Here is a 72,089-nt window from a genome sequence, read left to right as displayed (position 1 = left end):
TTTTTTTTTTTTTTGAGGCAGAATCTCACTACATTGCCCTTGGTAGAGTACCATGGTGTCACAGCTCACAGCAACCTCAAACTCTTGGGGTGAAGCGATTGTCTTGCCCAGCTCAGCCTCAAGTAGCTGGGAATACAGGTGCCTGACACAATGCCTGGCTATTTTTTGTTGCAGTTGTTATGGTTGTTTACTTGGCCTGGCCTGGCCACCTCCGTGTACGTGGCTGGTGCCATAACCACTTTGCTATGGGTGCCGAGCCAAAAATCTATGTTTTTTTAGCAGCACCTTGAGGAAATACTCAGTGCCTCATGGATGAAACCAAGGTTAGACCTGATCATGGTGGAAACGAGAACTTGCTGTTTATTACTGTGAAATCATTTTCAAAGATAAGCATTTTCAAAGATTTTATTCTTCAAAGTCAAAAAAAGAGAACTGCTCATTTTTCGTGCTTTCTAATTTATTCTCTCAGACAGGTGTAAAATGACTGTAGAAAGGCAAGATGCAAATTAATTATCTATTTAACCTCTGACAAAGGAAGATAATCTCACACCTTTTCAAGGATCTTCCCTTTCCTTCTCTCAATCAGGGTAATAATGTAAAATTTTACCGATATCTTTCAAGGAAAATGTCACATTTCTCGCTCTTTGTCATGCAGTCTCCTGCCTCAGCAGCTGAGCAGACTGTGGGGAGGTGATAAGGGTGGGTAAACAGAGGAAGGCAGGTTTATATGTGATGCGTCTGTGATTAAGGAAGAAGCTGGCTGGTGCCCAGTGGGACTTACATGTGCATTAACAAAAAGGAGCAGAGGAGGGTTAATGATTCTCTATGAGAAGAATAAGTAAACACAGATTAGGGTTCTATTTCTGGAATCAACAATGTAAAGTCAACCAGGCAGCATTATGCTGCCTGATCTCAATTCCAAGAATTTCTGTCCTGAACTGCAGAAGTTTCCATCTGATAGGCTGATGCACAGAGAACCAAGGAGAGTTTTCCCTTCTAGGTTCTCAGCTTCTTTGCTAAGAGAGAGAAATTCAGCAAAAGCCACTCATTTTAAGATCACTTTAACAATACTTAGCATTGAGTGTCATTTGCCTCCATATGGCAACATTTCTTAGGTCATTTTTATTTTTATTTTTTGAAGAAATGGCAGAAAGCAAAGAGGTGTGATTGTTCCCCAAATGGGTTTTTGAAGTGTATAACAATAGGACATAGATATTTGTGCAAATTTTCAAGCATTTTAGAAAGCTGAGGAGTGGTTGACATCAAAACTCAGCATCTTGATAAGTAATTTTTTACATGAGTAGTTTAAGCCTAGATTAACTTTTTAAATGGTCATTTATTCATCAGGAAAGCATTTTTAGTCTTTCTTTGTAAAAAATAACCAATTATATGTACATAAACTTTTCTTATGGTACTAATTAAAGACTTTGAAAAATGGAAGTTCTATTCATTTTCCTATTGGGAGTGCACCAGCAAATCAGGATCCTTGTGAGCGTCCTAAATTCAAACAAAAAACTGTACCTTAGCCTAATGTAGTTAGTACCCAGGGAAAGGGCACAGCAGGGGGAGGTCTGGTTGCAATTGTGTCACACATGGAATTTGCACACCACGAGCTGGTCTTCTAAAGCTATAGCCATGACCAGAGGGTTTTCAGAAGAAAATAAAAATAACAGTAACTGCTGATACAAGAGAAATGTTCCAACTCCCCAGGTTCATTCTAAAAGGAACTCTACGTCCGAGAGTTGAGTAAGATCAATCCTGATTGCCGGTGTAATATCCTATCAAAACATCATTTCATCACTGCTTTTGCCTGCTCTGCTTTGAAAGGAGTTACCTTCATTTGCTGCTTACATTTCCCCACTACAACTGAAGTCAAGCTTTTGACTTCATCCATTTATAGAAACCGTATTTTAGACCATCTCCAAAGGCCTGCCTGTCACTCTGTCCAAGGTCTGTTTCCTCAGTTCTCATCCAAGGCTATCTCCCTGCCATATCTGATGAAATTGGGTTAGAAACTAAATTTGTGTTCCAGCCTCTCTCTATGATAAAAAAAAAAAAAGATGAGATATGATAATTGCTCATTCTACAAGTGGGTCTTCAGGGTCTATTTTAAAAATTAGAAAAATCAAGCTATTCTATTTATTATAACATATAGCATATATAAATACATGCATGCCTATATGTTATATATACACACATATATATGAAATGCCACATAACATAATTAAACACAAAGTATAGAAAGTGGCCATTATCTTACTAGCCTACCACTATTTTAAACACCTTGGCTTATGTCCCTTCTCACATATATTAGACACTTTGGTTTATATATGTTATATCTCTATTAAAAATATGTTCATATTTCGGGCAGCGCCTGTGGCTCAGTCGGTAAAGGCGCCGGCGCCATATACCAAGGGTGGCGGGTTCAAACCCGGCCCCGGCTGAACTTCAACCAAAAAAAATAGCTGGGCGTTGTGGCGGGCGCCTGTACTCCCAGCTCTCGGGAGGCTGAGGCAAGAGAATCGCTGAAGCCCAGGAGTTGGAGGTTGCTGTGAGCTGTGTGATGCCACGGCACTCTACCGAGGGCTATAAAGTGAGACTCTGTCTCTACAAAAAAAAAAAAAAATGTTCATATTTCATATTTATATACATATATATTCAGAATTCTATGTTCTTCCATGTTGTATACCAGTGGTTCTCAAGCTGTGGATCATGACCCACAGGAAGTGTATTAAAAGTCGCTGCATTAGGAAGGTTGAGAACCACTGTTCTAAACCTTTTAAAATCCTTGAGGTATTTGAATATCTGTCCACGATAACACATTATCAACCTACTTTGGGTGTCCTGTTGTTTCCCTGTTAGCTCTCAGATCTATCCCCTCCCATTCACCTGCTTTTCTGTTGCTCAGAGCCAGTCCTTTTCCTAAGAGCTTGCATTTAAGTTATGCCAGTGGGAGTCAGAGGGAGAATGAAGGATGGGAGGATGGAACGGCTTGAGTATTTCTCTCTGTCTCTCCCTGGTTTGGTTGAAGGGTCTGGAGGAAAGGCTACATATGTTTGTAGGGCCCCAAATAAGCATGAGAGCTTCTTATTCAAAATGTATTAGAAATTTCAAGATGGCAACAGGAGAGTGGCAAGCCAACTGCACCTCGGGGCTGGATGAGGGCAGAGACTCTTTGTGACTACACAGATTTCATGACAAGAAGCAGACTCTGGTCTCTGGCAGGGCTTCATTTCTTCTGTGATTCTGACTCCTGCCTGCTGGCTTTGTCATAGTATCTGGGGGCAGCTTGGACAGTGTCTCTCCATTTGTCTTCAGCACTGCATGGCTTCTTGTAGCTGTAAATCCTTGAGTTGGCCTACTGTCCCTGTTTCCTCTTTCAGCTTTTCCAACATGTCTGTTATAAGTTCTCCCAATTAAATTCCTTGCCCGTCTTGACCCTGACTAACCAGGGGTGGCATAGCCTGATCATTGTGCTGCCATTTCCTTTATCTGCGATTGTTGCTTCCATCACTGATACATCACCCGGCCTTCTTCCATCAAGACTGAGCTTAGCTTCAGAATGCTTCTCTGCACTGTTGGATTTCAGTTGACACGTGGCGTAAAGTCTGCACAGCCTCTCTGCTTTACTATCCCTTTAAAACAACGTCATGCTTTCTACTGTAGCAGTAGTATATCTTATTTAACTAGGCCTTAACTGCTGACAATTAATATGTTTTAAATTTTTTACCAATTCAATAATGAACAGTTTTGCATATGTATCTTTGTTTACTTCCTCCAGTATCTTTAAGACAATGTCTTTGAAGTGGAATTTCTAGGTCAGAAGATATGCACATTTTATATTTTATATGTATTGCTGTTTCAGAATGTTTGTATGAATATTTGAGTGTTTAAGTATAAAATTTGTCTGTAATATGCTGAGATTAATCTTTTTTTTCTCTTCAAAGTGGCCAGGAGTCTTTACACTTATTTCAACAAATCATTTTTTTATTCTTTGACAATTTTCTCTAGCTCCAGTTTCAAAGGCACTTACAAGCACCCTGTTACATTCAATTTACAACTTATTTTAAATAAAAACAGTATAACTCAGCTTAATTGCCTGCCTCAGTCTCCAGATTTGCTTTCAATGGACTTTTGTTTATTTTTCAAAAATAAAACTATTTTCATGTGTAGATGTTTCTTATTTTTGAAGATAGTCAAAACAATAGACTGCAGTCCCTGAGGGCTTGAACAGAAAAGTTGGAAACTCAGTTCTAAGGAATTGCTGCAGCCTTGTTTAAACTTCTAGCTTCCTAAGTGACCCCTTTGGGGGAGATAATACTCACTGAGTTGTATAAGGTTGACATATTTATTTTAAAACTCAGTGGTTTTATGTTATCAAGATACTTCACTTTTATTAGTAATAGTCATTGTAGGCTCTACCTATAATTCCTTTAATCAAAATCTTTTGTCAAAAGGGCTGTATGATATTTATTTGGCTTGATTTCATTTGTAAATATCCCATCTTTCACCTGGAATTCTTATAGCTGAAAACAATGTTTTTTCTAACTATGTAACATTTATTATTAGAAGCATCTAATAATGCTTCTCGATTTCAAAAGATTGACCACCCTTCAGAGAGCTTTGGCTTTTTTCATTTTGCCCACTCTGTCTAAGATAATTTCTAATTTTCTCTTTTCAAGGAGAGAAGGGGGTAAGGGCTCTCATAACATTTAGTGTTTTCTTTTTCACTTTTTAAAAATCAAGAATATCAGACAGTTTTCAGATCATCACAGAGCAAAGAAAAACACCCTCCCTTTTCCCTGCTGGTTGAAATCTGTGGGTTTAAAGGCAATGTCTGGCTTCAGTAATATGGAATTCTTCGTTGGCCTTAGAAACGAGAGATCAATGGCTTGTAATCCCTTAACTCTTAAACAGTCCACCAGAAAGCTGGTTTCAAAAAATAAGAGCAGGCTTTGCATTTAGATAGAGACTGAAATGAGTCACCAGGAAAACGTGTGCTCCTTTTGGTGCTGTGTTTTCATCCCGTCAGACCAATAAATTCCTACAGGTCTCAGCTCCTTAATTCCCTTTAGGGAGGACTGGGATAAAGAATATCAGCTCATTCTAAAAAATCCTGCTGTTTTTATGGCACACAGAAATGGCTGCACAAAATACCTTAATCATTTTTACTTTCAGGGCCATGTAACATTTTTTTTTCTCAAAAGTTAACAATTACAAGAGGCCCCCACACGTGCACACAGATCCCTGGCCCTTGGGTCTCCCTAAGTCACCTTTACAGTACAGCTTCAAAATAAAACTAGACTTAGTTCTCTGAATTTGCATTCCTGCTATACACTTTGTGGTTTATAGCCTTACATTTTATTTCTTCTGCTAGCCATGTTGTAACCATATTCTTTCAGTTCCTGAACAAGATACTTACTTAGCAGGGCTAGACTAATCTAGCTTAAACTTTCACTCTTGGCCTGTAAAATTGACTGGGCCCCATCACCCTTAATCAGGGTTCTATAGACTACTTGGACCCCTCATGCTTACATTTAAGCTTTTGAGTATTCTTGTGCCCGGAATAATGTTCCCTTCTCATTCTATCTCATAAAATTTTTCTTCAATCAAAGCTCAGATCAAGTTATACCTCCTTCTGTGAGTTCTTTCCACTATTTTTAATAATTGATTTTTAAAAGAGACTGCTGACCACAGAAGAGCAACAGGGATTGCCTGTCTGCCGGCAGCTTTCCTCCCAAACGGAGAAACTCGCATTTGTGTCTTGATTGGTAAATCAATCTCCATGTAAGCGAAGATGTGAAAGTGCAGGGATTTTGTTTGACCTATTCAAACTGTGAGCTTTAGGACAATAATAGATTTGCTCATTTTCTTTCTTTCTTTTTTTTTGGGGGGGGGATGAGTAATGATATTAAAAGTCTGATCCCCTGTTTATGAATTTTATGTCGGGTATGTTTTAACACAAACCTAGTCTCTTTCATCGTTTCCAGCTTCTAAAAATTTAAGCAAATCATTTCATAGAAAATTTTCTATTTGTCTTCCTTTTCAACCTTTTATACTTTCCCAAGCTCCCTTTTTAGTTTTCATTTCTGTCATTTTCTCAAGTTGTAATTATTTTCAGAAATCAAATGGATTAAAAAATATATTTGTACTCAGTGCTTATAACACTTGAAAATATTTGGATCAAAATTGGAATTTAAATAAATGTAAGTTCTTTCAATTAAAATTGTTACCTTTATTTTTCTCTAAAATTATACAAATTGTGTGTATGAGTATTCATCAAAATGTCATTTTCTTGACCAGAATTGACAGGGAAGAGAGTATGTCTTAGTACTCATTGGCACATAAAATGTTCTGTTCTTTATGACTTTGAAAGTAAAATGAAAGTCTGGTAGACCAGATATTCTCTCATGTATTTTCAGTATTTACTGTAGTGCTATTTATTTTAAAAGGGCACAATAAAATGTGGCTTATGTATTCCATGGAATACTATTCAGCCATAAAAAGAATGAATTAATGCTTTTTTGCAACAATTTGGATGGAACTGGATCATTCTCTTAAATAAAGTATCTGAAGAATGGAAAACAAACACATGTCCTCACTCTTAACCAATGAGCACACACGTGCACAGAGGGAAATAAACTCAGTGGAAATCAACAGGTGGGAAGGGGCAAAAACCTTCCGATTAGGTGCAGGGAATACTACTTGATTGATGGGCACACTTATAGTCATGACTCAAGGACTAGAAAAGCAATTGATGTAACCAAAACATCTGCCCTCCCCTTAATATTTAAAAATTAAAAATAAAAACTATGCATACTTCTTCCCCAACAATTAAATAAATAAAGAAAAGGGCATAAAACAATTATGTTCCGCATTACCACAGAGAGGCAAAAATAGGAAAGACGCATGCATGTGTCGTCCCTGAAGAGATAAAACCTCAGTGATGATAGGCATTATCTTTGAGGACTTGACTCACCTCGCATATTAACTTTATGATGCTGAAAGACTTCCCATCATGAAGAACAATCTCCTCTCTGTTCATTTTCATGCTCCAATCCTTAGTCCCTGCCCGAAAGCCCTTGGATTCGCATAAAATCAACAGATAACATGATGGGAAAAGGTCACATCTTTCTGTTTAGATTGCTCTGTAGATTTGCTGTGACTGGTAGTTCATTTATCTGATGGAGAATTGCTTATTCTTTTTTTTTTAACATTTTTATGCTATTTTATTTATTTTTTATTGTTAAATCACAGCTGTGTGCATTAGTGCAATCAAAGGGCCAATGTGCTGGTTTCATATACAATCTGAAATATTCTCATCAAACTGTTCAATGTAGCCTTCATGGCATTTTCGTAGTTATTGTATGTAGACATTTGTATTCTGCCTTTAGTAAGTTTCACCTCTACCCACCTATGCTATTATTTTTATCTACCATGCCATGAATTCATAGGGAAGAGGTTCCAGTAGCTCAGGGAGGCACCTTGCCATTGAATGTGACGAAGTGTTGATTGACTTTTGAATTCATGGGAAATAGGTTCCAGCATCTTGCATCACTGTTGCATGGGGTCTATTGGTTATCCTGTGAGCTATGCTGTACACCTATTATGCCATGAGCTCATGGGGAATAAATAGATTCTTGCACCTAAAAACATGGGTCTACTGGTACTCCTGAGTGCTATGTTATATGCTTATTATGCCATGAATTCATAGGGAATGGGTTCCAGGAGCTCAGGCTCCTTTCCATTAGTTCTCACAAAGTGGGCTTCTCTGGGTGGCGTAGGCTGGCGTTTCAGTTGAACCCAGGTACCTTTCTCTTATTTTAAATGTTTTCCCGGTTTTGTCCATTGCTTTATGCCAAACCACGTGATGACTACTGGGGGGAAAGTGTTTCATCTCAAACTGACATGTTACATTTTTTTGGCTTTAGAAGTTTTCCTACCCGGTTATTTCTTCTTGACTATGTATTTTCACTGCCCTACCAATTGGTGGGTCACCTTTGACCTAAACTTGTAACTACCAGTATATTCAAGAGAGACAGTAGGGAAGAGGTCAATGCAGCTCAGGCTTAAGGGAGCTGAAGCCGTACTTGAGATTTATGGTCCCTTTGGTGATCTGTTTCCGGCTGGTTGGAAATCCACAACCTCCACCTATTTCTGAATTAGTAGAGTACATGTTGCCTGAAATAACTCCTTTAGAGATTTTGGTAGTTCTTTGCTATTTAACTATTTCTAATAATCATTCCTTATTATAGCACACATATTTTGAGTTTCTATAAAGAATCAACTGACTACTTCTGGTATTTCATTTCTCTTTTTCCAGAAGAGATTATGAAATATTTGTTGAGTGAATAATTGTTCTATTTCCTTAGTAGCTAGAAGATGATTTTGGTAGTTTAAGGCAGTTTTAGACAAAATGTAGCTCTGAATATAGGCTTGAAAAATTCTAATTTTAAAAGGAAAACTAGTCCAACCATTTTTTAAGCCTTTTAATACTCAAATTCACCACATTAAATGATACTCTATACTACACATTAAAATGCTATGAATTTAAAGATTAAAATATGAATACATATTACATGCAAAACCATATATATGTATTAATCTATTAATAAACTTATCTTACAAACTTATGAAGGTTTAATACTCCTAGAAATACTTGCTCTTCCATTCTTGGGATACTTTACTCAGGAGAATGTTCTTCAACTCCATCCAGGTTAATATGAAAGATGTAAAATCTCCATCTTTTTTATGGCTGAATAGTATTTCATGGTAAGCACATATCACAGTTTATCAGTCCATTTGTGCACTTGATAGACACTTGGGTTGATTTCACATCTCAGCTGTTGTGAATGGAGCTGCACTAAGCATACTCAATACTAACACGAAGCCAGTAGGTGAACAACTGCATGACTATAAATGAGAAAATCACAATTACATTCAAGTAGAGGGCAAGTGGGGGTGAGAGAGAAGGAGGAAGGGGAATTGGTAAGCTCTCACCGATGGGCACAATGTAAGGGAACAGGACACACTTCTTGGTTGAAGGGCTCAACTACAACTCGGAATTTACTTAACAAGTGCAAACAATGTAACCTAATCATTTATATCCTCATATTAACCTGAAATATCAAAAATTCTAGAAATATTTTGGTAAAAGTATTTGAATATTCTATATCAAAATAAGTGTATTAATATTTTATTTTCTTTATATTTCATTATAGTCCACAAAACCATTGTTCTTTGAGCTTTTGTTTCCTGGATTTATATGGCATCTATTCCTGTTAATACTTTTATCCGGCCACCCCAATTTTTTTTAAGTAACTTGTTTCATACTAATACAACATACATACATATATATCAAAAAAAGGACACAGTCTTGGTATATAGTCCAATAAATGTTTGCAAAGTGGATGTATGTATAGCTGCCACTCAGACCATTCTGTGCAGGCCACAGCGGACTAACAATGCCCTTCCTAGTCAGTAGGCACTGGTTGAAAGTCATCGTTATTCTGACATCTATCACTACAAATTACTTTTCACTGTTTTTGAGCTTTGTATATATAGAATTTGTCATAAGTGCTCTTTTGAGCCTGGGTTCTTTGGGGTGTCAGATCTTTCCCTGTCGCATTCTGTAGGTTTATTTGTAGGTTTTACAGTGTTCCATCGTATGGCAGTCACAAAGGTGTGAGATTGGCCCTGAGGAGGGCTGCTGGCTGATATCCTCTAGCTACAGAGCCTTTGGGATCTGCTGAAGCATTCAAGTCATTGATATGCTGTCTGTGGGCAGCATGTAGCCAGCGACAAGGAGTGTTAAGGGCTGAGTATTTTGCTGAGTGCAGGACTCATCAATGGTGCCTCATTTATTTCACAGGCATTATTTACTCTCAATAATATCTTGCACTCTGAACTCTTGCAATCCTTTGCTTACCAGAAGTTACGAACAGAATTGTGTGAACACATCCTGCAACTGTAGGACAATGTATTTATCTGTTCTACTCTTTTTTTTTTTTTATTGTTGGGGATTCATTGAGGGTACAATAAGCCAAGTTACACTGATTGCAACATTTTGGTTATTTCCAGTGATGGCCACTGTGTAAAAAAGTACTGATCTAAACATTCTTAGACATGTATTTTGGTGCATGTCTGAATATCAGTTGAATCAGTGTGAACTTGCTACAGGTTATGTGTATATTTAGCTTTAGTAGATCTCTTCAGAGTTTCACTGCACGACTATACCAGTCTACAGTGCCACCAATAGGATATGAAAATTATAATTGCTCATATACTTTTTCTCACTTGGTACTGTCATTTTAGAAATTTTTAGCCATTTAGTTTCTCTGATACCTCATGTTGAGCACATTTTAATGTGTTTATTGGTCATTTATCTATTCTTTTAAGTGACACTTCTATTTATATGTGACTATTTTTTCTATTTACCATATTTTCTATTGTCCATATTTTTCTTATTGCTTCATAGAAGTTCTCTACATATTTTGGTTCTAAACACAGAATATGATTTATCACTCTTAACCCTGATTTTATACCTTCTTAGTGCTGTATGCACAGAAGTTTTGACTGTTAGCATAGCATAATTTCTCAAACTTGTCTTTTTTAGAGCTCTTTTAAATGTTAAGAAATCTTTATTTTTCCAAAGGTCATAAAGATAGTTGTCAATACTTTCTTCTCAAAGATTTTATTGCTTTACTTTGCACATTGTAGGGCTACAATCTACCTGAGTTGATTTTTACGTCTTAAATGTAGTAGAGATCATGATTCATTTTTTAAATATATAGATATCCATTTTACTCAATATCACTTATTTAAGAAACCATCCTTTCTTCACTGCATTGCACTGTCATCTTTGTCATAAGTCATGTGGTCTGTTTCTTTTCTTTTCATTTTGTTCCATTAATCTATTTGCATGTCCTAGCATTCATACCAAGATCTCTGATTACTTTGTGATAATTCTAGCTGTCTAGTGATTAGTTTCTTCTTGAAGATTATCCTGGATATTATAGCTTTTCATACACATTTTATAATCAGATTATGAAGTTAGACAAACATGATGTTGGAATTTTGATTTAGATTTATTTAATCTATAGATCAATTAATACATTCCTTTTGGAAAGAGATATGGAGAACACTTAGAGATCTAAAAATAGATCTGCCATTCAATCCTATAATCCCTCTACTGGGCATATACCCAGAAGACCAAAAATCACATCATAACAAAGATATTTGTACCAGAATGTTTATTGCAGCCCAATTCATAATTGCTAAGTCATGGAAAAAGCCCAAGTGCCCATCGATCCACGAATGGATTAATAAATTGTGGTATGTGTACACCATGGAATATTATGCAGCCTTAAAGAAAGATGGAGACTTTACCTCTTTCATGTTTACATGAATGGAGCTGGAACATATTCTTCTTAGTAAAGTATCTCAAGAATGGAAGAAAAAGTACCCAATGTACTCAACCCTACTATGAAACTAATTTAGGGTTTTCACATGAAAGCTATAACCCAGTTACAACCTAAGAATAGGGGGAAGGGGGAAAGGGAGGGGAGCGAGGGAGGGAGGTGGGTAGAGGAAAGGGGATTGGTGGGATTACACCAGTGGTGCATTTTACAGGGGTATATGTGAAACTTGGTAAATGTGGAATGTAAGTGTCTTGGCACAGTAACTGAGAGAATGCCAGGAAGGCTATGTTAACCAGTGTGATGAAAGTGTGTCAAACGTGTATCAATGTACACAGCTATGATTTAATAAAAAAGAAAGAAGAAGAAAAATAATTCATAGATCAATGTAGAAAAACTGACTTCTTACTGCATTTCTGTTAAGGTTTCCAATCCAGAAACCTGGTATATCCCCTCTCTGGTTTGGATACTCTTTAATTACTCTCAGTAATGTTTTGTAATTTCTATGCAGAAAATTTTCACAGGTTTTGCCTGATATATTGCCATATAGCTAATTATTTTTGGTGGTATTGCAAAGTTTCATTTTCAACTTTTCGTTTTTGTCTTAATAATATTGTGAATTACACTGATTTATTTTCAGACGTTAACTTATTCTCGTCTCCTTCCCCTGGAACAAATCCCACCTAGTAATCATGTAATATGCTTATTATATGTTTTCTGAGTACAATTGACTAATATTTGTTTGAAACTACTGTTCCCAAGTTTGTCTATGATTTTTCTTTCTCATAACATCCCTGTTAGGTTTTGTAAGGTTTTTATTGCTTATTTTGATTTTTGTGAAAAAGACTTTTACTATTACCTGGAAGAATTTATTTAATATTGGCATTATTTTTTCTTTAGTGATTTGGAAAATTTTCCCAATGAAGCCATCTAAGATTGCAGTTTTCTTTATGGGTAGATTTTATTAAACATACTCATATAAAATTTATTGAATACATTTTTTGCAACCAAGATAGGCCATTCAGATTGTTAATTTTTTGCACCAATTTAATTAAACAATATTTCTAATGAGTATTTACACTTTATTTAAGACATCAGATTTATTGGTATAAAGTTGTTCCTACTATAGTCTTACTCTCTGTTATCCATAGGGCTCTGTAGTGATGTTTTATTTTCCTGGTATTGATTATTTGTGCCTTCTCTCTCTCTCTATTTTTCTTTCTTGTTCTACATTGCTAGTAATTTCACAAATTTATTAACATTTTTGAAAGAAGTCTTCTGTTTTATTCTATTGTGTTTGCTTTCTCCTCTAATCTGCCTTCCTTGTATTTACTCTGAGAGTCATTATGTTTACCCTGCTTTTCTTGAGAAGGAATAATGGATCATTGTTTTCTTTTTATTTATACATTATAGACTATATATAATATATTGTATATGTAGTGTGTGTATGTATTTAAGCCATTATATTCTAAGAATTGCTTTTACTTCACCCACAAATTTATATAGATTTTGTATTCATTATTTATATTGAAATTATATTACATATATACATAAAATTATACATTACATGTATATGATATGTTTCCATTATCTATAGTACCATTTATAGTTATTTTAAAGTTTAGGTTCATAGCTCCCTATTTAAGATTTTTGGTGCACGTCTTTGTTGTATGATTGTTTCTTTTCTGTCTTTTTTCTTTTTCTTCTTCTTTTTTTCTTTCTTTCCTTTTTTTTTTTTGAGACAGAGTCTCACTCTGTTGCCCTTTGTAGAGTGCCATGGCATCAGAGCTCACAGCAACCTCAAACTCTTGGGCTTAAACCATTCTTTTGCCTCAGCCTCCCAAATAGCTGGGACTACAGGCGCCCACCGCAATGCCCGGCTATTTTTGGTTCCAATTGTCATTGTTGGTTAGCTGGCCCGGGCCAGATTTGAACCCTCCAGCTTCAGTATATGTGGCTGGTGCGGTAACCACTGTGCTACTGGCACCAAGCCAAGATTGTTTCTTTTTAATTTACTCATTTAACCCTGTCTTTTTTGCATAGTTAGGAATTCTTGATTCAATGCTGAGCATTGTGTATAAAGATTTTTGGAAGGTTGGACAATTTGTATTTCTCCAGAGAGGATAATTAATTGATTTATTAATAAATTAATTTTATTTCTTGCAAAAAGTTAGTCTATTTTTAATTTTTTTTTTTCTGAGTTCTGGGGTATTTCTGTTCAGGAATCTCAACTAAGAACCCAGAGTGTTAACCAGGACCTCTTCTTCCTGGCAGGCCCTGAATGCAGTTTTTGTCTCCGACAGCTGAAAGTGCTACTTAGCAATTTAGCCTCTCAGTAGCTGCAATTGATTTAGCTCATTGGATTCTTGCTTCCCAAATCCTAGGATTTATGAACTTTTGAAGGAGCAGTGGATGCACATCATGTTGGGCTCCCTTCTCTGAGATTCTTTCCTCTTTCTCTCTGCTGCCTGTCTACCTTGGTAAGCCTAAATAGAAGCTATATCATTTCATTTTGTTTGTATTATACAAAGCTTTGATGGTTTTTATTATGGGGGAGTTTTACCTGATAGAAGCTGGTTCTCTAGCCATATCGACTTTATAGCATCACTAACACAATTGTTTTTATTTGAATTAATTATTTTGTTGACATATAAACACTAAAAAGTTGTTGAGGGAGAGAAAAACCTTCCTTATGATAAATGCATCCTTTTCACCCAAGTAGAGTACATACACTCATTCATTCATTTATGAATTTCTTTAAAATGTTTATTGAACGTGGTTATTAATATGAAATGTGCTAGACTCTGAGGATCTGGAAATAAATTTAGCCATGGTTATTAGATTTGGGGAGGTTACAGCTTACTGGATTTCATGAGTAGAAAGATTAGAAAGTCGAAAGATACCAGATTTTGCACTCAGATTAATGAGGGTTATTTATTAGTTGTAACACTGAACAAGTTATTCAGCTATTTTGCAGCTTTCACCAGGGAAAATATTGAGTGCTGTGAAGATTAGGCATAAAGTATGTAACACGCCCTATCACCATGCCTGTAACATCGTGAAATAGAAATAATTTCTATTTCTTAATGCCAGTCCAGGTGGAGAGACTTATGAAGTGCAAAGTCCCTGGCACTGTTTGTAGAGGATAAGGGAAGATTTTACAGTAGTTAAAATATACACGGGATATAGGAGATTATCAACCAAAATAGTTAGTAATGGTAGAGCTAGGGTGTGTAGAAGATAAAGGAAGTCCTGACAGGGAGGAAATTATACAGGCATTTCCTTCTTTTATATCACAACTTCAGCAGTTTTATACGTATGGCACCATTCTATGAAGATATAATGGTGAAAAAGGTAGGCAGAGTCATGGCCCTACTTTTAGAAAGCTTATTGATGGTGAAGGAAAGAAGTTTGCTTTAGAAGCAAACAAGTAGGCAATGACAGACAGTGTGGTACCGAACATCTTTGGGGGTGACATTCGTGGCTCATCCCATGGTCATGGCTCTCTTCTCTAAACTGGCACCTTAATAGATGCCTTGCTCACACAGACCCAACAAGGTTATGGCAGAAACTTGGGAGTGTTATTCAGTACAGTTAGTTTTCTGGATGTGACTGGAGCCAGAGACTTCCATATTCTTTCGTATGGCTGGGGAGCAGAGAAAGCTGGACTGCAGAGACAGAAACGAAAGAAGTAGATATACAAAAATTTGCAAAAAATACGCAGGAGAGAGAATACTATCAACTTTTAATTCCTGGTTCTAGTCCTTTCCAAAAGCCCGATTTCAATTTTGCTTTTGGATTATGTATGATAGCACCGTGTCTGTACATAGCTTATGCTCCCTCAAGCTCACTTCCACATCTTGCAACTAAAGAATCTTAACTAATAGACTTCTAATAGATGTTAAGATGGGGGACACATAATGCCATTTAATTGGCAGGGCAAGGAAGGATCTTGGAGGAGGTGATGTCTAAGTTGAGACTAGAAGGCTCAGCAGGAGACCCCCAGGTAAAGAAAGGAGTTGATTTTTCTAAGCAGAGGAACCAGCAGGCGTGAGCTGGAATGAAGAATGGGGGAGATGGCCCTGTACAAATTCTCTCTCTCTGTTTTTCTTTTTCTTTTGTCTTTTCACAAATTCTCTCTATCGCAGTACAGTGTCAGAAGTCTGGGAGGGTGAGAGTAGAAAGATACCAAGTTGGAGATGTAAACAGCTTTGGATCATCCTGGGCTCAGTCTATAAGGAAGAGTGTGCTATGAAACCTCCACTCTCATAATTCCACATGGAGAAACTTCCTTACAGCCATAGTTCTGGCCTCTTACCTGGACAACTGAGGAATCTGGTAGGTGAGTGATAACTATTGTTCTATAATCTTGAGTGTTTGGAACTTGAGGTTCAGAGCTGGCATCTGATCTCATTCTTTCCATTCTAATTTGCTCTTCAGAAAATATAGCTTATGCCAATAGGATGATCAGTGATCATTCAAAAAGGATGGATATTAAAAGGAGATTTAAATACTCCACTCATGGAGTAGGAAATCCAAATGGTAAATTGGTTAAGACTTAGATAAAGGATTCTATAAAGCCCATGATGACATCTAGTATTGATTTTTTTTCTAGGCACTGCTAGGTAAAATCAGAGGAGTGAGTTAAAAGTTAGCAATAAAACACATGGTTGTTTTTAAGTAAAATATTCTCTTTGGTGTTTTTCAGCTTATTTATGAAGAACTTGAGTTATTTAGAAAAATGTGTTAAATAATTACACAGTTACTAAATACTTCACATTTGTAATTGACACTTCTCTTAGTTCAGTATTTAAGTATGTGACTTTTATTTTAGTAACTTTGGGAGAAAGTAGACTTGCCTCATACGCTGATATTTCTCCCAGTCTCCACAACAACAATCTTTCTGGAATAGGACTGTAAGTCGGCAACTGCTGGGGACTGTCTCCCCATTTCTTCCTCCTCTTCTAACAAGAGGCACCATTATTTCCCATCAATACAGACTTTATGCTACTTAACCTGAGACAGGATAAGGCTGGATCTGGTGTATTTCCTTCCTGTCTTATCTTGGAATTCTGTGTCTATGACCAGACCCAAACTCAGACGACCCATCGGTCATTACAGACAGTAATTATTGCTTATTCCAGACTAAGACCAGTTTACCTGGAGCTGCTACTTTCTTCCCAGTCAACATCTAATATCAAGTGACAGCTAGCCTGGGAAGGATTAGAGGAGGATAAATTAAACAGAAAGATAGAGCATAAGGAATCTGTGTAATCATTGCAGGTAGATGGGAATGCTAAGAAGTATATTCAGAACACCCCAGACATATGAGAGTGTGAGTCTATGGAACCCTATGTGTTGGCCAAGGAGTGGAATAGGGCTGCCTCTAACCCCTAAAATAATAATCAACACCATGTCTAAGTGCTTAGACTGTGATAGGCACTGGGTTAAGCACTTTTTCCTAGATTGTCTTGCTTAACATGACCAACCTTTTGAGCTTGATGCTAACATTGTCGCCATTTAATAGAGAATTAATCCATTGACGATCCCACAAAATAATAAATGGTGTGGGAAGACTGTGACCCCTGCTCTGTGTGATTCTAGTGTTCATGACCTTAACTGTGCTGACACCCTGCCATTCCCCATAGGGTCACCACTTTAATCTGCATTTTTCTCCTTCAGGGGCTAAACTTTTCACCTCCTCTCTGTTTATTTGGGTATCTGGACATTTTTCGCCATGTGACTTTCTCAAAGTCCAGCCTCCTCACACTCTCTGCCTTCATATTCTCTAGTGTTTTCATGACCTGGATGGCATCTATGCCTGTGCCATGCGGTCAGGTGTGAGCTGACATGGGTAGGTGCGACTCCCAGACAGCAAGGCAGCAGAGCACCCAGGCTCTGCTCTCCACAATCGCTGTGCTGCTGCCGACACTTCTCTCGCTTATTAAAACAGTGCTAACATTGCCCACATTTGCTTTTGGCTCCTGCTACCAAGCAGCCTGGCATCACCGCCCAGCAGCACGACAGCAGACTCTCAGCCGGGCTGTTCCTAACATTGGCTCTCCCTGTCCCTTGTCACTCCTTCCCACACTGGCCCTGGGTACAGCTTTAGCAATTTGATGCTTGCCCTTCTGAAGGGCCCGCTACTGAGGAGAGACCAGAGGGGCTGTGATGAATGGGACAACTGTCATCCTTTGTCCTTTCCTCTGGTACCATTTTCGACATCTATGCTGAAATGGAATTTGAATTTCAAAAGGTTTAAAGAACATTTCTCAAACCCACAATTTCCCAGCAGCTTGGAAACCTCTTAAAACATTACCTTCAATCTGCTGCTAGTGAGGAGTGGATGACGGGTACTTATGTGAACGATGTCCCGTGGCTGGGCACGGGACGCTTTCCAGGGCTCCCGGGCTCACCCACAAGTGAGCATTCAAAACAACGAAGCTTCCTTTGCTTTCTGGGAAGAACAATCCAATTCTCAGAAAGCTGATATCTATGGAGTCTCTGCCGAGGAATAATTCCCTAAATGTACAGGGGCTGTTCATCTAAATAAGGAAGTGGCGAGTTGGATTAGAGGGTGCAGGAATGAAGAGAGGGTTTATCCTGAAAACGCAGGGAGGGAGTCCTCTTTCCCCTCACCCTCCTCCGGGGTAGGCGTTGAGGCTGATGTCTTAGTTGTGCCCTAACTTGACAACATCTTCATTTTTATTTAGGGTGAATGAGGCTGCTGTGAGGGCTTCAGTCGGGAGGCCCACTGTCAATTCTGCATTAAAGAGCATTAAAATAAAGTATTACTGTAAGAAGCTCTGCCTGCCGGACAGTTCTCAGAAGAGCTTTGTGCCTCTTCGGAAAGCTGCTGCATTTTCTTTCCATTTTCAGAGGAGGGGGGAAGATGTCCCTAATGAACTGAATCTTTTTAATTGATTATAAAAACAGAAGAGAGCATAGCAGTGGGAATTGCTGGCAAGGCTTTACAGCAAGTGGCGAATCGCTGCATATTCATTTGTCTCTCATTGGCCAAGATGAATCCTCTTTTGGTATTAAAGCAAATGTGCTGTGAAGTTGCAGAGGACAGGGTTTAACAACTTTTCCTGGCTGGGGGCCTGGCTAATTTTTTTTTTTTTTTTTTTTTTTTTTTGGTGGAATGGTAGGAGGACCAGGAAATGGTGGGGGTAAGGAGCCGAGCCTGGGGACCTGGAAGTGGGGGAGTGTTTTAGGGAAAGCAGGAACTGTGTAGCACATAGCCCCCGAAGTAGCTGAACAGAATGATTTTATTTGTGTGGTGTGAGGTGGGAGAGTCGAATTATAATGTGGAAACTACAGGAATAGTCTGACTGCAGAGTGGCCACACTTGGCATATAAGCAAGTATATTGGTAGTCCAGAAAGTAGGGCTGAATTGTGTTCTTTTTATGATAAAGAGAGGAAGTAGTTTATCTGAACTCAGGGTCTTTTGGAAGGGAACGTAGCGACACTGTACACTCACTGACCAGCCCCTCCGGCTCGTTTACCTTCTTGCCCCTTGTCTCGGGCTCTTCCGACCACTCAGCTGCCTTCTCTTCTACCTCATTGTCTTCACCCTCCTCCCCATACCCACTTGCTGCTCCAGTCAGTCTGGGCTCACACTATTCAGTTGAAAGAGTCAGCCTCTTCCTGCCTCAGGACGTCAGCACTTGCTGCTCCTGTGCCCTGAGCTGCCCTCTGCAACTGCCCCTCCTTCCTTCACAGGACGGGCTCCAACTCATCCTTCAAGCCTTCTGGGAATGCCTTGATCAGCCTGAACCCTCCTGTTTGGAGCTTGTGTTAGTCTGTCTGCATTGCTATAAAGGAATGCCTAAGACTGAGTAATTTATAGAGAAAACAGGGCCTAAGACAGTAATTTATAAAGCAAACAGGTTTATTCAGCTCATGGTTTTGCACCAGCATCTGCCTTAGTGAGGGTTTCAACAAGCTTCCAATTAAGGTGGAAGGTGAATGGGGAGCAGGTTGGTCACATAGTGAGAGAGAGAGCAAAAGAGGGAGGAGTGGTACCGGTTCCCACGTGTACTAATAAAGTGACAACTCATTTGTTATAGTGGAAGGGGCATCAAGATGTTCAAGAGGGATCCATTCTCACGACCCAAACACCTCGCACCCTGCCCCACTTCCAGCATAAGGGATCACATTTCAACAAGAGATTTGGAAGGGCCCAACATCCATCCCATATCAGGGCTCCATTCAAACTGTACATTTTTATGTAGAAAGTATTGAAACTCTAAGTTTACAACTGTTACCTGTATTCAGTGTGATAAGAATGCTTCTTACAGTTCTTTGTTATTAATATAAATTTAACAAATTTATATTATACAAAGAGTTCTTTTCATGTATGACTTTTTTACTGAAATGTTAACATTTTTAGAGAGAATGCTTAGTGACTTCAATAATTTTAGTAAACATAAAGTACTCCTTGCCCAATTCTGGGAGGTATTAGGAAAGCAGGTCTGATGTCTGTCCTAGTGACCAATCAGAAGCTCCTCGCGTTCCATAAACTTTTCTGCATCACATCAAGTTCTAAATGATAGTGCCTGTTTAACAAGACATGTGGTAAACATTTTAAGAAGAGCTTATGAAGGTGTAAATGAGTGTGTTTCAAATTTTTGCTAATTCATATTTTGTTTTCTCATTTGTTACTTACGAATGTGTAGGTAAGTTTCTCCCAATCACTGAACGTTTGTCTGTTCTGTGGATAGAGTGGCCAGAGAAAGACCTTAATCAGTTGAACTTGAGGGACACATACAATACTCAAGCTCAAAGACACACTTCTATCCATGCAGTCAAGAACTGGCAGTCGGTTATCAAGTCTTTTCTTGAATCCTCTTTTGGTATTATTTCTTTCTTTCTCTCTCTCTCTCTCTCTCCCTCTCCCTCCTTCCCTTCCTTCCTTCCTTGAGACAGAGTCTCGCTTTGTTACCCTTGGTAGAGTGCTGTGGCATCATAGTTCAGAGCAACCTCAACCTCTTGGGCTCAAGCAATCCTCTTGCCTCAGTTTTTTATTTTTAGTAGAGATGGGGTCTAACTCTTGCTCAGGCTGGTCTTGCACTCATGAGCTCAAGAGATCCACCCACCTGGGCCTCCCAGAGTGCTAGGATTACAGGCATGAGCCACCACTCTTGGCCTCTGTTATCAAGTCTTTTAAAGTAGTAAATTGGAGGGAAAATGAAAACATATATTTAAACATTCTATTTTAAGTTAAAACATAAATATGCATCTATTTACCCAATCATATGATGCTGACCTATTCCTTTGAGTTTGTGCTCCACTGACTAAAGTCTTACATCATTTTTCTTGTATCAGTCACACACAAAATGCAGTATCTTCAGTTTCCCAATGTCTTTTTTTTTTTTTTTAAAGAGAACTAAAAGACACTTGGGAGGCAATCTGAAAGCTCGTCGTCTTTTACAGTTTCCTCGCCTACACTGAATTTAATGGCCTTTTTTACTAGCTTGTCTTGATTGCATCTTTTCCGCAGCATTCATATAGTTTTCATAGAAAACTCTTTTCACATTCATATTTCATAGACTTGGGTAATGCATATCTGAGTTATTTAATTATAATAAATTATACAACTGGCATCAACGAGTTTGGGAATAAACACAACTAAGTCTTGGAAAACTTGTCCCAGGAATATAGGAACGGGGATCTTGGCAAAGAGGGATCAATGGGATGTGAGCAACTGTCGAGAAGTTTATACAGAGAAGGCAGAGTGTTGCTTAATCTCCCAAACTGTTAAGTAGTGATTAGTTAAAGAATTTCTCCAGTGTCTAAATGTGTTTAATATTTTATTAATGTCCATCTTGCTTGCCAGATAGAAAGTTCCACAGAGGCAAGGACAGTTCCTGAGTATGGAAGGTGCTCAGGAATAACTTACTGGATGAGTGGACAGTCTCGAAATGCAAAGCTCACTCTCCAGTCAGGGCTTCTGCTGATCATTTCCTTCAGATCTTTTCTTTTCCTCAACAATTTTTCAAAAACCAACTTTGTTCATTGCTAAGACCAAGAACCATAGGAGCACTAAGAGCAGCTTCAAGTTAAGGGAGGAAATTTTAACTATTTCTATTTCTGTCAAATAGACTAATAGTTAAGAATGGTCTGCCAACACAGATTATCTTTTTATTTTTTAAAAAAGTCAAATAGTCCATAGTACTAACAATTGTGAAGTAAATAAATGTGACAAGCAAAAATGTAATCATATTTAAAGCCACAAAAATATTGACATGGGAGGTAGTTATTTGTGATAGAACAAGAAATATAAGCATCAAAACTGGAAGGATTTTATAAGACTTGATAATCTCTAAGTTCTTTTACAGCTCTAAATACTGATACCAGAGGAGGGATTCCTGATCCACGTGACTGAAAAGGTGAGTGGAGATTTTATGAGAACCTACTTCTCCCAAAGGCATTGGCAGTGTTGGGGGCTCTGATGACTGCAGATGAGCAAAGTATGGACTCTTTCTGTAAGAAAATTGCCAGCCAGTGGACCCAACTGGTTGAAATATAAACATTTTTATGAGGCAGAATGAAAAAGAATGTTATAATGAGGAAGCATTGAGAGAAAAAGAAAATTCTACTTTTCTGGAGAGATTTTTAAAAAAGAGAAAGAGATTTCCGAACCTAGACAATGGTTAATAGGAACGAAAAGCATACTTAGCCTGCTTGGGAATATTACCCAGAGATGTGAAGTGAAATTGTCTGAAGTGTATACAGATCTCTGGGATGTGGGAAGAGAGAGAACCCAACAAACTCAGAAATTCTATTCTTTGTCCCATCCTTGCGCTCTGTCAAGACTAGAGTCTAATTTCTCTTAGGAAAGAGAAATAATGATACTGAGAAAATCAAATTCTGCTCCAAAGGTCAGCAGTTCCTCCTGATTAGTAGTGAAGGCTGCAGTGTGGACAGATGGGTGGTAGGAGGCTTCTCCAAAGAAGAGCAAATGAAAAACTAGAGTCTTCAAAATCCACCATAGCACAGTTAATTGTTGAGGCCTGTGGGCTTGTCCAGGCCATCTGTGAAAGTGATATTCATTGTGTTTCTTTCTGCATTGTTTGAGGGTGTATGTAGAGCACAGATAACATGAGGGTCCACCTGCTGTGAGGTGACAATTTTATCCTCCAGGAACTCATGAGAAATGTCAGCTGTGTGGTGGAAGGAAATGACAGGAGTCCCACTGAAAGCAGAGAAGGAAGAATTTCTGCTAGAGGGTAGGTGGCTGAAGCTTTCCTGTTAATTCCAGAATGAATGCTGGTGGTTAGGAAGAAGTTGAGTTGTGCAATTCAAACCCAGAGCTTGATGTACCGTGATGTTGATTTTCATTCAAGATTATCGTGAGTGTCTTCCCTACTGCTTTCCATAGATCTCCCAAGTGTAGTAAGGAGACAGATGAAGGGAATCCCAGTTACTTATAAAGTTTTTTTTGGCAAACAAAGTGAACTTAGCTTTTGGGAAGAAGAAGCCTTTTTAAAAAATTTTATTTGGTGATATACAATCTATCCGAGGTTGTGAGAAATTATTTTGGAATATCTGCTGGGATCATGGAGAAATCTTTACGAATGTAAGCACAATGTGGAGAATCGACTGCTCTAATGGGGTCATAGAACTGGTTGAGTAGCAATAGTTAATAGTCTTGGGTCCATAGATACTGACCAAACACCAACCTTCAAATAGAGATCTATCAGAATTCTTCAGAGGAAGGCCTCACAGGTTAATAAATGGCCAAAGCACTTAGGCAAATTTACCTTCACTTTTAAGAGTGATTCATAGAGGAAAATTTCAAGGAACCACAAACCTTAGGTTTATTAATATTTCAACTCCAGAAAACTGGACCCGTACTTCTGATTAGCTAATGGCCATGTGGTCAGTGAAAAGTCCCCAAGAAGTAGCATCTTCGTGATGAATAGCTCAGCCAATTATGCATGAATTCTAAATATGCTGCAATACCATGAAGTTGGTAAGGTTTGGTGCCCCACTTTCTCCCACACACCTCTTTGTCTTGCCTCTTGAGGCATTCAGTATTCTCAACTCAGCCTCTCTACTGCTTCTCCCTTCAATTGCTCTCTCAAAGATTGCTTTTATACACAAGGACCTGATATTATGTGCATATATTTAAACCATTGTGTTACCTGGATCCGGAGGACAGGAAACAAAGTTGGTGTAGAGGAAGGGCTTTGCATTTTAAACAAAACCTTTAGTCTGTTGAGTTTTTGAATACTTAATACATCTGTATGGTTTAAAAACCTTTCTTGTTTGTTTTGTATCATTTGAACATTTTTATGCACGTAAAATAAAAATATAAATTCTGATCCCCTCTTTTGCTCAAAAGGTAGCAGATTATATACACTACTCATATTTTACTTTCTTTATTTATACATCTTGAAGATCTCTACCAATACACAGAAAGCGCATTTCATACTTTTTTAGTTTTAAAACCTCATGGAATTCCACCTTACGCATATACGTGCATTATTTACTCAGTTTGCTATTTAGGGACATTTAAGTTATTTTCGCCTTTGCTGTTAGAAAAAGTTACAATGAAGAACAATGTTATGAGTCATTGTGAGCAAGTGCAAATATATGTGCAAGGAATTTTTCCAGGAATAGAATTGCTAGGTTCACTGGCATGTGCATTTATGATTTTAATAAATATTACCCGATCACCCTCCATTGGGCTTGCACCCATTTACTCTCCTGCTGCTGATATATGAGGGCACTCATCTTCCCATAGCCTCAACAACAAAATGTGTTATAATGAAAGGGTTTTAATCCTTATTAAATAAATTTCCAGGATCAGAGAACTTTTGAGAAAGGAATTTGGTTCATATCTAAAAACCTTCTCAATCTTCTGAAACCATCTCCCTTGGACAGAAGCAACAAAGCAGCATGTGCTATATTCCAGGCACCAGGCCAAGGATTAGGGACACAAAGGTAAACGCGTTAGGTTTTACGCTCCCCTTTCTTTTCCCTGCCTCCCTCCTTTCAAAGCTATGAGGCCTATTGATTTTATGTTTCAAAGCAGAGCGTTTATTAAACCTATCTTCTCTCTGTCCTTCACTGTGATGGCAATAGCTTCCCAATTGGTGGTTTATCTCCTGTTCTTCCCAGCTTCAATCTGTGGACTCTCTTTACCTAAGTGATCTTGCTAAGATGAATCGAATTTTGCCACTCTTGCTCATCTCTTTATCACTCCTCTTGGCTCCTGGAACAATGTCCACATTGCTCTGTTCAGCCCCTCAGGCCTCTCTCCATGTCATAATAACCAGCCTCCCCGGCTGCTCTCTTTGGAACACAGCTCTGACGGTTTGTACGATTTCTTCTTCTGTAATTATCCCTTTTCTCTTCTCTACCTGGAGAATTCTGTCTCGTTTTCTATGCATCACTTTGAGCACCATCTCTTTTATGGTGTTTGCCCAGAACTCCTCCCCAAACCCTGCTATGCCAATTACAGTTAAATTACCCACCTTCCTGGGATACCTGTAATATTGTTCTATATGTTTGTTGCCCCCTGCAACAGTGAGCCTATTAAAGATTAAATTATTTCTTATTTATCTTTAGAAATTCAGTGCTCAGAACTGTGTCTGGTCAGAGATGCTCAATAATTTTGTTTAATTGTGCAATAATAATTAGTTTATAAAGTTCTGGTCCAGTTCCAATATTATGTTCTAAAAAGAAATTTTCTCAGTCTGGTGGAAATGAAAATATATAATGTTGAATTCAGTGAACTTAGAGTTCAGATGTGTGAATCTGCCCCAGATCTAGACAGGACTGCAGATAATACAACTGGCTTTCACATGGTAACAGAGAATGATGAAATAGCCTCTCAGCTCATTCTTTGACTTCTTCCTGCATTCTGCTAAACGGCCTCTCCCAGCCATCCATGAAGTTAGGTGAAACTCTACACTGAATTTAGGCTAATGGAATATGGATGGGAGCAATACATATTACTTCCAGGTCTCATACTTTAAAAAACCCCGTGGAATGTTCACACTCGCTCTCTTCTCTCATTCCCTGCCTGCATGCAGAAGGCCTAGGTTGTGTTAAACTGGTTGTGTTAAATATCAGAACCACCCTGCAGACGGCCACTCACCAAATATCCAGTTTGGATTTTAATAGGATCAGGAAATAAAGCTTTTATTTATGTTCAGCCACTTAGGTAATAGGATGCTTGTTACAGAAGTTAGCTTATCCTGAAAACACACAATTGCCAATACATATACACGCATTCATGTGATTTAATCTAATGGCTACTTGGATTCTTTACCAGCAGAGAAAGAGTGGTAAGAACTCCTGCAGGCAGAACCAAGCCAGCGTGAGGACATCACCCGTTCCCCTCCAAAGGTGGTCCCACAAAGAAGCCTGCTGCTCCTTCTCCCCACACTGTAGTGTCACCACCATGTGGGACAAGGGGCTTATTCAAGTACCAAGAGGCTTAATTGTTGGAGACAGCATCATTTTAATAATGGCTTCTCTTCCAGTCAGTGATCGCTGTTTTTTATGTGCAGAAACCACTTCCATTCTTCTTTCCATAAAGATACCCTAGCTCCAAATGAACATCTTTTCATAATTTCTCTTTAGACCGGTCCTCATTCATGGATGAAGTTACATTGCACTGAGTGTACTGTCATCATAAATTCCCTTTCTCTGTTTCTAAATATTGACAAGGATTCGCCAAGGTATTCATCTGCATAGCCTTTGTCTGCTTTTCATAGATGAAGTTTATCAGCATATATTGACCTACAAGTTATTTCTAGAATCTTGTTCTTTTTCACTAAGTACCATACTATATAGGTTCCTTTTCTTTTTTTTCTTCTATGCGTACTCATTTCCTCAGGAACCTTGTCCCCGTCTTGTAACTATTAATTAAATCGCCTATGCACTGGTGACTCCCAAACACATGTCACAAGCTCAGTCCTTTCCCCGGAACTCCAGGTGCACATACCCATGCGCTAACCTCCTTTTGAATGTACAGTAGGCGTCTCTAACTTCAAACCGGGTTTCTGATCTCTCCCGCTCTCCCAGCCTTTCTCACCTCAGTCCCTGTGAACTCATCTTCCAGTTCAGTTCCTCAGGCCTGTGGCTCTTCTCTCTCACACACCTTACTAAAAGTCTCTCAACAACTTAAGCAACTTATCTGGCACCTGACCCCTTTTCATCACTGTAATGGCCATAACCTTTACCCAACAACTACTATCTATTTATCTATCTATCTGCGTGGTATGTTTTTTCTCCATTTGCCTCTCTGGCTCCCCCCATCTGGTAGACCATGGCAGTGAGAGCCATCCTGTTAAAATGTCACACAGATAATGTCACCCCGCTATTCAACACTTTCCTAACAGCACCACATCTATATTAGCCCGGTGGGGAAAGCTGTGCTGCAGAAACAAATGTGCCCTGCCAATCTCAGTGTCTGAAGGCAGGAAAGCTTTCATTCTTCACTCAGTCTTGTGTAGGCCAGATGATCCTTATCCATTTTTATTTGGGAGACTTGAGTTTGAGGATCACTAGCAGTAGGGCAGAGAGGCACAGAGGAGACATATGTCTCTCCACTGCTGTGGGGTGGCCCAGAAGTGATACATGTGTCTTCTGCTAGGATCCATTGCTCATAGCCAGGAACAGGCTATGAGCCCAGCTGTGAAGGAGCCTGGGACACAGGGAAGGGTGCGTGGTTATTCTGTAAATATTAACATTCTTGGTCGCACTATTTCTCTTAGAGGAAAAGCCAAAGTCCTTATGAACTATAAGGCCTTCCAGAATCTTCCAATGTTTGGTATCTCCCCCCTGAACTTTCTGGCTTGTTCCCCCCAGTTTCCTCTTCATTCCCACCACTCCCACCTCAGTGATCTTGTTACCCACTCCTGCTACAAGGTCCCCCTGCTGCCAGGAAGGTTCTTCCCCCAGACATCTGCCTGGCTCATGTGAGACCTCACCTCCCTTAGATTATAGTTCAAAATTCACCTTGTAGTACCTGCTCCGACCTTCCTTCCTGGTGTCATGCTCCCTTCATCAGCACTGGTACTATCCAACACAAACACTTTGCATACTTACCTTGCTTTTAAATAGCTCTCCCACCAGAAAATAAGCTTTGTGAGGTCAGACCTTTTTGTTCCAATATCTAGAAAGAGCCTCGTACATAATCAGCATGCAATTACTTATTCAGTGAATGAATAAATCATTCCTTTATAAATAAACTATATTATCATTATTCGTGATCTCTACCCTCACTTTCAAATGATACAATCCTAGATTAGTTTAGCTACCCTCAGTTGTGAATAAACAGCCTACAACATATGTCTGTGACAAAAACATTCTAAGAAAATCAATTCCATGGACATGCCTGGTGAATGATGAAGTGACAGGTTATGTACGGAAGATGTCATATTTAACTATTGCTATCCATCTCTGTTGATACGTACTAACGGCCAGCACGAGTCCTTCATTCAAATATTTAACCCCAATCTAATTTAAGTATTTTTCTAGTTTGTTCCCATGCAGAATTTCCCTCTCTCTTTCTCTGTCTGTCCTCTTCCTCCTTTTTATTATTCCCCTCAACAAAGTCTAAAGTTAACATTTGAAGAATAACAAATCTTTCAACCTTGTAGCTCTATGTTATGTTATACAAGTCCTCTGACCTTCCTAGTAAGCAAAATTTCACATCCCTAAAATTATTTTTAATCATTTCTGCTGCTTGTTATTGGAGAATAAAAGCATCCATGTGGACAGAGCCAGTTGGAGGTAGGAAGTGAAATTATGGTCTAGGTTCTTCCACATAAAGGATTATTCTGCTGGGAGCTGCCCTCATTTAGTGAGGGATGGTTAGCACCTACCGTTGGTTTCCTAGCAACACAAAGCTTTCCTGCAGCTAGGACGGAGGGTCATTTTTGCATCTTCTCATCATTTTCTCTTGGACTCTGGGAGGAGAGATTAGTTGGGAAAATTCCCAGAGCAGAGGATGTATTGAAAATGGTGCATGTGGATGGGTATAGGGAAGCCGGGGTAGCAGGGTGAGTGTGCCGTTCTCCGGAGAGCAGGGGAAGATGAAAGCACCAGAAGACAGGGAGTGATGATGCTCCTTGTAGCCCAAACATATATTCTAATAGTGCCCAAGTCACACAGTGCTTATTTACCAACTTCAGGTTATTGTGGTGGATGCATGAATTGAATAAATAAGCACTTCAGTCCTTTGCTCTCATTTCCTTTTAGAAGCTGAATCTACAGACTTTCTGCACTAAATTCTGTAGGACTCTCACAAGATAGCTGCATTTAAATGGCATTTCCTGGCTGTTTCTGTTCTCTGCCCCCAGAAGCTGTCTTCTAAGGGGAAAATCTCCCAGTTTTGAGGGCCCAGACAGACATCCACCTATATGACAGCTATATGACACTGACAAATTATTTAACCTCCTAAAATTTCCTTCTCTGCACATGAAAATATAAATAGTAGTCTGTGCAAGTGCAGAGACGCTTGTTCATCCGCAGCCAGCACTCTTCTTCCGTCTTTATCAACAGTTCCCTGATTTTTATAGAACAATGTGTTTGGCTTTAAAAGTGGGGGGTGGGGAGGAGAAAAGGCTCTAAATTTTCAGGCTCCCTTGTAGAGATAGTTACAAGATTTTCTGGCCAATTAGATATGATCACAAATCTGCTTGGTGAAGCTTCCAGGAAATATAGTGTTTTTCTGATAAAAAGGAACAGATTCAGTTAGAATGAGCCTTTGATCTCTTTTTAGTCCCTTGCTTCAAAACTGAAACTCAGAAAAAATACCTAGAGGTGCGACAGTGATTCTGAGACCGTGAAGATGAAAACCATCCACTGAGGCTGGGAGAAGAGAAAGACCAGAGATTGCCCAGGCTCAGAGCCTTGAATTCTTCCTGGGGCTGTACCCATCATCTGCCTCCAGGTGGGCTGTAACCTGATTAAAATAAACCCCTTATTTTGGAGCCACTGTTTGCTTCAATACAAAACAAACAAACAAACAAACAAAAAAACACACTGCTGTGATGGTTCCTTTTAAACAACTAGGAGTAGTTTCTAGCACAAACAATGTACATATTGATATAGTGAGACCTAATTGGTTACATGTGCTTACATAGGGTTTCTTTACAATGTCCTGTTCCATATTCAGTTATTTGAAAAGAGTCTTATTTAATCATCATTATTTTTAAAACACTTTGTTTTAGAAATTAGACATCAGCGATTTTAATTGTTATATTACCAACACAAATATTTTCTTTTAAAATATTTCAAGACTGTTTTCTATCTGTGTTCCTATTGCCTTGTTTAATGATGCTGGTATGTTGAATTTTGATTCAATACCTCTCCATGTTTGAGTTCCTTTCTTCCTTTGGCCCTTATGAAGGCAAATAAAGATAACTTACAATGACCGGGAGTTTCCATAACAGTGAGAAAACAGGTCTCAGAGGCAGAGTGGGCTATTGTTATATATCTTCAGGCAAGCTCCATGAAAAGAGCGTTGAATCACTGACTTGTCTGTTTATCCTTCAGTACTTTTCTTTTACAGCTTGAGGACTCTGTTTTAAAAATGTCAAAATCATGATATTTCTGTGTTCATGCTGGATAATTGATTTGGAGGATTGTTCCTATTTTATCAGGAAAATTTCTCTACCAATGTTAAAAATTTTAACATTCTTATTTAGTTTTATTTCATTTTGTTGATTTTGCATGCATGTCAGTCTCCTATAACTAAATGAAAGTTAGTAGAAAATTAGACTTATAATTCTCTATGTAAGCAATTTGTAGGAACACGTTGATTCTTTAAACGAAATATACTCTTACTTCCAAATTAACAATCATAAGCATGACAGAGATTTAGATTTCAGTAGATTTTTTTTTAATTGTTGGGGATTCATTGAGGGTACAAAGAACCAGGTTGCACTGATTGCATTTGTTAGGTAAAGTCCCTCTTATAATTGTATCCTGCCCCCAAAAGTTGTGTCACACACCATCACTAAAAATTCAAAAAGATTAATAATATAAGGCATGCAATGTTAACTAGTACTTCTTCAAAACTTATGATGAAAAAATGTATTTTTTAAAGAACAAGTTATAATTCATTACAAACATTTTCATAAAACACAATGAAAAATGTATTATGTGAAAAATGAAGGAGGAAAAATTTGGATGTACAATTTTTGTTCTTAGAGTCAACAGATAAAAAATTACTATGTCAAATTGCTAGGAGAGCTTTTCTAAATGCTTATGCTTACTCTCTATACTTATCTATTAATATCCTTGAGGGCTAGTAGCAGTTTGCAGATTCTCATAGTCTGTGGACCATACTTTGGGTTGCTTTGATATACACTGTGAGATATCCTTTTTTTTTTTTTTTTTGAGACACAGTCTCAAGCTATCACCCTGGGTAGAGCCGTGGCATCACAGCTCACAGCAACCTCCAACTCCTGGGCTTAAGCAATTCTCTTGCCTCAGCCTCCCAAGTAGCTGGGACTATAGGTGCCCACCACAGCAACCCGGCTATTTTTTGGTTGTAGTTGTCATTGTTGTTTGACAGGCCCAGAATGGATCTGAACCTGCCAGCTCTGGTGTATGTGGCTGACACCTTAGCCACCTGAGCTACAGGCGGTGACTGTGAGATATCTTATGCCAATTTAATTGAGAGATAAAATTCAATTACATGAGAACTACTAATATACCAGAGTTTATAAATAAACTTGCCAGAGTTTATCTACTTCTGGTTCAGTCTATCTTTTAATATTTTCTTAGTTTTAAGAGTTAAATATATTATTTTATGTCCTTAGCCAGAAGTAATTTTTCTATTCTGTTGAACTCTTACAACACTTAGTAATTGTTTACCCGAACTCATTCTCTCTTTTATCATTTTTTGCGTAGCCTCCTTTCACTAAATAAACTATAAGTTTACTATGTTTTAAGATCATTTTTTTTTCTTATTTAGACACAGTCACCCTGGCCAAATCCTGCAGGTTCCTCGTCAGTGGAAGTGTAAAAACTAAGAACTTTGGTCCAGGAAAGGCATTTTAATGAGCAGTACTAGCTTCAGATGACCCTGCAGGTTGCTTGAAAATTTGCTGAGCCTGAATTGCAGTTCAGCTCCCACCTCTACTCAATCCTGCTTCCTTCCTCTCATAAACATCTTGCACCACTAACTCCATTTCAGCATCTGCTTCTAATGAACCCAACACAATTCCTTACATGCTCAATAAATAAGTAAATAAAACTCTCATGCTCAGCTTCATCTGTCTAGTACTAGAAAATTTCTTGGCTGAATTGCATTGAGCAAAAGAAACAATGGGTCTGGATCTTGGGGTGAAAGGGAAAGAAGATCTGACTGAGGATCATTTGATGATGATGATAATGACAATAGCAACTTTTTTTTTTTTACTCTTGTTTCAATTATTTATTAAAAATTTCCCTCAAAGTTTAATTTTCTTTAGAAAATGTCTTTTTGTATGTAACTAGCCTCTCTTGGGGAGGCTACACATCTAAGTGGGAACTCTTAACTATGTCATACTCTTCTATGACAACACTACGAGACAGGTGCTATTCTCATTTTCAGTTTTAAAAATGAAAAAACTAAAAAGCAGAGAGACTCAGAAATGTGCCCCTCCCCTAGTAGCAGAACTAGGATCTATACCCAATCTTTAACCATTGCATACATTGCTCCTCTTTTATAATGAATGCTCCTGGGGGACAGGGATTTTTGATAGTTGTGTTCATTGCTAAATCCCCTAGCACTGGAATATGGCCTGGTAAATAGTTTCAGCTCAGTAAATATTTACTAGAGAATGACCATTAATTAAGAGTTCATGATCAAATTCAGGAAAAGTTTGCTTTGAGGAAAGAAGTCATTCCTTTTTTCCTTTTAAATGGACCTATATTATGTAACACAGTGTTTTATACTTTCTAAATGGTCTTGAAATTGGCTAAATTAAAATCAGTAAAAATAGCACTTCCTGTTGAGTGATGTTATATACAGATTCAGTATTTAAACAGGCCGTTTCATACTTGCTAACTTAACTTAGTGTCTCCTAGGGTGTCAACTTTGGGAAAGCCTCAGAAAACCCATACAATGGCTTCATCTATCAGACACCTCCTAGGAAAGCCCTCTGGGTTACAACTTTCCCTTTTTAGGCAATCACTCTTAGGACCCAAGATTTGACACTTGGTGGCTCTATGTGTACTCATAGACCTTGAGCAAAATGAAGGCACTTGGGGTAGTCACTGGCTCCAACTGCGTTAATGGGTTAGTCTATCCTGAGAATGTAACTATGAAACAAGGAGACACCAAGCATGAGGGTCTTTGATTCTGAGTCTTCTCAGGAATCAGGAAGTCTAACAAATCTTGCGGCTGGCATCCCTAGGGGCTCCTTGCTTCCTGCTCTATCTGACGCTTCACCGAAACTGACAGATATGCCAAAATATTCCACAAATACCCACTTTATTTGAACCACTAGCACTGGTGAACCAATGGAAACACCCTTTGGTTCAGGGGTACCTGTGCTCAGTTAACTACAGGACACAGCAATGAGCAGATCTGCTTACCTGGTTAGGTTAAACAGCAAGGGGCAGGGTTTAGTAAGAATGCACATGAGACCTGGTGAGGATGTAGGAAAAAGGTGGTGGTTATTGAGGATCTCATTTATAACTTCAACCAGTCGATTTCAGGTCCTCTGTGTCAAAAGACAAGAATAGCAGAAGGCGATGGGCTAAAGCACTGTTGCTTTTAATTTGGGTTCAGGGAAGAGCCAAGTTGTTTATATTACCAGAGGCTTTTAGGGTTTGTTTTGTAGTATTTTTAAAGTTTCACTCATTTTTTTTTTCTTTTTGCCTTTTGTTTTCTACTCTAGAAAGATCATTAAAGTGTGCTCTCCCTCATGCCAAGTTGGCTTCCCAAGGAAGATTCATGACTGGATTATGTTCCTAGGTAATATAAATCAAACTTGATGGCAGGGGTATGTTGATGGTGTGAAGTAAGTGAAAAATAAATTAGGACACGAGAAGGCCTGGAGTAGTAAAGACATAAATTTAAAATTTAAGTCTCAAAAGATGAAAACCTGCAAAAAGCCATTTTGAAAACCTGAATTAGACTTTCTTAAATGAGTCAAGATGGGAAGCAAGGGGAATCAGTGAGGAGTGTGTGAATGAATTTGGTTTATAAGTAAATACATGTAGTCTTTAAGGAGAAAGTTCATACGTTCTCAGAAATGCCACGCAGTCCTTTCAGAAGATATGATAGCCTCCAGAGAAAGAACTCGAAATTTTCTAAAATATTTAAATAATAAAATAGGTTGTTTCTGCCATTTGAAAACACAGAGAACTTTATATTGAATATATGCACTTACCAGACTTAGGCAAATCTTCTATAATGAATTTATTGTATACCTTGGTCTTACTTTTCTTGTATTATTGACCTTCTTTTTTAAAAAATAAGACTAAAGGTACATGATTCAGAATTTGCATGAATTATTGGAATGAATGGAAAACACGTTAGAATGGAATAGTAAGACGAACATGGTGGCTTTGGGTTCAAATAGACCTTGAACCTGTGCCTATTTCTTAACCTGTATGACTTTGGGCAAGGCGTTTAGCCTCTGCATCTCAGTGCTCTTAACTCAGGAGATCTGACAAAAATGAAGTGAAAATGTGCCAAGACCAAATGCCAGAGTGCCCAGCTTGCAGTAGATATCTAATTATCTAATATTAGATGTCTAATAATTAGTAGTTACCCCTTTCTTTCCCCCTAAATCTTGAAACATAGAGCAAAATTTTAATTTATGTAAATTTGTCCTACTTTAGAGAGAAACAGCTCCCTTGTGGCAGAGATAAGAAGGATGATTATAAAGCCCTACTCAATTAATAAAAAGGGTGCATTTCTAGTCTACAGAGGTTTCATTCTACTGAATCTTATTCAATGTTTCCATGCCTAACTGTTCACACACTCAATGTGCACCTGTTTGTCCGCCTCCTAGCGCTTTTCTAGGGGCCAGGGTAGAGTGGGGTCAGGTTGTGCACAATTTAAATCAGAAATGAAAGAGAATTACCAACAGAGTACTTCAGATTTAGGAAGTTTGAATAAATTTTGAATAAGTGAGGTGGTTTTTAACTTTAAATATTTGACTATCCAAACTTTATCTCTAGCCATTTTTCATCTTTTCTTTTTTCTCACACTAATATAATATGAAGATAAAAGTTCCTTTCACAGAGCTGTGAATACACATGCCAAGTGTTACATAAATTAATGGTATAACTATAAATGAATGGCATAAACTACAAAGGCAAAAGCTGGCTCCCAATGCCTGAGTTGTGTAATTGGTGCTGGGTGTGCTAAATAGTGAGGGAAGACAATATGGGTGGAGGTGGGGTAGACAGAAGGATTGGATTTAGTCTGTGTTTTAGTCTGTTCAGGCTACTATTATAGAATTCCATAAACTGGGTGACTTACAAAGAAAAAAAAATATTTCTCACAGTTATGGAGGCTGGAAAGTCCAAAGTTAAGGTATTGGCAGATGGGGTGTTGGGGGAGGGCCTGGTTGCTGATTCATAGATGGCCCTTTTTCACTGTGTCCTTATAGTGGAAAGAGGAATACAAGCACCCTTGGGCCTCTTTTCTGGTGGCACCAATCCTATGAATGAGGGCTGTGCCCTTAGGATGTAATCACTCACCAAAAGCCTCACTTATTAATACCATCACCTTAGTGGTTAGGGTTTCAACATACAAATTTTGGGGAGTCACAAACATTCAGACCATACCAGTTTGGCATATCATTTTTTATTCTTTAAAAGGCTAAATACTTCCAATAATTCTATAAGATTTTTCCAGAATAATTTTGGTGCTGATAGTGATGTGGTCTTCCACATTTCTCTCCTGTGCTGGGAACATTCCAGCACTTGCTGAGGGACTAAAACTTCAATACAAATAGAAAGCCATTAGATAGACTCTGTTTCTTCTGGCCAGAAATCCTGGCTCAGGTGGTTGCTAGAAGGGTTTTCAAATCTGCCCTACCTTATAGAAAAAAAATGATAAAAAGGGCTTAATTTGAAACCTAGGAAAATAAGGTTTAAGTAAGCTTATATTTCTTTCACAATAAGCATGTTTACTATAGAAAAAAATAGGAAGTTTAAAGAGTAGGAGGAAGAATTCAAATTCCCTGTAAGTCTACCACTCAAAGATAGCCACTGATGAAATAGTTGTGAATTTCATCCCAAGTGTTCCATGATGGTGAAATGGGGAGCATAGGCTGTTGGAAGTTTATTTCCCTAATCAGATGTGTAGGAATGATAATTTGAAAAGAGTGAGGAGGTCACGTGAGGATGGTGGCCTTGGCTGTGGGTTGCAGGGTTGTGGCCTATTTCCCCCCGCATTATGCTGGTGTCTTCTTGATCTGCTCACTTGGCTCAGAGTGACAAGTGGTGCTTGTCTCCTTCACTCCCACCTTATGGCTCTCGTCTCTGGAGCACACGTGCATACTGCTCGTCAGCTGGTCCGTGTCAGTTTTGTGTGTGGCTATGGGAGCTTGCCAGTCCCCTTAGGACGTGCTAGCTCACATATAGTGTGCCTGGTTTCTTGTATAACCCCCAAAGGGAGGGTATGATGGAGCAGGGCAGAGCATTAGCAGTTACCGGTAGTCCAGAAGCTGTTTGTCAATCCTTTTCACACAGGCTGGCTGACCCCATGTTTCTCCCAGGACATCACAGATTTTGCAAGCAGCTGGCCCTAGCTCCATGAGAACTGAGGTTTGATAGGACAATCCTCTTTCTTTTCATGCCAATGAAGGCACTGCGCTAGTTTCTTATGATTGTGGGAAAAATAAACCACTACAATTTACTGACAGGGTGTAGTGGATGGAGTAGCCTTGTAAGTCAACCAATCACGCTGGGATGGGGGCACACAGGAAGAAAATCAAAGTGTGCTTTCCTCGCTAAACGTCTTGCTGTGGAGAAATCTGAACATGGGCAGAGAGAAAACAACAACAAAATAAATTGTTATAAAACTGTGAATAATACCATTAGAGCTCTCATTTCCCTTTCCCTTAATTCTCAACGCTCCCAAGTGAGGAGCTCAGGAATAAAATATGTGAAAGGAAGGATATGGTATGAATTAAAAAACTGTGTGTTTCTTTTCTTATCCCAATTCAGGAATACTCAAAAGGGAGACTATTTGACATCATAAAAGCCTTACTGCAAGAATACCTATGGCTGGCAAGTTCCCGTGAGTCTTTCTAAATAATCCACAAAACCAAGGACAAGGCCGTGAGATTACTGAGCACTAAGGGAGATGAACAGATAGAGAGTGAACAAGATCAAAGCTTGACTGTCACTTGCTCAAAGACCCTCACTTCCCCATCATTTTTAATTTCTTCAATATCCTTAAGGACATCTAATTTTAACAGTCCGGACTCTTAAGTAATGGAATCCTGGTTTCCTCTCGATTATTATCTTTACCTTTTCATACATAAAGCCGAAACCTGTAGCCTGCAATCTTCCCAAGTTATTCTGCTTGTGAGATGCTGCACTCAGCAACCTTATTCCCTGACCACCATCTCCTATCCTAAAAGCTGTCTCACTTCAATGCTCCAACAGTCCCTGTTACTGGAACTCATCAAGACCTCCAAACTCCAAGTCCTCCTTCACTGCTACTCCATCACCCCCTGCCTGTTTTTCCTTCCCTGTCCAACTCAGTTCGGGGTCCATCCCTTTAATCATTCTCTTGTCATTCATCCTGCCCTTTACTCTCTTACTGTGCCTGGCTCTAGCTTCCACACTTCTACTTATTTAATTCTCTAACCCGTGGACCCCACCCCAATGTCTAGGTCTTGTCCCATTCAAAATTATTCTCAGTAACCTCACTAAAAAACACTGTGTGGCTATATCCAGGGGACAGAATGTGATATTTTTCTTAATTAACTATTAACAGTTGGTGTTCCACAAGTCAATTTTAGTTCCATCCTGGTCTTACTCTCTTCAACATGACATAGCAATGTCATCTACCTCTTAGATTTAATTACCCTCCAGTGAAGATGTTCCTAAATTTCCATGTCCAGTTCAGGGCTCTATGCCTCATTTATTCATACCCACTTCCCAACTGCCCATTGGACAATTTCATGTGTCTTTCAGGCCCAGAAACACAGCTAGAATAGTAAACACAACCCACATAATGGAAAGGATTTTTGCATATTTTGAATTGGTCAAAAGCTTGATAACTAGAATCTGCAGAGAGCTCAAATTAATCAACATGAAAAAAGCCAACAATCCCTTACATCACTGGGCAAGAGAGATGAATAGAATCTTCTCTAAAGAAGACAGAAAATGGCTAACAAACATGAAAAAATTGTCATTGTCCCTAATTATTAGAGAAATGCAAATCAAAACCACCCTGAGATATCATCTAACCCTAGCGAGAATGGCCCACATCACAAAATCTCAAAACTGTACATTCTATCGTGGCTGTGGAGAGAAGGGAACACTTTTACACTGCTGGTGAGACTATGACCTAATACAACCTTTTTGGAACGAAGTATGGAGAACCCTCAAAGAACTCAAACTAGATCTTCCATTTGATCCCATAATCCCATTCCTGGGCATCTACCCAGAAGGAGAAAAATCCTTTTACCATAAGGACACTTGAACTAGGCAGTTTATCACAGCTCAATTTACAATTGCCGAAATGTGGTAACAGCCTAAATGCTTACCAACTCAGGAATAGATTAACAAGCTGTGGTATATATATATATATATATATATACCATGGAATACTATGCAACACTAAAAAAGATGGAGACTTTACATCTTTTGTATTAACCTGGATGGAAGTAGAACACATTAGTCTTAGTAAAGCATCATAAAAGAGAAGCAAGAATCCTATGTACTCAATTCTGATATGAAGACAGTTAATGCCCTAGTACATGATGAGGGGGGGTGAGGGAAGGGGAGAGGTGAGAGAGGGAAGGAGGGAAGGCAGTGAGGAGGTCAAAGTGTGTGACACACTTTTGGGGGGCAGGACACAATTATAAGAGGCAATCAAATGCAATCAATGTAACATGGTTCTTTGTACCCTCAATGAATTCCTAACCAAAAAAGAAAAAAAAAAGGAGAAGTCAACTCACAGTGAAACAGAGGGTTTAATATGTTAGGATTTGCCTACCTGCTTGCTTTTGGATGCTTGCTTTTTGTTGTTTTTCCCTTTTTCCATGAAGCTGAAGGCTGTGCCATTGTAAGGCTGCACTACTGAGTGCCAAGACTTGAGTGTGACTACCTACTTTGTAGATAACATTCGTACATCACCATGGTAATGGTCACTTCAGTTATTTTTCAGAAGCTTAGGCTAGCCCCGACCCTTCAACCAGGCCCTCACAAGTGATGGAGGGATGCGCTTTTTTATGTCTCAGGACCAAGACATCATGCTAATGCCATTTTTGTGGACATATGCCCTATGAAACTACATGAACCCCAACTATACTTACACAGAAAAAAAAACTGTTACTTTCTTTTTCCCCACTGCTGGTCAGTTACCTTTATCCACACGTTAGACCACCCCACTTCCCTAACGTACAAATACCCTAAGCCTTTTCTTCCAGAAGGAAGATTTAACCCATATCACAGTGATTGATTTACTATTCACAGGCAGAACAGACCCGGGCCTGGTCAATAACTTTAGCTTCTCCTCTTTGAGCATTATCCATTCCCCCTGGTCCCAAACTAATTAATGAGTGATGCCACCAACTTTCCAGTTGCTCAAGTGGGAAAACTGGGAATTATTTTTAATGTGGCCTTACCTGAGTAATCACCAAATGCAGTAGCCATTTCTTAAAGACCTGTCAAATCAGGTCACTTCTTTTCACCTTTTTATTAGTGTCATAGGGCTGCCCTGAAAATAACCACAACTGGGTGGCTGAAAATGAGAGAAACTGATTCTCTCATAGTTCTGGAGACCAGAAGTACAAAATCAAGGTGGCAGCAGGACAATGCTCCCTCCCAAATCTCTCCAGGGGACCCTTCCCTGCCTCTCTACTTTTCTGGTGACCCCAAGCATTCCTTGGTTTGTAGCAGCATAATTCCAATGTCTGCTCCTGTTGTCACTAGGCTTTCTTTCTGGGTCTCTTTGTGTGTTCACTGGCTTCTTGTACGGGCACCAGACACTGGTTCTAGGGCCTACTCCAATCCAGTGTGATCTCATTTTAATTTATCTACTCACCTTTGAAAGACTATATTTCGAGTAATGTCACATTCTGAGATTCTGGGTAGACATGAAGTTTAGGGGATGCTATTCAATTCAGTGCCGATAATAAATCCTAATTTATTCTACCATCATCTCTTGCCTATATTGTCTTAACACCCCTTTGCTGATCTTTCTATCTATGGTCTAGTCCTCACACTCTGATATGTATTTGTTTTTTCTACAGCAACCACAAAGATCTTTCTAAAATAAAAATCAGATCATGTTGCCCCTGCTTAAAACACATCAACAGTCTCCCTATAAGACTCTGAATAAAGTCCAAGCTCTTTAACAGAACCTAAAAGTACTTTAAAGTATGTGTTCTCAGATTTTTTTCTGACTGCCTTTGCTCTTTTCTCCTGTCCTCCTGGACTGTTGAGCAATTTCTTCAGTTGTTCCTACCTTTAACCTGTCCTACATGCCATGTCTTCAGTCAGTAATGCTACTCCACACCCCAGAGTTCCATTCCTGTGACTAACTCTCAGTGACTTTGAGACATCTCTTTTGCTGGGAAGCTGTTCCTAATCATCAGCCTCTGTTCCAGCTTGGTTCAGCCCTGGTTTTCAGCACTTCCTGAATTGCAGCACATTTTACCATAATATAACACAATTGCCTGTTTCTATATCCTGATTCCTCACTCCTCTGTAATGTCTGTGATGACAGGAACTGCTGTGGCTGTATTGGCATTACCAGCAACCATTGCAATGCTTGGTGCACAGAAGGCACTGAGCAGTATTTGCAGAATTAATGAGTTGAAAACATTAAATACTACTATGTTAAAGGAACATAATGTTTAATCTGGCTCACAGTGATAGTCTTAATAATTACTTCAAGTATTTCTTCTTCCTGAAAATAACTTGAAATAAAAAAATATGATAGTAATGTTCTTTTTAAAACAGAGAGTGAGTAGAGATTGAAGTTACATTTTTTAATTTTCATCATTGGTTCATAAATTCAAGGAGCTGTTATAGTCTTAAGTTTGAAAGGTTTGTGATAGTATTTCAGAACATGCAGAAGATAATCTTGATATTGCTCTTTCCTCCATGTCTAACAAGGATATAAAGAACGTTATAGGCTGAATTTGGTATTTCTGCCATTTGAAAGGATTACATTAGTCAGACAGATGTATACTGAGTAGATATTTGGGTGTAGACACATGATTAGGCAAAAAGAAGAATAAATGGGCAAAAGGGATGGGATTATCAGGGGACTTTGATTTTTCTTGAATATCTGAGTATTGACAGCTCCAACTTACTGAAAAAATTCAGATGCTTCTAATTTTACATATTCTTTTTCTTTTCTTTCTTTTCTTTCTTTATCTTGAAAAAATTCCCTCCCATAGTTAGCAGCTCCATTTGAGAGTCTTGCTACTTGAGTATTCAGTTACCAAAACCAAATCAAATTAGAAATGAAAAGCAACTCTGTGCACTAAATTGAACCACAGTTTCCTTTAAAAAAAAAAATTCAGGGATTTGAACAATAAATATGGAGTGCATAGAACTAGAAAATTTCAAGTTGGGGAAGGTCACTTGATACACTTTTCTCACGCAGTAACAGCTTCTATATCACCTGCAAACTTTACAAACCCACAAATGATTTACAACCATGTAAAATGTCAACTCTAAGAAATATAACAAATTCCAAAATTAGGTAAGTTTTATGGGCTATAATGTTTCAAAAATAGTTTCTTTATAAATTCTCCCCTCTACCTCTGCTATTTTTGTGATATAAAAGGAATGCTGTAGGTGACATCAATAAAAATAGTGGCATAAGGAACTCCAAAGCCTTAACTCTCCACTAAAACAGCAAATAAACTGGAAAAAGTCCTGTCAGAATCTACTTTATCAGAACTAGCTAAAGATTTATACCAACTAGAACAACATTTAATAAAGTAAAAAGTGGTTGAATCCCAGAAGGAGAGCTTTGTGGTATCTGAACATGCCCTGGCCTCATTTCTTCACCCTAGTTCAGGAAGCTTGAAAACAGCAGCCTGCATGACTTCTGGGGGATCCCGGTGCTGCCTGAGGCAGGGAAGATGTGTAACCAAAGAACTGTGGTTGTGGATTTCGATTTACTGGCTCCCTGAAGGATCGCCTCAAAAAGACTTATCTTATTTTACCTAACTTAGAACTCTCCTCAAATGGAAAAATAGGTACATGGGGGAAATGTGCCAGAAACATTTAAAGGCAACTGTGTCAGCCATTGCCACTTGGGTCAAGATAACAATTGAGGCACATAATAAATACACTGAAAAGTGTTGAGGGAAAAAGAAATAGGGATTGATATGCTTTGTAAACTTCCCATAGAGTTTGAAGGTGTGCTGTTCACACACGGGATATATGTTCAAACATTGTGAAATTGGGGGAGTGGTTCATAAGTGTGTAAGAAACTCTATGTCAAATCACTAGCCCATCACTGTCCTAAGACAGAGACACCAGTAACCGTTCATGACAAAAACATAAACGTTTCCAAAATTAGTTTAAAAAACAAACAATACAACAAACAGCAACAAAAAACCTTGAGGAGGGGAGAGAATATAATTTCAGGTGTTGCCACGTAATAATTCTCAAATTGTTCATTTTTTAACAAAAAGTTAGAAAGAAAGAAGAAAGTATGGTCCACATACCAGATAAATAGAAATTCCTAGAAACTGTCCCTGAGGAAGCCTAGACATTGTACAAAGATTTAAAAATCAAGTATTTCAAAAAGCTAAAGAAAACCAAGTACAAGAAATTGAAGGAAAGTATGAGAATGATATGCACTCAATTGATAACATCAATAAAGAGATAGAAACCACAAAAAAGACCCAAATGAAAATTCTGGTGTTGAAAAGCATAATAAAAAAAAATGAAAGTTCACTATAGAAGCTGGCAGCAGATTTGAGCAGGTAGAACAAAGAATAAGCAAACTTGAACATAGGTTAATGAAGACGCCCATCTGAGGAGAAGAATGAAAAACAAAATAAAGAAAAATGTTTTTTTTTTTTTTGGCCGGGGCTGTGTTTGAACCCACCACCTCCGGCATATGGGACTGGCGCCCTACTCCTTGAGCCACAGGCGCCACCCAAAATAAAGAAAAATGAACAGAATCTCAAACACCTGTAGGATTCTTTCAAGCATACTGATGTGGGCATTAAGGTAGTCCTATAATGATAAGAGAACAGAAAGAACTAGAAATAATATTTGAAGAAATAATGACTAAAGCCTTCCAAGATGTAATGAACAATTTGAATTTACGCATCTAAGACGCTCAATGAATCTCAAGTAGGATGAACTGAAAGAGATCCACACTGACACAAATAATCAAACTATCAATGCCATGGACAATGAGAGAATACTGAAAGATGCAGGAAAGAAGTGACTTCTTGTATACAGTTGATTTTTCATCAGAAAATAATGGAAGCCAGAGGCAGTGGAATAACATATTCAAAGTGATCAAAGAAAAAAAAACTGTAATGAAAAATTCCATAAGCAGAAAAACTAACAAAAATGAGGAGAAATTAATACTGTTTCTAATGAATAACAGGGGAAGTTTTCTGCTAGCTGTCCTGTTGTGCAAGAAATGCTAAAGGATGAAATAATAGGGCAATAGAAAGTGACTCAAATCTGAATGAGGAAATAGTAGACAACAGTAAAAGTATTACATAGGTAAATGCAAAATCCGTATTTGTGCATTACTTGTTAGTAACTTCTCTTTTGATTTGTATATGATTTAAAAAACAGCTGCATAAAACAATAAGTACAAATTTATGTGGATGAGAACATAGGTATAGAGATGTAATTTGTGATAATAACAGGAGACTTATTTTAATGCCATGAAACATAAATAGAACAAAAGTGAAAGGACAGAAACAGAAGTTCCATGTAAACAGAGAGCAGAAGTGACTAAGATAATATTAGAAAGAATTTGATTTTTAAAAATTGTTACAAGAGACAAAGAAGGATATTAGGTAAAGACAAAAGATGAGTCCATAAAGGAGATACAACAAAGTATATGAACCTAACAACAGAGTTCTCAAAATAAATGAAGTAAAAACAGGCAGGATTTGAGAGCGAAACAGACAGTTCAACAATAATTGGAGGCTTGAACGCTGCACTTCATGTTGTACCACAAGTGAGGTGATGGGTATGTTAATTAGTTTGATTTAAGCAGTCTACATTGTATATCAAATCATTACATTATACCCCATAAATAATATACAGTTATGATTTAATAAAAATTAAGTTAAAAAATAAAAATAAATAGGCTGCTGCCAAAAACAAATAAACAAAAAAACTCGACAACAGCAAAAGCACTGAACTTCAAAAATAGGTTGAATAACTATAAAAAGATAAGCAGGAAAATAGAAGACTTGAGCAATGTTATAAACCCACTGGCCCTAACAGACATATTTAGAACACTCTATACAACAACAGCAGAATTCACATTTTTCTCCAGTGCATGTGGAATATTTTCCAGGTTAACTGTATTTTAGGCCACAAAACAATTGTAAATAAATTTTAAACTTGAGAATTAAACAGCATACTCTTTTTTTTTTTTTTTTTTGTAGAGACTGAGTCTCACTTTATGGCCCTTGGTAGAGTGCCGTAGCCTCACACAGCTCACAGCAACCTCCAACTCCTGGGCTTAAGCGATTCTCCTGCCTCAGCCTCCCGAGTAGCTGGGACTACAGGCGCCCGCCACAACGCCCAGCTATTTTTTGGTTGCAGTTTGGCCGGGGCCGGGTTTGAACCTGCCACCCTCGGCATGACTGAGCCACAGGCGCCGCCCTTAATCAGCATACTCTTAAACAACAAATTGGTCAATAAAGAATCAGAAGAAAAAATAGAAAATACTTTATATTAAGACGAAGCCACAACAAAATTTATGTGATGCAAAAGCAGGGCATAGCAAGGAATTTGTAGTTGAAGTGTCTATGTTTGAACAAAAGGAAAAATCTCAAATTACTAAGATAAACTTTACCTTCAGAAACTAAGAAAAGCAAACTAAAGCTAAAGCAAGCAGAAGGAATCAAGTAATAAATAATGGAACAGAAATAAAAATAGTAAAGATATAAGCAACCAAATCAACAAAATCAAAAGTTTGTTCTTTGAAAGATCAACAAAATTGATAAGACTTTTAGTTTGTCTAAGAAGAAAAAGAGAAGATCAAATTACTAAAATAAAAACAGAAAGTAGAAATATTATTGAATTTATAGATATACAAAAATTATACAAATACTGTGAACGACAAATTAGATAATCTAGAGAAATAGGACAAATTCTCAGAAACAAGTAAACTACAAAACTGACTAACGAGGAAACAAAAAATCTCAACAGATCTGTAACAAGTAAAGAATGAATAATAATTTTAAAACTTCGAACAAAGAAAATCCTGATGGCTCCATTGGTGAATTCTATCAAATGTTTAAAGAAAAATAATATCAATCCTCAAATTATTTTTAAAAACGGAGACAGAATGGATATATCTTAACTGATTCTATGAAGCCAGTGTTATCCTGATGCCAAAGTCAAAGACATCACAAGAAAAGAATATTATAGATTAATATTTCTTATGAACATAGATGCAAAAAGCCCTTAACAAAAGACTAGAAAATTGAATTCCATGGCATATTAAAAAGTTTATACACTATGCCTATGGTTTCTTGTACCTTAGAAATGTAAGAGTTGTTTAATATAGAAAAAACAATCAATGATATAGAATGAAGGATCATATATTTTCTTATGTTTTATTGTTAAGATGGCAATATTACCCCCCAATTATCTAGACATACAATGCAATCTTTACCAATCCCTCCAATTGCACTTTGTACAGAAATGGAAAAGCTGACCCTAAAATGCATATGATATTGCAAGGGACCCTGAATAGCTAAAAACATTTGAAAAAGAAGAATTAAATTGGAAGACATATAATTCCTGCTTCAAAACTTACTACAAAGTTACAGTGTGGTACTGTTATATGGGGAGATATATGGATGAATAAAATAAAATTAACAGTCCAGAAATAAAGATATACATCTATAGTCAAATCATTTTTGACTAGGGCATTGGTAACATTTATTTGGCAAAGAAAGTCTTTTCAACTAATGGTACTGGGACAATTAGATAACCATATGAAAAAGAATGAAGTTAGACCATAATCTTACATCATATACAAAAAAAAAAAAAATCCTAGCATGGATCAAAAATCTGCATATAGGAACTAAGTCTATAAAACTCTTAGAAAAAATATAGTTTTTTAAAATCTATGACCTTTGGTTTGGCAATGGTTTCCTTCATGTGATACCCAAAGCATAAGCAACAAAATAAAAAATGGACAAATTATATCTAATCAAGATTAAAAAGTTCTATGAATCAAAATACATTATTGAAAAAGTTAAAAACAAGACTACATAATGGGGAGAAATATTTGCAAATCATAAATCTGATAAGGATCTGTTATCCAGAACACATAAAGAACTTAGACAACTGAACAACAGGAAAACCAAAAAAACTCAATGAAGAAGTAGCAAAAGACTTGACTGAATAGATATTTCTCCAAAGAAGATATACAAATGGCCAATAGTCATAGGGAATGATGATTTCTGTTATTAGTCATTAGGGAAATGCAAATCAAAAGCACAAAGAGGTACCTGATTTTATTCACTAGGAAGGCAATAACAGTAAGGCTATCATCATAATAATTTTTTAAAAATGAAAACAGAAAAATTTTCATGTGTAGATGTAGAGAAATTGAAACCTTCATACATGGTTAGTTGAAATGTAAAATGGGGAGAATTTTACATTACAGTCACTGTGGAAAATAGTTTGGTGGTTTCTCAAATGTTCAGCAGTAATTCTGCTCTTAGGTACATACCAAAAGGAATGGAAAACAGGTGTTCAAACAAAAGCTTGTACAGAATGTTCATATTCATAGCAACAGTATTCTAGTTCCTCTAGAGGAAATAACTGAAATGACTATTCGCTAAAGAACAGATAAACAATTGAGTTACATCTACACAATGGAATATTATTGTCGTAAAAATAATGAAGCTCTGATGCATGCTACACTATGGATCAATCTTGAAAACATTATTCAAATGAAAAAGTCAAGCACAGAAAGCCACATATTATGTGATTCTGTTTATGAACTATGATTACTTAATGAGTACAGAGATTCTTTTGGAGGTGATGGAAATATTCTGGAATTAGACAGTGGTGATGGTTGTACAACATTGTAAATATAAGCAAAGTCACTAAATTATATACTTTAAAATGGTTAAAATAGTGAATTTTATGTCACATAAATTTTACCTCAATTAATGAAACAATCAAGAAAACATTTAAAAAGGAATATTTCACAATAGCAGAAAAAAATAGTGGTTTCAAATGATCTAAAATCATCTAGACTTTTTCTTCTTGAGTTATAGTCTTCAACCAAGACTCATTAGGTTTCCTCAGCACTGCAGCCTTTGCAAGAGATGTATGTATCATGCTGCTATAATTAACACAACTTTCTTGTGGAATTAAATTTGCAAAATTATAGATATGTTTTCACTTGTCTTGTATTCTTTCCAGCTAGTACACCATCATCACGTATTATGCCAGGAACCGCAATAATTTAATCAATATTATAATTAAACCGTCCCCATTGTAAGTATATATTTATATACTATGCCGTTGACAACTGGCTTTAAAAGAGCCTAGAGTTTAATAGTTTTGCGCATCATTTACAGTTCCCCTGTACCACTGACATGATTGATCAGCACCACAATTAGAAATATGTCCTCTGCAGAATCCATCTTGTATTGGGAGAATGATTGTATTTCCCTGGGGAGGTCAGGTCGCATAATGCAAATGTTAATTAATTTTTTTGTATTAAAAGCTAAATACAAAGATTGAATTACTTTTATTAGGAACTTCTTGTAATGAATTCACTACCCTTTAAACTCAAACAGTTTATCTTTTGGCATATGAGTTCTATTAAAGAAGAAAAACAATGATTGTGAAATCAACTACGTGGAGTCTTCCCACTGCGTTATTATATACAGATACGTGCCGGTGGCCTCTCAATGGCTGTTAAATTTAATCTCAGGCTGTTAGCAGGTTTTCTTCTCTTCATTTTTCTCTTTCCATTTGAAAAATAATTTTACAAATAAGCCAGGAAGCTAAAACAAAGAGCATCATTTTATCTTTTAATGGGAGAATTTAGAGGGGAATGAAATTACATATACTGTTTTTTAAAAATACAGTAATACTAGAAAAGCATCATGTCAAACATCATTATGGTGTTGTACATGGTAGATCAATCTGTAAGTGAACTAGACAACTGGTTAGGGTTTATCTCACAGGCTTTTCTGGGTAATGAAAGTTCATGACTCTAATGGAAACCACCTCACATATATTTTTGTAGAACTTTTACCAGAAATTTAAATTAAAATGTAACTAATGGAGGTTTATGGCTGCTTATTCTTTGTAATGTCCAGGTCTATTTGCAAGGCTTACAAAGGTTTGAATTTCGATTATGATCAAGCATATCTATAGTAAATACTCTGTCTTTTTTTTTTGAGACAGAGTCTCACTATGTCACCCTGGGTAGAGTGCTGTGGTAGCACAGCTCACAGCAACCTCAAACTCTTTTGGGCTTAAGCGATTCTCTTGCCTCAGCCTCCCAAGTAGCTGGGACTATAGGTGCATGCCACAACACCGGCTATTTTTTGGTTGTAGTTGTTCGAACCTGCCACCCTTAGTGCATGTGGTCGGCGCCATAACCACTGTGCTACAGGCGCTGCCCTAAATACTCTTTCTTGATTAATTTGATGGAGCATATTTTGGTTACCATCTAATTTAAGATCAGATTCCTGGGACCAAAGCTATCTTATTCAATCCCCCCCAGGATGGGATTATTGTCATAGTTTGTTTTTGTAATGCTTTTCTTGTCTTCTTTTAAAAAGTTATAGTAAGACTGCAATTAGTTTGAAAATCTCCTTAGGTATCAAATGAGGAAATCATTAAATATGCTCCATTGCAGAAAGCACGACACACTTTGGAATCTGCCTTGTTTGGAGTATTTCACTTCAGAGTACAGGCTAACTGCGGTTTACAGCAGGCAGGACATTAGAGGAGGCCTCATCAGGGGGCCATCTCTCACTGCTGAAGATATGTGCTCTTTGGCTTATTTGTGTACATTGTTGGCAATAAATGTTTTGGACCCTCAATTTAAGATTGGTTGTCTCAAGTTAGCTGCTCTCTCAACCGCCATGCTAGGGCCATGCCAAAGTGAAATAGCTATTTGGACAGGTTGGTTTTGTTGATCTTCTGTCTACCATGATCCTCTATCTGCTCCGACTTCTTATCTTGGTGCCTGATACCTCCTGTTGTTCCTGACTCTTGGAGTTCTTCAATACGATGCTCTACTCAGATACATTTATTCAAATAGCACATGGTTAACAGGAACCAGGAAATCTGTGGCATTTGCCCCCAACCCAATATCACAATGACCAAAAGAAGGGAGGAAAAAATCATGCATTTCCAAAATGAGGTGGTTCATGAAATCACTTCATAATATATGAAATACAAATCAGACTTTTATTTGCTTTGCCAAAGTAAAAAACAAATGCATCTTTTCAACAAGTGTGGAAAATAATAGTAAATTTTAAAGACATATCATTAAACTACAAATATTTTCAGTGCTCTTCCTGCTCCCTTACTCCAGGGAAGTAAGATATCTACTTCGCTGGGGCCATTCCCGGTGTTGGGGGATCTGGGAATTGGGCAAACAACAGTCAGCGATCTCAGTTAATTTATCTACTTCATTAAAAAAACAAACAAACAAACAAAAAAACAAGCCATAGAGAAGAAGGGCAAGTGACAAAAAAGCCTCCAAGAGCAGGTTTTGCTAGAACATGGGGGAGCTTGGGGTTGTGGAGGTGGAGGAGATACCAGGGCAGCTTCGGCATGTAAATGAAACGGAGAGTTGGGGACATGGACAAAGATTTTTTAAGGAGTTTTGTTTTACATTATAAATGTATTTTTACTTCAATGGTTTAAAAAGAAATTGGAGTAGTTTAAATGTTTTTAAGTTATTTTAGTTGCTGAACTGCCATATCTTTAAATGGCACCCAAAGTAGCCGCGGGAGCACAGATGATTCAATTTTAAAACGACGGCTGTGACTATGAGCACCCTCTGGTAGGAAGATCAACTATTACCTTCCAGGGCATTCTGTGCCAGGTCCCTTGACCTTGCCCAAGTTTTCTCTCAAATATTGATGCTTCCAGTGACATTGGAACTCTCTCTCTCAATCACAATTACCTCTTTTTTGATGGGTTTTCTTGAGAATCTGAGTTCTGCAACCTACTTGTTGGGTGTATGTGGACTAATGGTCCTTTTCAAGGTGATACATTTTCTACCTGATTTGAGTTTCTAGAAAACTTTCTCTTCCCCCAAAAGAGTTTCAAATGTGGAAAATTCAGGCATCGTGATATGCCAATGACACTTTTTTCCCTCCTGACAATCAAAATACATAAAATAGAAAGCTATGTCCACTTTGTATGTTTGTTCCCTCCTGTTCTTTCTTTAAGGAAATTTGCTCCTTTCTGTATTCAGTAATTAGGTTGCTAAATTAAAGTCAGAGTAAGAATAAAACGTATGGCCTAAATTTTGGCTAAACATGGTATTTTTCTAACTACTAAGAGTACCACAGAATGCAAAAAAGACAAAGTTGTTGCCCTCAAGGCATTTGAACTCAAATGGGGAATGAATAGTGATAATCACATAACTACACATATAAATGCGTATTCACATTCTATGCTAGGCACCCTGGAGGAAAGAGCTAGGAAGCTGTGAGAACATATAACAGGGATCTTTCCTAGAATGGGGTCAAGGAAGACTTCCTTAAAGAAGTAACAATAAAAGCAAGATTTTATTTGTAGGAATTAACCAGGCAAAAGAGCTAGACAAAGAGTGGTTCTGTCAGCCACAGGGAACAGTGTGTGCAAAGATCCGAAGGCAGGTCAGAATATGAAACATTTATTTAAGAAGCAGAAGGAAGTCAATTGTGGCTGGAGGTAGAGACCATGAAGTTTGAGCTTAAACAGAAAGAGGGAGCAAAATCATTAGGTTTATGGCCTCTCTTAAGTTTTTTTTTTTTTTGGAAGAGTTACAGAAAACCATAGAGATATTTTAAGCAGGGAAGTAATATAAGTTTGCCTTAAGAACATCAGATGAAGAAGGGTGAATGCTGGAAGATGAGTTGGAGACTATTGCCACAGTCCAGGCTAGATGTGATGGAAATTTGGTCTAGTTTTGTAATGTGAGTGACAAAACTAAGGGGAAGACTTGACAGATGTATTGGAGATTAAGTTTTATAAGAATCAATAGTGATTGAACATGGGATAAAGAAGAAGCAGTCAAGGTGTTTTCTAATTTGTTTGGTTCCTTTAGTGTTTTTTTGCTTCAGCAGGTGAATACTGAATGACTATTGTCGAAGGTGGAAAACAATGGGGAAGACAAGCCTGGGAAGGAAATAGAGGTAAGGATGGGGCAGGATCATAATAAGCTGTTTGTTCATGTTAGAGTTTGAATTGTCTTTGCAATACCCAGGCCGAGATGATGTCATCCCTAAGTGCATCTAATGATACCTGTCTGACAGCCGTGGTTCTATGGATTACAGGAGATAGTGTCTATAAAGTTCAGTTCCTGTCACCTAAAAGGCTCTCAGTCAAGGTGAGAAGACTGCTTGTGTATGACAGTAAGTATATGTGTGCACATATAAACTTGCGTCCTTCTTTGTAAAGAATCAAAATAATCCTCTCCACTCATAGTTAAACTCAGCCAGTATCAAGTTAACTAGTTCTTGTGCTTGTTATTAACCTCAGAAGTCCTGAGTAATTAAACTCCAAATACAAGATAGACAAGATAATATATAGCCAACTTGTGTTATGCTATTTTATCTCTGCATTCGTTTGAACAAAGTTCACCGAGTCATTGTAAAATGGCATCCTGGTTCTAAATAATTACGGTATATTAACTTTAATTTAATTATGGTGCAATGAATAGTAGACCTTTTAAAACTATGTAGCGATTTGCCTCAGTGAGTTAGACTAATCAGCATACCTCATTACATTCAACACATAAAGGGATATATGTCTCCCACTTTATAACACGTTCTTTAAATGAGCTCCCACAGTGCTATCAAAACTGATGCTCAAGTGTTTGCAGAGCTGGGAGTTTTCCTTTTAAAATAAAAGTCCTCAAGTGTAAGGTTTTCAGGGAATAGCTGTAGAGAAAAAAAAAACGTTGAATTGAGAAACAAGCTCTGTCTTGGCAGCATTTAGAATCTGTGGGAGCCACAGAACACTGGTGCCTTGGTGGTTTTTTTTTCTGACAGGTAACATAAAGATGATGGATGGAGTCACCACTATCTCTATGTGGATGGAAAAAGAATATTGGGGAATTCTGAATGAAGATAACATTTCAGTGGATGTTCATTGATGTTCCTTTGCACTTCTACATAAAAGACTTTGACAAGAAGAGATATTATGTGTATCTTTTTTGAAAATAACATCACCAAAGTAGTATTATGGAATGATTGATAAAGTTATAATCAGCTAAATCAAGAGTTTTTAAAAATTGAATGAACAGCTTTATTCTCAAGGAAAACAATTGCCAACGAATAAGAAGAGTTTTTAAGATGTCCTCAAATTCTCCATCTGACTAATCATACCAACCACCTAATCAATGGTGGGAAGGGCAGAGGGCGGAGGGAGCTAAGATCTGAGTTCCTGAGTGAAATTGAAAGAAGATAAATTAGGTTGAGTAATTGGACAGTGAGAACTACTGGTTATATGATTTTCATCTTTGTTGACTTAACGGTAGGGACAGAAGATTTGGGACAGTGAAAATACAGGCTCTGCCTTGAAAGAAGGCCAAGGCTTGAGACCCAAATGGCTCCAGCCCACCCACAAGATGGTGCCAAATAAACTTGCAGAGTTTAAATGCATGACGTACCAGAGCAATTGGGTCACGAGTATCAAATAGCAGTTTTATAATCCCTGGAATATTAAACAGTGCTGTGGCTTTATTTATTTACCAATGAATTGCAGGAGCTGGTGAGGCATCTGTGGTTTGGATAAAAATACATCGTTGCCCTTTCTTATTCTATTATCCCACATCCTTTAGGCTTTGGTTGCTGGAGGCTTCCAAAGTCGCTGTAGTGGGAAAAAGCATTCTTCCCAGGGAGACACAGAAGTAGGGTAGGGGCAACACAGGCCCAGAATGCCCCGCCAAGGAGGCTCGCTGGCTTTCTGCTGCTGGATGTCTTCCATGGCCACCCCTAAAGGATCCCTGAAGGTTTTCCCCCAATCTCAGAAACATTTTTATTTTTCAGACTTAGAAGAACTTAAAATGGAAATTGATTTTGCCTCTCTACCATTATCTGGTCTTGTACGGCTTAGTGGATTTTACAAATAACAGACATAGTTAAGGAGAGCTTAGTGGGAAAAGCCATATTTTTCCAGGATTAGATAAAGTTAGGACTCATCTAAGTTGGTAAGTATATATTTAAATAGGAGAGGCATTCATTAATTCAGCCGGCCTTGATTTTCAGTGTTTCATTTTCTGGCTTCTTTCTTCCCAGCTCTGTGCCTAAGCCAGGTGGATAGAGGCCGTGTCTCTCTTCTCTCCCAGCTCTCTTGAGTGTCTTCATTTTTCCTGGTGAGAAACAAAACACATTCCTTTCATTCTCCCCCTGGATTCTCCAGGATTTTCTCTTGGTTCAGGCTGTGTTGTCCTTTAAGGAGTAGGCTGACTTTCCATGGGACCATGCTCCCCTCGTTGCCTCTGAATTTCTTACTTTCTTTGGATATTTTCTGTCAGCCTGGAACATTGTCCTGTCTTTAAGTCTTTTCTTGCTGATTCTTTCTGAGTCTATGTCCAGTTAATAGACTCCATATTGTTTTTGCACCTTTTCAAATTATATCAGATCTCATTTCTGTTTCAGCAGTTTTCTGTTAGCTTTTCAGTCTCCACCAACACCGCTTCTCTCCCCTTACACACACACACACACGGAGATAGAAATCAGCATTAGCAGGAACATGCCCTGCCTTCAACTGATATTTTTGCATTCCCATTTTAAGACTTTTAGCCCCTGGCTTCATGGCTGTTTCTTCTGCAATGACATTTCTAAAACTGTTTGGCATTTGATAATTTCTTACATGCACAATGGAACAGAAAGAATGTTGCATGAGGTGGAGGGGTCCCTCTGCCCCTAATATGATGTGATTTGCAGTCTGCCCTGGAAAGCATGGCCTGACAGTCACGAACGTGGGCTGTTTGCACCAGGTATAGCTAGAGGCATAGACAATACTTGTAAGAGCACTCATTCCAAGCAGCAGGGCACCTTTCAGGAATATAAATATTGCAACAATATACTTCCTTGATTTTTATGATTATTTTGAAGTTTTCGTGGCTGTCTCTATCAAGCAAGAGAAGCATTGACTTGTTAACTCTGTGAATATATGACTAGATAAGGAAGCCAAAATGAATTTGTCATCCTGCACAGATATAATGTCACTTTCATACCAAAGTGATGACTGTTTTTAAAAACACCCACATAAATATAGATAGAAGTCATTTTCTCTTTTATTTTTTCTACTCCTCACCTTAAAAATGTTCTGGTATATGTGGACAGAGAGAGAGATAGTTATTCCTTTTCCAAATTTAAAAATCGAGGCTAGAAGTGTAAGTTAATACAACTGAAAGGAGAATTCTTTCTAAACTTGTGCTAAAGAAATAATGATATATTTTTTCTACCTTCAAATAAAAATATTTGAACATTCTTTAGTTGTGTGCTCAGGTTCTTCCTCTGGTTTATTTTATTTCTTATTCTAAGTACAGTTTTTTTCCTTTAATGTCTTCACTGTTAATATAGAAACATTCAATTAAGAATAAAAAAAGGTGGCTCACGCCTGTAATCCTAGTACTCTTGGAGAGGCCAAGCCCGGTGGATTGCTTGAGTTCAGGAGTTCAAGACCAACCAGAGCAAGAGCAAGATCCCATGTTCACTAAAAATAGAAAAACTATCTGGGCATTGTGGTGGGTGCTGATAGTCCCAGGTACTTGGGTGGCTGAGGCAAGAGAATCAACTGAGCCCCAGAGTTTGAGGTTGTTGTGAACTATGACAGCACCATACTCTACCCAGGGTGACAGAGTGAGATTCTGTCTGTCAAAAAAAAAAAAAAAAAATTCTCTTCAAGGCTGTGGAAGAAATTTCTTTGGGTTCTGACCTGTAAGCCCAGAGAGCCATTCTCAGTTGAGCACAGCTTTCTGGGCCCCTGTGTCAGAAACACAATATGTCAGGAACCCTGAGCTTGGGTTGCAGACCTTGGGTGGGTGAGCCAGGAAATGGCAAATCAGCTCCTCCCATCCCCCAAATGGTACTTTCTTAAAGATACAGTGCACCTTAATAAATGTAGCCCACCCCCTCAATCACTGACCACCACATTGTGCCCCTTACAGAAAGAACACAACTCTACTGCCTAATTGTGAACACAAAGCACAGAGGAATATCCGAAACTGTCTCTCTGCCTTTCCAGTACAGTCTCCCTTTACCGCAGACAGTCAGCCTTCTGAGTCCCCTCTGCCTTGGTCTGGCTCCTACTTTCATTTTCTGTCTCCCAGCCAAACCTCCAAGAACCCTCCACCCAACCTTCCAGCGTCCTACATGGTGAGATCCAGAGAAAGCATTTTTCTGTCTATGCCTCAGTTTTAACTTGGGGTGACCAACATCAGTGGCTCCTGACACCCACGAGCCTGACACAGAATGCTTCACTGGCCTGTCTCTTCATGTGTGCCATTTATACGCTAAAAGGTGATGCGTTTAGCACCATCTTACTGCAGCTTCTGACCAGGTGTGGCATTAAGAAGCATCTGAGAGAGTAAAGATAAGAGAAACGGTACTTACTTTAGGCATGAACCATCAATCCAATAACAATGAATGTAGGCTATTACGTTTAAGATTTAAATGCTCAATTTAGCGGAACCTTCCTACCACCTTTTTTTAATTTTTTTGCAGTTTTTGGCCGGGGCTGGGTTTGAACCCACCACCTCCAGCATATGGGGCTGGCGCCCTACTCCTTTGAGCCACAGGCGCCATCCCACCTTCTTACGGTCTTTATTTCATGGAAAAAGCTTTTGTGTGAATCTGTTTTCTATGTACTTTTTGATGTCTGCTTTTCCACCAGAAAAATACATCTTATTCTTTTGCTTATGGAGAAGCAGTGGACAGAGTTAAAAAGAGACTGAAATCATTAGTTAAAATCCCTATCAGAAGTGATTTGCAGAATCGGGGTTAGAATTTAGAGTCCCTGGTGTGTGCAAGGCATTAGCCCAAGCAACCCTAATTTCAGACAGATACCTTCAAGTATGCTAATTCTCATGGCATCTATTTTGTGAACAGACCAAGAATATAAGGAAAAGTCCTTGACCCACTTAACAAGCCCAATTAACTGATGAAAATAGTGGCTGATGCCCTATAACCAACATGTGTAGAACCGAACATTTCTAAGGTGAGTAAACAAATTCAACTGAACTCTGAGTCTTAACTGCAGCTCAAAAAGGCAAGTTTGATTCAGAGGTGGAAATGTTGGTTTGAGGCAAGATGGATGCCTTTACTTTGCCTAAGGAGCAGTGTGGGAGCAGCAGCATGTATAGGGTGTCCCAAAAGTGTCCTCTAAAGTCACCAAACATACAGAAATGGGAAATTGTAGCTAAATATAGCTAAATATATCTTTATTTACAAAATTTTATAAAGAGGTGGCAATACATAGAGCCCATTTTTAAAATATTCTGTAAAATTTTATAATGAATATTTTGTAAATTATGGTACATTTAGCTATAGTTTTTCCTATGTATGGCAACTTTAAAGGTGACTTTTGCAATATCCTGTAGCATGTGGGCATCTCAGAGTGTGGTTTGTTGGTTTCCATGGGTCTAACAACCCTCCACATAGATCTGCATGCATTTTGATAACCTCAGAAGAAATATAAAGTATGATTTATTCACTGACGTTGCTGAATTTGAAAGATACCATTAATGATTGTATTCTGAAAGATTTTATTTATTCTACAGGGACTACTATGGATTTCCCTCCCTGCTTATTCATTCAATGAACAGGGTGTAGTTTATCATGACTAACTCATTCTTGCTTCATTTGCATATTTTGGTTTATATTTGTTAGATTTCCATGTTTCCTTGTTACCTTTCCAAGGTGTTATATTCTTGATTCACAGGAATAGACTGGTGGCTCAAAAGTTGTTAACTGAAGCATGAAAGTAGTGATGAAAATAGTAAAAAATAGCAAAGGCAAATACCACAACTTCAAATAACAGTGTTAATATGTATAAACAGTGAACAGGGCTTGGGTGCAAATATAGAATGTGATTCTGCATGTGCTGAGATAACAGAGTTTGTAAATGAGATAAGTTTGCACAAGTTGAAGATCCAAGGAAGAACAATGGATGTCTTAAAAAATCTGATTTTGTGGGACCAGGATTTTGTTTTTTCTTAAAATTTCAGTACTTCATTTGATACGACAGTCAAATAGTAGCATGGAGCCACCAGTTTTTAAATCATTTTGAAGTATAATCACCACACTGGAGATTTTATCAATTTTTTTAGGATAACAATAAAACCAGGCTTTCCAGTATTCGATGAATATATTTTGTTTCTGAAAGCTGAGAAAAGGCCATTCAGAGTTGTTTTCCTTGTTAGAATAAAAAGCAAAACAAAACCTTGTTCCAGTCACAATATGGTGACAAGCTTATAAAATTTAATGACAAATACTATGTTTGGAGAGGAAATAGTATGAGCTTCTAGACAAATCCTTTTATCAAAGGATACTGTTGGATGTCAATAGCATAGCAGCAGGTATTTTTGCTTTACAGTTACTTGAGAGCAATGGTGTGCAGGGTGCATGAATCAGCTCTTGCCTAACAGGCAAATGATACAAGGAAATAGAGCAAATATTTACTGAGAACATTCTCCATAGTCTGTGTTTCATCTTATTTAATCAGCCCCAAAATCTTATGAAGTACTCACAGTACTTTTCTCTACTTGACAACTAAGAAAATTATAGCATAGCAGAGAAGGTTAGAAGCTGAGTGAAAATGCTTGACCACTGGGGAACCAACCCCAGAGCCTATGCAACCATACTCCACTGCTTGTGAAGGAAAAAAGCTTGACTTTTTGTTTATCACCAAAAACTATGCTAGAGGGACAAAATTATTTAATCTGAATAACTTACAAAAGTTCATTGGGATTAGTACTAACTTTAACAATCTGTAGAAAAAACATCTTGGTTCTTAAGTGGTTTTTACAGCCTAGATTTCCCAGGAAGCAATCTCTCAGATAAAAAAAATCATCATTCAGGATATCTACTAGTGAGTGTTCTTGGGGTTTACTTCTCTCACATGGAAAGGACAGAGTCAGCACTGGGTAGAAGGAGAAATTGAGTGGTGCTGCTGAAGACCTCACCAACTTCTTAGAGAGCTCTGGAGCAGGGGTGGGCCTTCAGAAGTGTGCTAAGTTTGAGCAAAGCGGCTGGTCTTGACAGCCCTGTGAGATCATGCATTTGATGAGGGCAACCCTCTGAAGGAGGTGTTACCTGTAGCAAGACAGAGAGATGGCAGTTGGGGTTATCTTCCAACTGGGCTCTCAGCAGGTGGATGAAGAAGTTGTTGATTCCAAAGAGGCATTTCCTTAGACCTTGCACCACAGTGGGCAAAGCAGAAAACAATGGAGTCAGTCAGTCCTTTGCTTTTTTACTCTAGTGTATTTTGATTTGGGGGGAGAAGGTACATATACTTTTAAGAAAATTTATAATGAGCCACTTAAGATTTGAGTTATCTTTCTGTGAGTTATGTAAATTGTGTATCTCAGCCATGTTCAATACCTACAATAACCAGATCTTCAGAGCTATTCTATTATTCATTTTAGTTGTATTATGAATATCAGGATTTCTTAGAAGTTAGAGTTGTGGTGGAAAGGGCTTAATCACTAACAATTTGCCTCTTAGTTAATTTTTTTCCCTCAGTGGAAAAACATCCCATGAGATGTGGGAGGGGGAGGGGAGAGCACACAATCAATATACTATAACAGAACATGGAAAACACTCCCAAAGACAGGATTTGAAATCCATTTGTTCTTATTTCCCAAATTGCATTATATCACTTTTTCAGTTTTTGAGAGTAATGTGCTTTGGAGAAAAGTAGTCTATGGTAAAAATAACTCAGTAATTTCTGGATTCATGTTTTACCTTACTATATGGAACTATTTGACAGTTTAAACAGCTCATAACTGTGTGTAGATTGCCTAAGCTTAGTAAAAAGAGAGTGTAAAAAAAGGACTTTACTAAGAATGTAGTAGTGAGCCAATGGCTGAAGGTCTCCAACATTACATGAAATCTGCACTTACAGAATAAGAAACCCAAGAGTGCTGTTCACTCACTGCTGAGAGATGACGATCATTATCATTCTTAATTTCTAAATACTGTATTTTAGCCAAATTTCCAATTGTGACATTATAAATGGTACTTAAAATGAGAAGCCCACCTATGCATCAAACGTTAACTGAGGGATCTCCAGATAGGAAATCATTGAGAAGCATGATATAATATGAAAACTGGATGTTGGCTTCTAGTTCCATTTTTTTTTATACTATGGGGCTCTGTGACTAGGTATCATCCTTTGCCTTTCCAGGATTAGGTAATTTCATCTTTAAAATATAGGAGTTTCTACTTCGGTTTCTCAATTTCAGCAATTTTGACATGCAGGGCTGGATAAAGCTTTGTTGCAGGGGAAGGGGCTGTCTGGTGCATGGTAGGATGTTTGGCAACATCTCAGCCTCTACCTCCTAGAAGACAGTCACCCTCATCCCACCCCCTTCCCCTCCTCATGAAGATGACAAATATATTTAGGCATCATCAAATATTTCCCAGGGGGCTAAATTACCACCTTCAGTTGAGAATCACTGGTTTAGATATTTAGACGTTTCAGCTTTAAATTTCTATGTATTTTATGGTCTCTTCCTGACATGAATAGTTTGTGACTTTAGAAAACCATGACTTGATGGTTTGGGAAACTATCAATTTTTCTAGACAGCAGATGATACTAAAATAAAAAAAAAATGCTTCTGAAAGCACAACACGGAGAAAAAGCCAAGGATATAACTGTAAAACATTTTACTGGAACATCTTACTGAAACTCTAAAAGATCAAAGGGTAAGAGTACTCAGTAACAAGAAATGAAGAGTTGTAGGAGGTCTCAATCAAACCAGAGCATCTGAGGAAACTTGAGAGCAGTGACTTTCAGCTATCTCAACAGAAGCCAAAAATAGAAAAGAGATGATTTAGGAAGATCTTTGAGTGAATCTTTTGTTTAACAAAAGATTCCAGGAAACTCATACCTACAAGGTTCTTGAGAATCTTATGTCAGCAAAATAACCTACCAGGTTGGGCTGAAAGGCAAAGGCTCTTGGATGCAACATTCTCTTGACAGATAAATAAATCTGTCTTTATACAGACTGATAAAGACTGATAAAACTGCTCAGCTAATGGTGTTGTATCATTTTCATGAAAAGGGAGTGTTGACTCTGAGGGCAGAACCAAGAGCACCAGAGTAAAGCCCAGCACACAGATATTAGACCTGAGAACTACAGAAAACTTGACACCTAACCAAGTTTTCTCAGTCAGATATCAAAACCGTTTTGTATGGGTGACTCCTTTTTACTTTTTAAGTTTACCGGTCTTTGAATTTGAACATCTATACTCTTTCTCATACGCCTGTCTCACCACTGTTTGTTGGGAGCAGATAATTTGTTTCTTTAGTTCTACAAATCCACATATGGAGAAGAACTGTAGTCAGGAGCCTCAGCAGCACTTGCTTTAGATGATTGAGAGAATGAGGTCTTGGACTTTTGAGTTGAAAGTTTGAACTCTGTATTGATACTACAATGAGATGAGCCTTTGGAAACCTTGAGAAGGTCTGAATGTATTTTGCTTTTGGAATGATATGACTCTTTGGGAGATGGAGGTGGACCATGAGGTAGTCAGAATTTCTAAAATCCCCCACACCACCATCACCACCCCCAGTGTGTCTCACCTCTATCCTTGGAATCTGTGAATATGAGATGTCACACCCACGATTATGTTATGTCATATTGCACATTTGACTTTAGGATAGGAAGATTATCTAGGTCGGCCTGATCTAATCATATGAACTGCTAAGAGCAGAAGGAAAAGGCAGAGCTGCAAAGCACAGGAAGTTTCAAAGTGACATTGCTTGCTTGAAGACGGAGGGGGCCACGTGAGAAAGAAGGTGGGTAGCTCAAGGAGCTGTGAGAAGCTCCAGCTGACAAGGAGCAGAGAAATGAGGCTCTACAACTCTTAGAACTGGATTCTGTCAGTTTGAATGAGCTTAGAAGTGGATTCTTTCCCAGAACCTCCAGATAAGAGCTCAGCCTGGTGATCACCTTCTGGATTTCTAATTCACAGAACTGTGAGCTAATATGTGGGCCTGGTTTTAAGCTAAATTTGTAGTAATTAGTTATGCAGCAATAGGAAATGAATTCATGTTCTAAATGTAAATGAATTGCTGAAAGATACCAAGTGAACAAAATACTACTACTACTCATAATAATACCATATTGGAAGACAGCAATGCAGCACAACAATAACTTGCTGGAGCTTAAAAACATCAATTTCCAAATAAACTATTTCGAAATGAATTGGAATAGAGCATGGTCATTGTTCAAATATAAAATAATGGCTATAGTTTTTTAAAAATGAATGAAAATACTGAAAAAGTTCAGACTAAAAAAACCCAAGAGTTTTCAATCCCTATAAAAAACTAAGTAAAATTAGGACAAAAGTACTCAACTACTAAATAAAACAAAAATGACATTTATAATGCTAAAGTCAATAATACCTAAGAACATTTTGTAAATATTAATATTCATACATTAAATAACACAGCAGTAACCTTCAGAAAGTAGAAACTATAGGAGATGAAATAAGACCTAATAGACATGTACCAAGAATAGGAGACTTAAACATATCTCTCAGTCTTAGACAGATCAGGTGTGTAAAATTTAGGATCTACAAAATAAATAGCATAATCATCTAGCATGTATTCTGGACGTACAAAAAAAAAAAAGAAAAAATTACAACATAATTAATCATGTTGGAAAGAAAAACAATCAAATAAAACAACACAAACATCATTATCCAATCTCATTTTAATAAAAATAAATAACAAAAGCTCCCTCTTCCCTTGAAATAAAAACCTCTATTAAATATCTCTTGCATCAAAGAGAAATAGAAAATTAAGTAGCAGAATTTCCAGAAAAATGAAAACAAAAGTCCAGAAAGAGAAAAACATAAAATAAGAAATGACAAGGGAACAAAAGCTATGAAATCATAGAAGTAGAAAGAAATACAGTAGAAGAGAAAAAATCATAAGAAACTATTTGAACAACTCTATGCAAAAATTCTTTAATACCTAGATGAACTGAATAATTTTGTAGTAAGACACAATGGATCTCAAATGACGCTAGTATAGACTAAAAGTTTTTAAAAATAATTTTCTTAGGGAAAAAAATGTGCAAAGTTGTAAAAGAGCTCCACTATAAAAAAGTACCAGTCCCAGGGTGGCTCCTGTGGCTCAGTGATTAGGGAGCGGGCCCCGTATACCAAGGGTGGAGGGTTTAAACCTGGCCCTGGCCAAACTGCAACAACAAAAAAAAAAGCCAGGTGCCTTTAGTCCCAACTACTTGGGAGGCTGAGGCAAGAGAATCGTTTAAACCCAAGAGCTGGAGTTTGCTGTGAGCTGTAACGCCATGGTACTCTACCGAGGGTGACAAAGTAAGACTCTGTCTCTAAAAAAAAAAAAAGTACTAGGCCCAAATGGTTTTATAGAAAAGATGCTGCCAAATCACTATAGAAGTAATTCCAATGCTACTTAAAAGGTTGTTGAATGCTCAGAAATAATGAACTATTCCAAACTCGTTTTACTCATATATTAGTACCTGTATATAGAATAAAATAGAAAAAACAATGCAAAGTGAAATTTATTCCAAGAATTCAAGGATGCTTCAGTATTAGAAAATCAAATCTGAATGCAGTGGCTCATGCCTGTAATCCTGGCACTCTAGAGACCAAGACAGGTGGATTGCTTGAGCTCAGGAGCTTGAGACCAGCCTAAGCAAAGTGAGACCTCATGTCTACTAAAAATAAAAACATTAGCTAGGCACTGTGGCAGGTGCCTGTAGTCCAAGCTACGCAGGAGGCTGAGGCCAGGGGATCACTTAAGCCCTCTACTGAGGGGACAAAGTGACCCTGTCTCAAAAAAAAAAAAAAAAAGAAAAAGAAAAGAAAAGAAAATACAGTCACATACACTAGAAAATCAATAAACTACAAATTAATTTTTATATGTAAATAATTCATCATATTAATATAATTTAAGAAAAAATAATCATTGCTAGAGCTTCCTGAAAGACAGTTCAAAAAATTCCACACCGGTTCCTTATAAAATTTATGAATAGAACAGAAATCACAGGGTTTTTAACTTTAATTATATAGTATAGATATGTATAACCTCCAAATCAGACTTTTAATGAGTAAACATTAGCAGTCTTCTTGCTAAAGTGAGAAACAAAATAGGATGCCTAATATAGAAAATAGTAGTTAATATGATTTTAGATTTATTAGACAATAAAATTGGATGAGAGGGAAATTATATGCATGAGAATTAGAAAAAAAAGGATAAACTTTTGAAATTGTATAACAGGAAAGATCAAGAAAATTATAGGAAAACTATTACAACAAAAGAATGTATTAAAAAGCAGGATATAAAGTTAATACATAGATATCAATACAGGCTGATATATATAAAAGAAGATGTAATGCCAGAAAACACCCAATTAAAATGACAGAAGGAAAATGGGTACCTATTTTATAAACCTAGCAAGAAATATGCAAAAACTAAATGAGAAAAACTTTAAAATATCCCTGTAAGACCTCAAATTAGATCTAAACAAATATAAAATCTATGATGTCCTTGGATAAAAAGATTCAATACTATGAAGCTGTTAATTCGTCTCATTTTTTAAAAAATTAACGTAATTCCAATAAAAATACTAAGAAAGATTTTAATAGTCCTGCCCAAGTTGATTATAAATTTTATATAGAAAAATAAACAAGCAAGGATAGGTAGAGACACTGATAAAGAAGACTACTGGGGTTGGGGTTGATGACTGGCTATGTTGGATAATAAGACAGGTGGATGCTGTAAACCCTTCAAATAAGTGTGCCTGGATAAACAAATGGGCTAGAATACAAAATTGACCCTAATGCACATGAACATTTGGTAAATGATGAAGATGGCATCCAATCATATCTGTAGGGAAATGTTGGCTTTTAAATTATTAATGTTGAGACTTTTGGAAAAAGAAACAGTTAGACCTCCACTTCACATGCTGACATAACTTTAAATTGATTGGAGAGCTATTTGTAAAAACCGAATGCATATGACTCCTGAGAGCAAGCATGGATGAGTTCTTTATAAACTGGAAATAGGTATACCTTATTAACTATGACTCAAAATCTTTAGATAATTAAAAATAATTAAGATCATTTATACAAAATACCCTTTGCGTGACAAAATTGCCACATGCAAAGTCAACATATAAATTCAAAATATCTTAAATTTAGATTGGAAAGGGTGTTTCATTAAAATACAACTAGCTACTGAACTTGAGGGGAAAAAAGACCAATAACCCAACAGACAAATGGAGCAAATGATGTTGTTAGTGTTATTTAAACATGAGAAAGTCCTCAATCTTACTAATAGTAACAGAAAATAAAATAAATGAAACTATCACTTTTTAATTTTTTTATTATTTCATAGCTGTGTACATCAATGCAATTATGGGGTACGATGTGCTGGTTTTATGTACAACCTGAAATACTTTCATCAAACTGGTTAAAATAGCCTTCACCGCATTTTCTTAATTATTGTGTTAAGATATTTATATTTTACCCTTAGTAGATTTAACGTGTACCCTTGTAAAATGCACCGTAGGTGTGGTCCCACCAATCACACTCCCTCCAGTCATCCTCCCCACTCCCCTCCCCTCCTCCTCTTTCCCCTTCTTCTTGGGCTGTAGTTGGGTTATAGCTTTCATATGGAAGTGTGGGTGCTTATAAATTAGTTTCATAGTAGGGCTGAGTACATTGGATACTTTTTCTTCCATTCTTCAGATACTTTGCTAAGAAGAATATGTTCTAGCTCCATCCATGTAAACGTGAAAGAGGTAAAGTCTCCATCTTTCTCAAGGCTGCATAATATTCCATGGTGTGCATATACTACAATTTATTAATCCATTTATGGGTCGGTGGGCATATGGGCTTCTTCCATGACTTAGAAATTATGAATTGGACCGCAATAAACATTCTGGTGCAAATACATATGTTATAAAGTGATTTTTGGTCCTTTGAATATATACCTAATAGAGGACTTGAAGGGTCGAATGGCAGGTCTATTTTTAGATCCCTAAGTAATCTCCAAACATCTTTTTAAAAAGAACTTTATAGCTTGCATTCCCACCAGCAGTGTAGAAGTGTTCCCTTTTCTCCACATCCATGCCAACATCTCTGGTTTGGGGATTTTGTGATGTGGGCTGATCTTACTAGAGTTAGATGATGTCTCAAAGTGGTTTTGATTTGCACATCTCTGACGATTAAGGATGATGAGCATTTTTCATATATCTGTAGGCCATGCACCTGTCTTCTTCAGAGAAGTTTCTCTTCAAGTCCCTTGTCCACCCTGAGATGGGATCATTTGTTCTTTTCTTGCTAATATATTTGAGTTCTCCGTAGACTGTGGTTAAACCTTTGTCAGAGATTTAACCTGCAAATATCTTTTCCCAGTTGGAGGGCTGTGTGCTTGCTTTACTTACTGTGTTCTTGGCTGTGCAGAGCTTTTTAGTTTGATCAGGTCCCAGTAGTGTATTTTTGGTGTTGCTTCAATTGGCCCGGGGGTCCTCCTCATAAAATATTCTCCCAGGCCGATTTCTTCAAGTGTTTTTGAAATCATCACTTTTTATATGTCAGTTTGATGAAAAGCTACAGATTTGAAAGCAGAGAATTTTGGCAGGGCTGTGGAGAAACAGTCATTCTTATATTTTTGGTGGGAACACAATGGTGTACCACCCTGATGGAGGAGAATTGGGTAATAGCTAAAGAGTGTGTGTGTGTATTAACCCATTCCATGGCAATCTCATGTCTAGGAATCTAAAAACACACTGAAAAAATACAAAATGACTTATGCTCGAGGTTATTCCCTGTAACATTTTTTAGAATAGTAAAAGATTGAAGTCAACTCCAATATTCATCAATTTGAAATTAGGTGAATATGTGTAACACAGTGCATTCATATAATATGATATTGTGCAGCTATAAAAAAAATGAGAAAGGTCTATATAGAGTCATGTGGATTGAGAACCAGGACATGTTTTTAAGTGACAAGAAGTAGAGAAAAATGCGACATGGAGCTTTTATGTAAGAAAAGGGGCTAAATGTGAATGTGATTAAGTATATTTGAAAAATAGAAATATTAAAGAACAAACTTAAAATGAATAAAAATTATTACCTAAACTGAAGGATGGAGAAGATAATTATGGAAATGAGACCTCCTTGAATAGAAGAGGTCATATAGTTTTGATTCTGGAATCATATAAATGTTTTACATATTTAAAAATTTAAATAGATTCAAAAAAAGAGGTAAGCAATGCCTATACATTGAAAAAAAAGTATAAACATCTGTTACCGACAGAGATGCAGAAAGAATATTTTCTCACACATTGGTGGTGTGAATTGAGACATTTTTTGAAAGAAACTGGTATCTATTACAATGGGGTGTGTGTGTGTTTTGACCTAACAATTCCATTTTGGAATCTATAACCAAGACGTACAAACATTTAAGGATATATGAACATCAATAGATGTTCCTGGTAGAAGACTTTCCTCGTGACCCAAGCCAAAATGATCATTTTCTCCTTAGTATCACCTGTGATCTAATGTGTGCTTGCAAATATCTTGTTCTGTAATCACATACATGTGTTTTCCTTTTAATCTCATCATCGTCATCATCAATATCACTTTAACAAGCTCTGCCTTTATCTCAATATCTTGCATATAGACAGCAAGACAAATATTTATATTTAAAAGTATACAAATATTTATCAAATCAATTGTTTAAGCTAAACGGATAAGGTTAAAGCTTAAATCTTCCTTCTTTGTGACCGACCACTATGCTACCATTTATAAGTTATACGAGTGGCAATTCCGATTGAAACAATTATTTGCAATGTCCCAAAAGAAGACAGATTCTTTCCTGGGAAGTAAGAACAGAAATATGCAGGGGATGGTAGGGAGGAGGAGGCAGACCCTTTCTGGGTCTGTATTGTAGTAGCTGTGAAGCTCTATGTAAATCGAAGTAGCATTAGAATCACTAAACTGTCCATTCTGGGAGAAGGGGTGAAAGGGTATTTTCTTGGGTTATGGCATTTGCAAATGCAGAAGCAGGTAGTTTAGGGGATTGAGACAAAGGCAGTCTCTTCCACTCTCGGTCCCCAAGATGCGGTCTGCTGTGAATGGCCTCTGCTTGAAGAAAGAAAGACGTGGCATCTAAAGCCTCCCTTTGCTGCACTCCACCTTTTGGCTTTGCTTGCCTTCTCCATCCTTAGTCCAAATCCCGCTTCTACGTTCACATCCTCTCTCTTTCAGAGTAACAGCACACACCCAGTACTCGGCAAAAGCTTTTCCATCATCACCATTTTATTTTCCTTGTTCCTTATTTGAAACCACCAGCTTTGGAGCTTAAATTGCCTGCGTCTGGTTTTAATTCATTTAAAAAATATATTAAATCTATTCAATGGCTTTGAGTAATAGCAGCAGGGTGATAAAAGTATGTGCCTTTCCATTTGAGGATCTATTGCATAAATATTTCTAATCAATAAAATCTTTGAGTTTTTGTCCTTTTCAAATGGTGAGTTCTCCCCGTGAGGTTGAAAGTCTAAGAAAAATGTTATCTTTTAATAATACGATATTACTTAACCATTTCAATCACTTCATCCACATATTATTATGGTGCATGAATTTCTTTCTGACATATTTCTTTTCTTATGCATGTGGTTTTAAAAATAGGAAGAAATCTACAATCCTAAAAAAAGAATAATGATGAAGGTGGTCCTATGGAACAACTATATTGAAATAAATCATATGAACTGGAGTACATACTTTTTTGAAAAATATCTTTTGCAGGCATGGCTGGAACATTAAAGGTATTTCCTTTCCCTTAAATAACACTCATATAAGATATTAGGAGCTGCAAATAAGAGCTGGCAAGCTATTCTTATGACCTGAGATTGCCATGAGCCATCAGTTGTGTATTAAAGGTACATTTTATTTCATCTATTGTTTGGATTGGAGCTCAACATAAATCTTAATTTGGCGCCACTTTGGTGTAGTTCCAATACCTATTATTAGACAGATCAATTTCTCTTATTTAGAAATGTTTTATGTAACAATTTTTCAAAAATAGTTTTCAATAAATTATCTGACAGGTTTTTTTTTCCTCACCAAGATAATTAATTTTATATTTTCTCCCCATCATTAAATATTTTAAATATGCAAGTCTGCTACCTTTTCGTACTGTCTGTCACAGCAGTGCCAGAAAATCCCGCAGAACCTTGTTTTCAGAGATTTTGTTCACAAGCTTTCTTAATAGGGTATAATTTGCATAAAATAGGCTTACATTGATTACATATTTCCGATAAGATTTTCTCTTTTACAAGACTGGGTTTGGAAGAAGGCATATGTGTGGCACCCCTGGCTGGTTTTGCTCCCTCTGATAAAATGGCTGTCTGCCACCTTGAGCCCGGGACCATGTACTGAAGCCAGGAAATAATTTGGCGGTGTTCCTTTTAACACTGCAGTTACGCATTCCATGATTATTAAACTTGTACATACCTGATTAGCAAGCTCCAACAAAAAAATAATGATATGCAAAGGAAACACAAAACACAAAAGGAAGAAAGAAAAAGAAAAAACTTTTACAATTAATTGTCCATATCCTGGGCTTCACAGTGACACTACAAGTACACAAGATAGGATTTTGGCAAATGTTCGTTTGGATTTGGGGGGAAAAATGACAACAGGAATTATTTATTCAGCAACCAAAGTTCTAAAGCCCACAAAAGCTTAAATGCACAAAAGTTTTTGCCTGCTCAGAAAAAAATCACAAACATTTCTTTAACACTGATTAAGTTTTTATTGTGTGTCTAGTGGTAACAGTGCTACACACTTCATCGGAGACAACATAAAACCTGTTTCTGCCCTCTTAGAGACTGCCATGTGCCCAGGGAGACTGAGTTCACCACATAAGCACAGAGTGAATGTGAAATTACGAACGAGAACAGACTGGAAAAATAGGGTTGCAAACTGACCTAAGCCATCTTGATAGTTCACAATGATAAGGTGATTTACGGTAGATAAGGTTCACTCCAATAATTAAGGTTGGAGTGGTCTGCAGTTCTCCCCATTATCTCCTCACTGTCAGGTGTCAGTTACAGTGACCGTGAACCTCGGACAGAATTCTGTCACACAAAAGGTCATCAGCAGACTGGCATCTGAAAAGAAAGATAAAATGCGCTCGTACAAGCTGGTCTGTAAACCTGATGTGGTCTCAGCCTTCAGGGGTTAAATGCAGGCAGTGCTCCTCAAATGCCAACATGCATATAAATCTCTGGGGGTCTTGTTGAAATATGGTCAGTCTGGGGCAGGAACTGAAATTTGGCATTTATAGTCACCTCCCAGGTATTGCGAATACTGCTGTCTCCCCACCACATTTTGAGCAGCAAGGCTTACTGTTCTGACAAAGTGAAAGGCAGAAAGGTTCACTTGAAATTAAGGTGACAATATTCCAGCAGCAGAATTTAGATGTCATCTTCCTCCATAAACATCTGGACTCAGAACCAGATGGGCTGCTAAACCCAAGGCAACCTTCTGAAGAGTTCACGCTATGGGCCATGCTCAATTCTTTATCCTATTTTGTGAAGGCAAGAGAATACATACAAGGGTTCCAGCCAGTTCACACTCTTCAAAATAACGCTTACTAAATTAATTGTCTTAAAAACACAATTTGCTGATTATTAAATTAGTGGTTTAGAGTTAAAGATCGTTGAAGCTTTGTGTAGCTGCCCTGAGTGTAGATTTTCAATTAGTTTTTAAATGCTAATGAATCACACCTTGAATGTGCATTTTAGATGAAAGCCCTTCATCTATGAATTAAACATCCCCAAGATGGAGATCAAGGGAAATAAACACATTGTGTATATTGAAGCATTTACAATTATTATAAGACAACATAAAATGTGTAATATAACCTGGGTTCTGTGCCTGCCTGGATTAAGAATCCTGGCTAAGACGGAGAGTGGCTTCCCCAGGGAAGTGCTGAAATCTGTAGGATGAGGAGGAGTGAGCCTTGGAGGAGAGAGCTTCCCAGGCAAAAGCATTAGCATGTGCAAAGCCCCTCCCATAGCAGGAGAGAGCCATTGCCTTTTAGGATACCACCGTCCCATGATTATATAGGTCACAGCAAGCCTCCCAGCGTGGACAAAGGAGCCTCCTTTCTCCTTTCCCTTGAGGTGTAGAGTCTCAGTCCTAGAACATCCTTGGCAGCCACAGAGTCCACAGTTCCCTCTGTGATTAACTTGCATCACTGACCTTCCTCATCACTCAATTTTGTCTTCTGCCCAACTGATTGTGCCCCAGTTAACACTTGGACAGATAGACAGTCAATGCCCCTCTGGCCGCTGATGAAATGCCTGCAGCTTCTGTGAGAAACACGTATTGAGACAGCTAAAAACACCAAACCCTGTTTGAGGAAAAGCATCTGTTAGCAGTACAAAACTTTGCATTTGGTTGAAGGATGCTTTTGTATCTCATGGAGATTTTCATGATTTAAGATGAAACTTGTTGATGGATGAGTTATTTTAACTTATGCACAAAACAGCACTCGTAAATGGCAATAGCACAAACACAGATTATAATGAACAAATTTCTAATTTGGAGGGCTTTGTATTATATCAGTTTTTCTCTTAAAATGAGTCCCTATTAGTATTTTTATATTATACCTTTTCTAACTAACATAATTCAAGTTGGTTCAAAATGTCATTACATAAAATATTTTTGTCCTTTATAAATACAGGGGTTTCTTAGAATTTATTGTCAATGTGGTGTACTCTTTGAATTTTTTTCTTGGGTGTAGACTTTACTGAACTATGCCTGTAGTCACTTAGTTTTATCTCCTGGCATTCCCCTCCCTTGCAAGCTCTCCTACTAAAGATGAGTACATATATTAGGAAAAGGAAGGAGCAGGCAAAGGGATTCAGGTCAGCTTCTACAGCGGTGTTAAAGGTTTAGTTTGTTAGTGTAATATCTTAGAAAGGAAATTAGTGAGTGAAAGGGTCAGAACCATTCTCATGCCATGGTGCCACCAGGGAGATCCACCAATTTACATTCCCACCAGCAGTGCAAGAGAGTATTCTCCCAAATGCATGTTAATAGCATATTTGCTAAATTCCTTAGTAAAACAAACAAGCCTGTTAAAAGATGCAAATCCATCATCTTCAGATTTATAGTTAACCTCAAGAGACAACAACAAAAAACGTATGCATGATTTATACACACACACACACACATACACACATGCACATACTTAATACCCCCTTCACCTTGACAAGGATAAATGTCCATAGTAAAGTTATTGGAGAGAGGATAGGAAGAGCTTTTCTACACACACACCTTTTCTCCACAAGCCTAGATTGCACTGTGGTCTATAATGTACCTTAAAGTAACTTCAGTTTTTTCAGAAATGCATTCACCTTTATCTGTGTGAGGATATATTGGTTTAGGTGATAAGCTCTTTAGTAATTAAGAGAAGGCTTTACTGGTTTAACTGCTAATTCGACTGCATGGCTTTAGGGTCCATTTAACCCAGTTGTGTCTAGTAAAGTGGAAAGCATATAGACGTGCTTCAGTCTCTGCCCCCAAACCCCACGATTCCACTCCATTATCTCCATGGCCTCTACCAGGCTTGTTTAGAAATGGTACAGGCTGGAAATAGAAACAGCTTCAAAAATGTTTAGATAAACTCATGGATGGGCTATGTAATTAATTATTAAGGGAGGCTGGCATGGTTTATGTTACTTTGCTGGCTTTTTGGAGATCAGAAGCAATAAACATGCTTTTCTGCCAAATTGTTATCACAGAAAAAAACAGGGGATTGCTTGAACCGACCTGATGAATGAACATTTTTATGACTTTTTAAATCACATTCTATTTTTGAGA

At 37.7% G+C, this 72,089-nt stretch overlaps 1 long non-coding RNA gene across 3 annotated transcripts; it reads left to right on the top strand.

Annotated features, from left to right (window-relative positions):
- Nucleotides 1-15,584: 15,584 nt before the first annotated feature.
- On the top strand, nt 15,585-53,684 carry LOC128590846 (uncharacterized). 3 transcript variants are annotated; one of them, XR_008381349.1, is made up of 7 exons: nt 15,585-15,759; nt 21,762-21,812; nt 22,502-22,652; nt 33,282-33,358; nt 36,571-36,643; nt 51,087-51,155; nt 51,227-53,684. It is a non-coding gene; the product is annotated as an uncharacterized LOC128590846 (long non-coding RNA). The 3 variants fall into 3 exon arrangements; XR_008381348.1 differs by having other exon boundaries at nt 22,567-22,652; nt 51,087-53,684; XR_008381347.1 differs by having other exon boundaries at nt 51,087-53,684.
- The last annotated feature ends 18,405 nt before the right edge of the window (nt 53,685-72,089 follow it).

The sequence above is a fragment of the Nycticebus coucang genome, chromosome 7 (assembly GCF_027406575.1).
Source record: "Nycticebus coucang isolate mNycCou1 chromosome 7, mNycCou1.pri, whole genome shotgun sequence".
Classification (NCBI taxonomy): domain Eukaryota; kingdom Metazoa; phylum Chordata; class Mammalia; order Primates; family Lorisidae; genus Nycticebus; species Nycticebus coucang.
The sequence above is the reverse complement of the archived record's forward strand: the minus strand, read 5'-3'. Positions and strand labels throughout refer to the sequence as shown.